Raw genomic sequence first — 71,124 nt, 5'->3', positions numbered from 1 at the left:
GAAAAAATACCCCAATGGGGTATTAGATCATGGGGGAGAAGTCTATCAATCACTAGTCACCATGGTGACTAAAGGGAATCTCCGTATATAGAGGCAGTAAACCTCTGGAATGACAGCATTAGGAGGTTACATCAGGGGAGGGCCCTGACCTCTGAGTCCTGTTTATTGGCCTTCCAGGGCAGCTAGTTGGCCTCTGTGTGATACAAACAGTATGCATAAGTAGATGGACTGCTAGTAGGGATGCCAGCCTCCAGGTGGGACCTGGAAATCCCCTGGAATTAGGGCTTATCTCCAGACTACAGAGATCAGGTTCCCTGGAGAAAATGGCTGCATTGGAGGGTGGATTCTAGGATATTGTACCCCACTGAGGTCCCTGTCCTCCCCAGGCTCCATCCCTACATCTCCAGAAGTTTCCAAACCTAACTGCTAGCCTGATCCAGGAGGGCTCTACTTGTGTTCTTAAATAAATCAGAACCCCCATTGAGGAAGGTCCCTGATCTATTAATGATCTTCTAATTACACACACCCATCATTCAAACAGTGGTAGGAGGACCAAGTTCCTTTGGTAGGAAGGGAAGAATCCATTGGAAATCTGTGGCCTAGGACACACATACACACACCCAAAAAAAACCCAGCTGAAACTGGGAACTGTATGCTAGTTTCATAAAATGCTGTGAGATGTTGGGCCTTATTTGGATCTCTGGATGTTGGAACAAAGGAACAGAGAGCCAAAAGCATCTGTTTCAGGCTTTGTCTAGAAAGACTTGGCTAAAGGGAGTTGTGGCAAAAATAAGAGGCAGATGGGGGGAATAGAATAATCTGAGATGTTTCTGGCTCAGTTTGGGGTGTCATAGACCAATGAGGCCTACGAAGAGTCCACTCCCCCTTCCACTACCACTTTCTCCTCTCCTGTCTCTGACTTGCAAAGTTGAGTAACCCCACCATCTCTGGTCCAAGGTTTCCTTTAGTTATATTGTACTGAAAGGACCCAAGGCACATGAAACTGCCTTGAGCCAGAGCACAAAAACACAAGAAGCTGCCTTCTACTAAAGGAGACCCGTGGTCTATCAAGGTACATACTGTCTACTCAGACTGGCAAGCAGCCAGTTTGTTGTAGTGGTTAAGTGTGTGGACTCTTATCTGGGAGAACCAGGTTTGATTCCCCACTCCTCCACCTGCAGCTGCTGGAATGGCCTTGGGTTAGCCATAGCTCTTGCAGACCTGTCCTTGAAAGGGCAGCTTCTGGGAGAGCTCTCTCAGCCCCACCTACCTCACAGGGTGTCTGTTGTGGGGGAGGAAGATAAAGGAGATTGTGAGCCGCTCTGAGATTCAGAGTGAGGGGCGGAGTATAAATCCAATATCAGCAGCAGCAGCTCTCCAGGTTCTCAGGCAGAGGTCTTTCACATCTCCTACTCCCGGATCCTTTTAACTGGGGGTGCCAGGGATTGAACCTGGGGCCTTCTGCCTGCCAAGCAGATGTTTTATCACTGAGCCATGGTCCCTTGGGTCTCATCAAGATCGATCTTGAACTGGTCCTACAGAATCTCAGGAAGCATCTTCCCCATCACCTGCTCCCTGATCCTTTTAAGTGGCAATGCTGGGGACTGAACCTGGGGCTACCAGATGCCCTACCGCCGAGCCATGGCTCCTCCCTGAAGCACCTATCAAAAGGAACGAGGTACTTTGTGCATTTTTGATGACCTTGCATACAGTAATGGTCTTCAGATCCATCAGGTGAGTCATGGAGGGCCACCTGCTCTCTTGTGAGCTCCAAAGAACCATTGGGGTGTGTGGGGATAGCTGCCTTTTGGAAGGGGATCCAAGCAAGCCATGCCTCCCTCTTCTCTTTGTGCACACACTGAGAGAAGTGGAAGGATGGCGAAGCAGTTGGAATGATGGTTGTCTGATTCTTGGCTTGTTCCTCACTTCAGTACTGCTGGTGCGGAGATGGTCTCTCAACCTCTCTTGGTCTGCAGCCAGCGGAAGAGCCAATTAAGGCAGAGGGCATCTCCTTAGATTGAAGGAAGGCTTCCAACTTGGCTGGACAGAGAGGCGGGATGCATGCCACGGGCTCTGGATTTCCTTGGGGGTCTTCCATCCAGGTACAGACCATGGTAGACTCTGCTTTGCTTTCAAGCTGTGTTGAGATTGGGCTAGTATGAGCTATTAGAACTGTCAAAAGAGCTCTGGGGAGCAGCTGTCATTTGCCGCATTCTGGAGTCTGAATTTCTGTTGATGGGCTGAACATATGTTCTCCCAGCAGGAAAAAGAGCAGATTCCCAATCCCTGGGTCATTTCAGGGCGAGGGGAAAATACAGCAGCGAAGTCTTGTATCCTTTTCCCTGAGAGTCATGGTCTTGATCCGGCATACCTGGGTGTTCAGTTCCAAGCACGGAACTCCCAGACCTTCTTGAGTAATGGGACCTAGGGATAGAGCCAAGAAATGTCTAATGTATTATTCGACCCTGAGACAAGAGGTAACATATTCCCCCAAGCCTTATGTTTTCTAGGACCCTTAATAAAAAGAGCAGTACAGGATGCGAGGTTTGGAAACTCTCCCTTGCTCACATGGCCCCCTTTCACACATGCCGAGTGACACACTTTTAAGGCACTTTAGCAAATGTTTGCAAGTGGGTTTTTCCATGTCACACAGTAAATTCCATTTGCAAAGTGCATTGGAAGTGCGTGTGCATTTACGTGAAAGTGCATTGAAATCCAGTTATGTGCATTATTCAGAATTATGTGAACGCAGCTCTGATCTATTGTTGGTCTACTGGCCTTCTGTTGTTTCTCAGAAGGCTTTCCTTGATGACCCTGCTATGACTTGTACTTTGAGACATGCATATATAAAGCGGCTCTCAACCAAGCTACAGTTATGGACCTACCCCGACACCTCAAGATACCAGCATTCTTTCTTCTTTATGAAGGTATCAGCTTTCCAATCTTTATGGAATAAGGCCATATATTTAAAATCAGCAATACATTTCACCTTTTGTTTCACTGGCTGTGCTTTCCTAGAATGATGTACTTATTCTGGAACAACCTGGGTCTGTATTCAAGGTTGCCAGCCTCCAGGTGCTGGCTGGAGATCTCCTGGACTGATCTCCAGGTGACAAAGATCAGTTTCCCTGGAAGAAACATCCACTTTTGAAGGTGTAGTCTACAGCATTATGGTCCCTCCCCTCCCCGAACCCTGCACTCCCCAGATCCCACCCCCCAAATCTCCAGGAATTTCTCAACCCAGAGATGGCAACCCCATGAATATTATATCTCAGGGCTTATTTTCAGTCCTCTGCAAACTAGGCCACACCTCCACCCCCTCCACAAGCCATTAAGACAATATATTGAAAACCTGACCAAGCAATTCTTTGGAATCCCCTGCTGTTTACTTCTCCCCATTGTTTCTGCTAAGCCTCCCTTTCCTGTCATTCATCTACTCACTAATCCAGGAAATGTTTTCACTGTTTTAAAAGCCTGTGGGCGTAGATATCCAAGGACCCAGAAAGGGTTCTCTCTCTCCTATGATTTGACTCACTTTCTTGAGTGATCAGCTGGTACTTGCTATGCAGTAGAGTTGCCTAGTCTGTGTTGGAAACTACCTGGAGTCTTTGGGGGTGGAGCTTGGAGAGGGCGGGGTTGGGGAAGAGAGAGGAGGGGCCTCAGCATGGTACAATGCTACAAAGCCCACCCTTCAAAGCAGCCATTTTCTCCAGGGGAGCTGATCTCTGCCAGCTGGAGACCAGTTTTAAAAGTGGGAGATCTCCAGGCTCCACCTGGAAGCTGGCAACCCTACTATGAAGGGACCATTAAGGATGGGTCCCAGATCTGGAAATGCTGAAGATTCGCCATTCGCTACTGCTATTTGGAAATGGTTAGCATCGTTTTGGGGAGGCAGGGGCAAGTCCAGCCCTGATATTTTGCACCATCTAAACAAATTACCTTGCTTCCTGGACTCTTCCAGCTGAACCCCTCCTCGGCAACATTGGCGTGGGAGTGTGCAGAGATGCAGATTCATGTAGCGTCTTGACAGGAGAACACATGATTCCAAACTAGCTTGCAGCCTGTGTACTTTGCAGAAAAAGTCTGATCCATTTTCTCTTCCCCTCCTTCTCCGGTTTTAACACCCCATCTGGTCTTCTTTTCCCACCTGATCACACTTGCATAGATCTAGAGCTCTGAGTTCCTGACAAGCAAGCAAGCAAAAAAAATGCAACTTCTGAGCCAAGAAGAGTCCAAGTCCTGCATATTATGCAAGTTAAACCATGCATAATTGTAAACCTCCTGACCCAGCTATCCTAGGCTAGTCTGATCTCATCATATCTCAGAAGCTAAGCAGGGTTGGCCTGGGTCAATATTGGGAAGGGAGACCAACAAGGAATACCATAAGAACATAAGAACATAAGAGAAGCCATGTTGGATCAGGCCAATGGCCCATCAAGTCCAACACTCTGTGTCACACAGTGGCAAAAAATGTTATATACACACATACACTGTGGCTAATAGCCACAGTGTATGTGTGTATATAACATTTTTTGCCACTGTGTCCTGACTTTGTCCACCAGAGTCCTGACACAGAGCCAGGCAATGACCAGGGCTTTTTTTTTGAGCAGGAACGCACAGGAACACAGTTCCAGCTTGCGTGGTGTCAGAGGGTATGTGGCCTAATATGCAAATGAGTTCCAGGAGGGCTTCTTCTGCAAAACGTCCTGCACAAAACAATGGTGGTGTGAGGGGGTGTGGCCTAATATGCAAATTATCTCTGGCTGGGCTTTACCTACACAACAAGCCCTGGCCATGACAAACCACATCTCTTGCTTTGAAAACCCCTGCAGTCACTATAAGTCAGCTGTGACTTGAAAGCAACCCCCCCCCCCCACATACACACACACAATAAACAGTGAAATCCCACACCCTGACTGCTGAACCCTGCCCTCTGTTTCCCTAAATTTCATCAGCTACGCTCATGGATGTTGACACAGCTTTGCTGACATGAGAACTAGGAACTTGCTTAGACTTTGACAACAGAATGTGAGCTTCTCTGATGCTGAATCCATCGCCCTCTGCACATACATGGTAGCACCATAGTCCCGGGCCTTGTTTAGGTGGAAGAACACAACCAATGCTTCCTTTCTCGCCCCCCATTTGCCTCATGCGGATTCTCTGCCTCTTCATTAAACAAACTTGCCAGTCGGCAAAGCAGTTTTTGCAGATGCAAGGGGGCCCTCTGCTGGATTAGAATCACCCGCAAGTCAGTCCTGGAAACAGGGTTGCCAAGTCCAACTCAAGAAATATCTAGGGACTTTGGGGGTGGAGCCAGGAGACTTTGGGGATGGAGCCAGGAGCAAGGGTATGACAAGCCTGATTGAACTCCAAAGGGAGGTCTGGCCATCACATTTAAAGGGACTGTACACCTCTTAAATGTTTTCTCTCTGTTTGGAACAATGAAGGATAAGGGCAGTTTCTTTTGAGGCTCATAGAATTGGATCTCTCTACCACAAAAAACAGTCTTCATGGCTAGCTTTTTTCTGCACAACAGAGAGACGGGAGAAGGAAGGAAGCAGAGCAGAGGTCATGCTTTGCTGGGGGCGGGGCTAGCTTTGGCTTTTCTTGTAACCCGGTAGTGAGACTTCTGTGGCCCGGTACCAGGTCATGACCCTGCAAATGGGAAACACTGCTCTATGGGAATCGTCTCCATAGGGAATAATGGAGTGTGAAGCAAGCATTTCCCTTCCCGCCCCTCCCATTTTCTGATGACTCTGAAATGAGGGGAGGGCTTCCAAACTGGGGGACCCCCTGCTCCCAACTGGGAATTGGCAACCCTACCTGGAAAACAAATTTTAAGTTTTGCGGGGCTACATGGAAGGTTATTGAGAAGGAGTGAAATGGCTAAGACCTCATAGGACAGCCCATTTCAAGCAGTGGCCACCATCTTAGAAAGCTACACGGAATTCTTGGCTCTGCATCATTTGCAGTGTGGCCAAACTCATTGTTACATGGTGCGGGGGACTTTGGTGGCGGGAACGCTCTTGCCTCTTCCTGCATAGGATGACAAAACAATTAACCCCCAAAGTTACAACAATTTGGATTTCCTAATGGTATATCCCTACCTGAAGAGGTGTGCATACACAGAAAAGCTCATACCTTGAACAAACTTTTGTTGGTCTTAAAGGTGCCACTGGACTCAAAATCTGTTCTATTACTTCAGACCCCCATGGCTGCCCACCTGGATCTGTGGTATATCATAGAATCATAGAGTTCAAAGGGACCCCCAGGGTCATCTAATCCAACCCCCTGCACTATGCAGGAAATTCACAAATACCTCCCCCTAAATTCACAGGATCAGCATGGCAGCCAGATGGCCATCTAGCCTCTGTTTAAAAACCTCCAAGGAAGGAGAGCCCACCACCTCCCAAGGAAGCCTGTTCCACTGAGGAATGGCTCTAACTGTTAAGAAGTAACAGAATGCTGGATTAGGAACTGCAAGAGTCAGTGGAAATCCCTATCTGCCATGATGCATGCTGTGTGCCCTTGGACCAAGGCACTCTGTGTCACCCCAGCCTACCTTTGCAGGGCTGTTATGAGAACAAAATGAAGAAAGGAAAACCATGCAGCCCCAGGGCTAAAAAATTCAAATGCAATTCCCTTTCAGGTTCAGAGTACTTTCATTTCTTGCCTTAGTCATTGCTTTCTGTGCATTCATCACAACCTGATCTGTGTCATACTGAGTCACATCCTCAGTCAAGTCAGCTCCACCCCAGGGCTGCAGAAAGAGAGACAGAGAAATCCTGAACCTTCAAAATGCATCCACTAACTCACAGCACTGTCTGTCTGTTTACCTCTCTTCCCTCCCTTCTGCTCTGGCATCTGAAATGGCATGTTCTTGGAATGGAGCAACCCATCTGTCTCCCCTTTACTTGCCAACCTCCAGGTAGTGGCTAGAGCTCTCCCAGAATTACAACTGGCTTGAAGGTGACAGATATCAGTTCCCCTGCAGAAAACAGCTGCTGTGGAAGATGGACATATTCTACCCTGCTAGGGTTGCCAGGTCCAATTCAAGAAATATCTGGGGACTTTGGGGGTGGAGCCAGGAGACTTTGGGAGTGGAGCCAGGAGCAAGGTTGTGACCAGCATGACTGAACTCCATAGGGAGTTCTGGCCATCACATTTAAAGGGACCGCACACCTTTTAAATGCCTTCCCTCCATTGGAAATAATGAAAGATAGGGACACCTTCTTTCCCTCCATTGGAAATAATGAAAGATAGGGACCCCCTGGTCCAATATTTTTGAAACTTGGAAGGAATTTTGGGAAGAAGTACTGGATGCTTTGCTGAAACTTTGGTGCCTCTATCTCAAAAAGCAGCCCTCCCAGAGCCCCAGATACCGGCAGATCAATTCTTTACTATACCCTATGGAATCGGTCTCTATAGGGCATAATAGAGTGCCCAGCAGACATTTCCCTCCCCCCCTCTTTCTGATAACCTTGAAGAAGGGGGAGGGCCTCCAAACAGGGGGAACCCCTGCCCCCGCCTGGGGATTGGCAACCCACCTTGCTGTAATCCTTCCCCTCCCCAAACCCTGCTCTCCCCACTCCTCACCATCCAAACCTTCAGGAATTTTGCAATCTCCAGCTGGCAGCCCAAGGTTCAGCTAGGAAGGAGGCTCACCTTTTCCAATCCCCAAGAGGCACTTGGCCAGTCAGGACTACTGACTGGCCCAAGGACCACTAGGGAACCATTGACAAAGGTTTTTAAAAATCATTACCGTTCTTCGGGGGTTGCTTTGTAGAAAAATAGGTGGTGGAGCTCATTAGCATAACTCATTAGCATATTCCCGCCTCCAAAAGCAACCCGATGCAAGAATGGAGAGCCAGCCAGCCCAAGCATGCCTCGCTCGCCTGGGGCTCCCCTGGGCCTCTCCCCTCCCTAGTCAAAAGGCCAGCAAGCCACCCGCCACCCAAAATCACATAAGTGGAGAAAGAGTGGCATAGGTTTCTCTGGGGGCTGATGAGGGCTGCTGGGGATGTGGCAAAGTCCCTGGTGGCTTCCCACTCTCCTAATCCAGAGATTGTTATGCAGCTGCACCTACTATTCAATGGACAAGGTAGGTAGGGAGGAAGAGGGGGAACTGTCAGAAAGGTTCAGGAGCTGGGCTCTTGTGAGTTTCTACTGAATCTGAGGACTGCCGTTCTTTGGTCAAACGGTACAGACTGAGCCACAGTGATCGGAATGAGAGCCTTGAGTGTGTATAAATTTTATTGCTCTGATTTATACCTGGCCCTTCTTCTTCGACAAGGCACTGGAGACAGCTCTCCATCTACAAACCATTAAAAACATGATACGATGACCATAAAACATTAATCGCATAAAAAAGCAGCCTTAAATAATACAGGGAATGGTAAACCAATGTCAGCCTAATCCATCATTCAGAGGCCTTCTCGAAATACACACACACACATTTTTACAGAAGGTAACATTTTCATAGATCTCATCTCATGGGGCGGGGAGTTCCACAGCCTGGAGACACTGATTGAAAAAACCCTCCCGCAAAATCCCACCAGCCACACCCTGAACAGTCCGTTATAGAATGTAACAAAGGGTCATCCTACCCCCTCACCTTTGCTTCCTTTCCTTTCCTTTCCTTTCCTCTCCTCCCTTTTCTATTAATGTTCGCCTTGTCTTTTTGTTCCCCACCCCTTCTCTGTCAATCTTCCCCCACCCCTCTTTCTCCCATGACTCCTTCCCTGTAAATCTCCCCCCTCTCTCTTTTCCTCTCTGCCCCCTTTGTCTCCCCACCACACTAGAAGCAGGAACCCTTGCATTGGCAGTGGGGCTCTCGGGAAACATGCCAGTAGTGGTGACCCAACTCATCACGAGCTGCAACCATGGCCAAAATCCAGAAGCCCCCTCTGGTAATTCATAGAATCATAGAGCTGGAAGGGACCTCCAAGGTTATCTAGTCCAACTCCCTGCACAATGCAGAAAATTCACAAACACCTCTTCCTAATGTTGAGCTGGAAACTCTTCTGATTTAATTTCAACCCATCCGTTGAAACCATCTGAACATGCGCAGACATCATTGTTGGGGGTGGATCTTACCCTCTCACTTTATTTTTTTCAAGTTGTCAGATTTTTTTCCTGAAACCTGGGGGCTCCCCTGAGTTTGCAGAATCACCTCTTTATAATGGCCTCAGTCTGTAGATTTAAATATCTGACGATGGACCACATTCTCCTCTCCTCTGTGTTATCCTCACAGCAATGCTGTGAGGTGGAGTGGGGAGGCGGGGAGATTGATTTGGTCCAAGATCGCCTGGTAAGTTTTGTGGCTGAGAGGGAATTTGAACCCAGGTCTCCCAGGTTATGTTTCCCTATTTAATTTCACAGAAGAGACATTTGAAGAGACGGTGCTCTTTTGCAACTTTTTCTCAGAACTTTGTTGTTGTTGTCTTATGGCATTGTGTATAGTAAAGCCAGGAGATCCTAAGGCTGTCTGGCAGCCAGAAGTTCTAGATCCTTTAGTGTTATGCACCACTAGGTGGCAAGCTAGACTTGCTTTTTTAAGGCAAGAGATGTTTCAGAGGTGGTTTGTCATTCCTCCCTCTGCGTCATGATCCTGGAATTCCTTGGTCACCCTTCCAAATACTAGCCAGAGTCAAACCTGCTTAGCTTCCAAGATCTGAGGAGATCAGGCTAGCTTGGGCTATCCAGGTTAGATTCAGTCCTAGCCAGTCATCTTCATCCAACAGCCTCAAACTCCGATGATATGTCTGGGCCAATTTACATATCAGCCAGCCAGCCGACCAATCAACAGTGCAGAAGCAGCTGCTAGTCAGGCTCTTCAGAGGAGAGTCACCAAAGGCCTCAAGTTCAATGACCACACTGGGCATTTCTCTGTCCTACTTTCTCTCCACACACCGGGCACAGCTAGAGTTGGGAAACCCCTGGGTTGGGAAATACCTGGAGATTTTAAGAGTGGAGCCAAAGGAGGGCGCGGTTTAGGGGAGGGAGAGACTGCAATGGGGCATAATACCATACTATCAACTTCCCAGGGTAGCCATTTTCTCTGGGTGAACTGATCTCTGTTGCCTGGAGATGAATTGTAATCCCAGGAGATCTCCAGCTACCACCTGGAGTCTGGCAACCCTTGACTTAGTGGTTAGCATGCTGGACTTCAGACCTGAGAGCCCCCAGTTTGAATCCTGACAGTCATGGAAGCTCAGTGAGTGACTTTGGGCCAGTTACTCTCTCTCTCAGCCAAATGTACTTCACAGGGTCGTTGTAGAGAGTATAAAAAAGAGGAGGGAATACCATCAGGGCTTTTTTTGAGCAGGACCACGCAGGAACGCAGTCCCGGCTGGCTTGGTGTCAGGGGATGTGGCCTAATATACAAATGAGTTCCTGCTGGGCTTTTTCGACAAAAAAGCCCTGTGTGAAACAATGGTGACATCAGGAGGTGTGACCTAATATGCAAATAAGTTCCTGCTGGGCTTTTTCTTTTAAAAAAGCCCTGGATACCATTGTTAGCTGCTTGGGGGGCCCCCTTGGAAAGAAAAATAGAGTATAAATAAGTTTAAAAGAGACATTTTTCCATGCTCCTTCTGGTCCTCCACTCTTCGTACAAGAGGGCTCTGGAGGCAAGATGTCTGGTACACAGAGCCATATGTCACTCCCCCAGAAAATAACAGCACATAACTTGACTCCCTGACTGCGTTGTCTGGGATCTAGACTGGGCCAGGGTTTTTCAATAGCCCCTTCCGAACACAGGACCCGTTCTTTAAGAACCTGGCAACTCCGGTGGGGTGGATGCCCTCTCTCCACCACCAACATGCTCCACTCCACTCGACACCCTGGCTAGCTGGCCCTGGCAGCCCCAAACGGCACGCTCTGAAGCGCTGAGCGGAGCAGAGGGAAGCTCCAGCCCCGGGGAGCACAATGGGCCCAGCTGTTTGGCCAAGTGCCCCGAGAGAGCTGGGATTCCCGCCCAAGCCTTGGCATTTCCCTTCACACAGCCTCGCTTTGTTCCGAAGAAGTTGAAGCCTACGGGAGGGGACAGAACAGAACTTTCAGGAGCAGCCAGCCCAAATAAGAGAAGCCTTGGGTGGTGCAGAAGGTAACCAAGGGAATCAGAGAAGAATCTGGGGAGGAGGGGTGCTTAGGGTTGCCAGTCTCCAGGTGGGGCCTGGAGATCTCCTGCTTTGACAACTGATCTCCAGCCGGCAGAGAGCAGCTCCCCTGGAGAAAACGGCTGCTTGGAAGGGTGGACTTGATGGCATTGTACCATGGTAAGGCTCCTCCCCTCCCCTCCCCAAACCCTGCCCTCTCCCAGATCCGCCCCCAAAGTCTCCAGGTATTTTCCAACACAGACCTGGCAACCGAAGGGGTGATACATGGGAAAAGTTTGCCCAGACATCTTACCTTGGCTGCCCTAGGACTAGACAACATAACATCCTTGGAAGTTGTCATGAGGACTTAGAAATATAGCAAAGGGGGAAGGGTCATGGTTCAGTGACAGAGCATCTGCTCGGCATGCAGAAGGTCCCAGGTTCAATCCCTGGGGTCCCCAAGTAAATGGGGGAAGAACTGTGGCTTAGTGACACAGCATCTGCTTGGCATGCAGAAGGTCCCAGGTTCAATCCCTGGGGTCCCCAAGTAAATGGGGGAAGAACTGCGGCTTAGTGACAGAGCATCTGCTTGGCATGCAGAAGGTCCCAGGTTCAATCCCTGGGGTCCCCAAGTAAATGGGGGAAGAACTGTGGCTTAATGACAGAGCATCTGCTTGGCATGCAGAAGGTCCCAGATTCCGTCTAGGGTTGCTAGCATTCAGATCCTAGCAGGGGTTCCCCCACTTTGGGGGCTTTGGTCCATTGCTGGCCACCAAGGAGGAGATGAGATGAAAGACCTCAACGTGAAAGCTAAGACTGGAAAGCTTCTCCAAGGCAGAGTAGGCAAAATGGACTTTAGATTGATCGACCAAGGGTGTGACTTAGGACAAGACAAATGCACGTGTTTGAGAAATAGAAGTCAGTCTGCAGATTATCATATGAGATACACTCGGGGACAGCAACAGGCTGCTCTTAGACCAAATCTTTCCTCCTCCACCACTGCCACCATACAGGGAGAGGGGTACTGATGACGTTCATCTCTGATAATAGGACTTAGCAGCCGACCCTTTGGGGCACAACAATTTAGTGGAGCTGAGATCTCAAGCCTGCCTCCCTCCGCTCCTTTCTCAAGTGGAAGCGACTTGCCAACCTGGATGATACCACTTTGTTTTCCCAGTGCGTGTTCGACATGCCTGTCTTTGTGGGTAGATACAACCTCCCCCTCCCATCACCCAGAATAACTAGCCATGGCCAGGGCAAGACTTGTGCTCTAGGACTGCTATGTCTGTGGGGGTGGCAGAGAGAAAAGGGAAGATTGTTTATATGACCTTCCAAGACTGCTGACCCAGTAAAACATATATACATATGAGCCCACGTTCCAGCGCACGGGAGAAAGAATGTTGAGGCACAACTCAGACCTTTCAGCCAGATGCAGCTCTAGACATTTTGGCACCAAACAGAACACTCAGGTTGCCAGCCTCCAGGTGGGGCCTGGAGATTTCCCCAGATTTGCCCCAGAGATCACTACAATCTGGCACACAGCATCTGCTGTCCATCCCTGGCCTGAAGGACATCTGTCTTGCCTCAACCAGGGCCATGGCCTTTTCAACCTTGGCCCCAGCCTGGTGGAATCAGCTCCCTCTAGAGATCTGGGACCTCACCAAATCGTTATCTTTCCATAGGGCCTGTAAAACAGAGCAATTCTCCCAGGCCTTTGGTTGGGATAGGCACCCTACTCCTCCAGCTGACCCTATGAGGTGATCCATCTCTGCAGTAACATAAATTTATTTCATTTACTATCTTCGGTTCATATAACATTAGCCCAACTGAGTCACCATTTATAATTTGTACGATCTGTCAAAACTGTATTGTCCACGTCACTCTGGTTTTAGCTGGGGTTTTTTAATACTGTTTTTAGAATGTTGTTATCTGCCCTGAGCCCATCCTTGGGAAAGGACGGACTATAAATTGTCTAAAATAAAATAAATTTTATAACTGATCATCAGCTGGCAGAGATCAGCTCCCTTGGAGAAAATGGCTGCTTGGAAGGGTGGACTCTGTAGCTATGCTGAGTCCCCTTCCCTCCTCAAACCTCTCCTGACTCCACCTCCAAAGTCTGCAGGTCTTTTCCAACACAGACCTGGCACCCCTACCCATCCGCCCTCTGGTGATCATTACATAATTGATCATTTGAAAGCTGAAATATGCCATCTCAAGTGGGTTGGCAGGGCTGGAGAATTCTGAACATATGATTCGTTATCACTTACCACAGGAATCCCCAACTTTTTTTTGAGCCTGTGGTCACCCTTGTAATTCTGTCATGCTGTGATGGGCAGAACCATAAAATGGCTGCCGCTGGAGGTGGAGCTAGTCACAGAATGACTGCCATGTTGTGTTGTGATGGCACCTGTAGCCAAAGCCACAAAAAGAAAATCTGTACAACTTATCAAATCTCTTATGGCCAATTGCCCCCTCAGTTCCTAAAAATACTGGACAGCAGGAAAGGACTCAACAGGCATCATGATACACAAAAGCACCATGTTAGGGACTCCTGGCCTCCCAAATATGCCCAAATTTTGTCTAAAGAAAACAAAGCAATTTCAAATCCCAGAAGGACAGCTGCCCTCTTTCGTGGCAGGGACAAGCAGGAGTCTGTTGGCACCTTAAAGATGAACACAATGGTTTTAATTCCAGCACAAACTATTGCAGATTACATCCCACATCATCAGGAGCAACAATGGCACATCTGTCCTTTTGAGTTGATGTAATTTGGATGGGATATGAAAATGGAGAGATTTGTACAAAATGGCTCTGTCTGTGAACATCTGACAACTTCACAAGAGGGAAGTTCCCATGGGTAGGGGGTGGGACTTGGTTTGTTTGGAGACCCAGTTTGGTGTAGTGGTTAAATGCATGGACTGTAATCTATGAGAACCAGGTTTGATTCCTCACTCCTCCACATGCACCTGCTGAGTGACCTTGGGTCAGTCACAGTTCTTGAAAAAGCTGCTTTCTCAAGAGCGGTTCCCGAAAGAGCTCTCTCACCCCTACTTACCTCACAAGAAGAAGATGTAGTAGATTTATACCCTACCGTCCACTCTGAATCTCAGAGTCCCAGTGCGGATTTACAATCTCCTTTAACTTCCTCCCCTACAACAGAGACACCCTGTGAGATAGGTGGGGCTGAGAGCTTTCACAGGAGTTGCCCTTTCAAGGACAGCTCTGCGAGAGCTATGGCTGACCCAAGACCATTCCAGCAGCTGCAAGTGGAGGAGTGGGGAATCAAACCCAGTTCTCCCAGAGTCCACGCACTTAACCACTACACCAAACCGGCTCTGTTGTAAGAGAGGAGGGAAAAGGAGATTGTAAATTGTATAAATCCAATCTTCTCCTCCTGTTTTTCTTCTTCTTCTTCTTCTTCTTCTTCTTCTTCTTCTTCTTCTTCTTCTTCTTCTTCTTCTTCTTCTTCTTCTTCTTCTTCTTCTTCTTCTTCTTCTTCTTCTTCTTCTTCTTCTTCTTCTTCTTCTCCTTCTTGTTGTTGTTTTTGTTGTTGTTCTTCCCTCTTTTGTGGCAAAACATACTTCCATTTCCAGGGCCACCTTTGTAACAAAATCATAAGGCCTGCAAAGCTGGTCTAATTAAGTAGCTCAATCAATTTACTTTTCCTGAATTTAAAAAAAAGTGCCTCTTGCAATGAATTTGGTGGCACTTTTGTACATAGTGCATAGTGGATGGTTGGTCACTTAGAACAGGCATTCCTCCTCCTCTCTTACTGGAAGGTCTACCTCTTTGGAAATCTCCCCCCCCCCCAAAAAAAAAACTTTTATGCAAACACAACTACAAGAGTATTTATACACAGGCAAAACATGTTGATTAAAAACCATGCAATTCGTTGCCTGAGGGTTGGTCTACACATGACACAGGATGTGGTGGCTACAGACTGTGGATGGGGAGAGTCTTTTTAAAAATGCTGCTATCCATTTAAAAAATCCCAACACATTTTTTAAAAATAGCACATCTGGGAAAAAAATTCTTGTCTGACTCTTTGTACATTGTGCTAGAAGATCTTGGCTGCAATGCAGAGCCCCGTTGGATCAGACCAATGGTCCATCTAGCCCGGTGTCCTGTCTCACACTGCGGCCAGCCAGCTGCCCTGAAGTTCCAACAAACAAGGCATTGAAGCTACTGCCTGCCCCTGATGTCGCCACTTGGCCATGGCATTCAGAGATTAGAATCACAGAATCATAGAGTTGGAAGGGACCTCCAGGGTCATCTAGTCCAACCCTGTGAACAATGTAAGAAATTCACAAATACTTCCCCCCACATCCCCAGTGAACCAGCTCCGCATCCAGAAAATGATTGACTGCCTCTGAACATGGAGGTTCTCTTTAGGCACCATGGCCAGTGTGATAAACCTAATCTCCACAAATTGGTCTCACTCCCTTTTAAAGTGATCTGTGCCTGTGGGTGTCACTACATCCTCTGGCAACGAATCCCACATTTTCATCCTTCTTTGGTAAAGAAGTACAGGAATGGGCTCTTCTGGGTTTAATTACTGGGCAGGTTCTAAAATGGTATCACCACTTCTGGAAAATGTCTTGAAAACTGGGAATGACTCCAGCTTCCTATTTAGCACTTAGCCAGATGAACTGGAATGTTTGCTCAGCTTCCTAGGAAAAATTCCTAGTGTGCCTTCTCAAGAATTGAATTTTTGTGGCACCTACAAGAACAAAAGTTATTCTGGCATAAATTGTAAATTAAGTATCTTTGCTGGTGATGGGTAAACGAACGGAAAGCCCTCCTGCCAATATGGTGCCCACACAGAAATATAGCTTAGAATTAGATTGCCACCTTTTCTACATCTCCAGATACACCGCAGAGGAAGCTTTGTCCATCAGTACATCTCCAGGCCAGAACAATCTTCCGTCATGTGCCAGGCTGCCATTAATGCTGCAGGTAAACAATGAGCAGCCAAAACTGGCAGCCCTGCACACCTGGCAAAACCATCCTGCCTCTCAGTGGAGAGGTGATCCGTCCTGGTTGTGAGTCATGCAGGTTTGCATTCAGTCCCATACCTGGAAATGGGTTGCCCCCTACTGGTCATTTCTTAAATTACCCTATAGATATGTGGGAGGAAGGTATCTTAGAAACTGAAGGCAGGGGCCTTTAACGCTTAAGGCAGGCAGAAATGCAACAGAGGGAGTCCATGGCAGGGACGCTGAATCTACTGAATATCCACAGATCAGTTCAGAAGTAATGATATGTTTACTTAAGTAAAGTAATAGGTAATGTTTATGAAAACTAACTATAGATAGTATGATACCATGAAGTGATGGTATCGCTTTACTCTGCTCTGGTAAGACCTCACCTGGAGTATTGTGTTCAGTTTTGGACACCACATTTTAAGAAGGATATAGACAAGCTGGAACAGGTCCAGAGAAGGGAGATGAAGATGATAAGAGGTTTGGAGACCAAGTCCTGTGAAGAAAGGTTGAAGGAGCTGGGTATATTTAGTCTGGAGAGGAGGCAGTTGAGAGGTGATATGATCACCAAGTACTTGAAAGGCTGTCATATAGAGGATGGTGCAGAATTGTTTTCTGTTGCCCCGGAAGGCAGGACCAGAACCAATAGGCTGAAATTAAATCAGAAGAGTTTCCGGCTCAACATTAGGAAGAACTTCCTTGACAGAGCAGTTCCTCAGTGGAACAGGCTTCCTCTGGAGGTGATGGGCTCTCCTTCCTTGGAGGTTTTTAAACAGAAGCTAGATGGTCATCTGACAGCAATGCTGATCCTGTGAACTTAGGGGGCGGTATTTTGGAAGTTCCTGCATTGTGCAGGGGGTTGGACCAGAGGACCTTGGGAGTCCCTTCCAACTCTATGATTTTATGATTGTCTGAATGAAATCCAGTCCACTAACTGCAGTTACTTAGGGCTGGTTAAATCAGGATCTGAAAACACAGTATGGAGTTCGTTTATTAACCACAGTTAATACTACAGTCTCACGGAAAGGACAACCACAGGCATTGCAGCTTAATCCTAGCATCATCTGAGAGCCAGTGTGGTGTAACCATTGAAGTATCAGAGTAGGGACTGGGAAGCCAAGGGTTTGAATCCCCACTATGTCATGGAAGCTTGCTGGGTAACTTTGGGCCAGTCACACACTCTCAGTCTAACCTACCTCACAGGGTTGTTGTGAGGATTAAGTGGAGGTGAGATGAATGATGGAAATCTCTTTGGGTCTTCATTGGGGAGAAACACAGGGTATAAATGAAATAAACAAACAACCAAATATAGTACCTGTGATACCACAGAGGTTCCCCCCAAGTTGCTAGAGCATCCCCGTGTGAAACCATAGTGTTTCCAGTGAATTCCTAGAGTGTCCCGCATGACATGCCTGGCACAATACATCACTTCCAGGCTCTTTGGGGGGGGGTGAGGATCCCCCAGGTGGCTGGCGGGTTGGGGCTGCCCTCAGCGGGAACTTGGGAGCCCTAAATAAAATGGAGGCAAAGAGGACAATGTAAGCCACCTTGGGTACTCACTGGAGAGAAAGGCAGGGTATGAATGAATTCAATAAATTAAAATAAAATTCAGATTAACTCAGAGCATAGAGATGCAGGAAGCAGGGCAAAGGACTCAGCTGGTTCCTGAAAGGAAGGCCTCTTTCACACATTCCGAGAAAGTTGCAGATAAAAAGGCCTCTGCTACTCAGGGCTTTTTTTGTAGCAGGAACTCCTTTGCATATTAGGCCACACACCCCTGATGTAGCCAGTCCTCCAGGAGCTTACAAGGCTCTTAATACTGGGCCTACTGTAAGCTCCAGGAGGACTGGCTACATCAGGGGATGTGGCCTAATATGCAAAGGAGTTCCTGCTACAAAAATAGCCCTGCTAATGTTCCATTATGAGCCCCGTGGTGCAGAGTAGTAAAGATGCAGTACTCAGTCGGAGCCCTCTGCTCACAACCTGAGTTCGATCCCAGCAGAAGCTGGTTCAGGTAGCCGGATCCAGGTTGACTCAGCCTTCCATCCTTCTGAGGTCAGTATAATGAGTACCCAGCTTGCTGGGGGGGAAAGTGTAGATGACTGGGGAAGGTGATGGCAAACCACCCCGTAAAAAGTCTGCCGTGAAAACATTGTGAAAGCAACATCACCCCAGAGTCGAAAACAACTGGTGCTTGCACAGGCAACTACCTTTTACCTTTACCTAATGTTCCATTGCATAAAGATCTCTGTGCAAACAGAACACTAGCACAGCTTGGAGAAGAGGGCTGAGGTTCTTCTCTTTGCGCTGATCATTATTATCGCCATTACCGTGATGTTTTAACATAGGCAGAAAAAGGGATCTTCCACTTGCAGACGGAAGTTGTACAACATAATCTAATAAAAGAGGGAAAACACTTGCATATTTATTTATGTTATTTATACCCTGCCTCTCACCCCAGTGGGGACCCAAAAGCGGATTACTGTACATCTCTCCTCCATTTATATCCTCACACAACAGCCCTGCAAAGGAGGTTAGGCTCTGAGTGTGTGATTGGATCCAAGGCCACCCAGCAAACCAGCCTATGATGCACATGGGGATTCGAACCTGGGTTTCCCAGACCCTAATTTGATATTTCAACCACTACACCCCACTGGCTCTCATGCTGGTTTTGCCTTACAACAGCTTCATAGTCATAGGCCATTAATCCACCTGACGACAGGGTCTTCCCTTTGCAAGCAGCCCTGTGTTTTCAGGCAAGCCTGCCCAGGAAGTTGCAAGCAGTTGCTCTCCCACTGTGCCATGAAGTCCTTCCTCACTGGCACAGCTGGGTTGCGTCCTTGGGGCTGCTGCCCCATTCCTGCAGAAAATAAAATACTCTGTCGATCAGGGGTGTCCAACTCATTTGCTATTAGGGCCAGATCGGACATAAATGAAACCTTGTCGGGCTGGGCCAAGTGTGTCATAAAATGTAATGCCAGGTAGCCAAGATATAAACTTTAGAGACAAATACAATTAACGTTTTTTTAACTTAAAATATGATTAAAAGATTAGCACTCTTCCAATATTTTGTTTAACCGTTTCTGATCATAGAGTTGGAAGGAACCTCTAGGGCAGAGGTGGCCAATGGTAGCTCTCCAGATGTTTTTTTGCCTACAACTCCCATCAGCCCCAGCCAGCATGGCCAATGGCTGGGGCTGATGGGAGTTGTAGGCAAAAAAAATCTGGAGAGCTACCATTGGCTACCCCTGCTCTAGGGTCATCTAGTCCAACCCCCTGCACAATGCAGGAAACTCAAACACTTCCCCCTAAATTCACAGGATCTTCATTGCTGTCAGATGGCCATCTAGCCTCTGTTTAAAAACCTCCAAGGAAGGAGAGCCCACCACCTCCCGAGGAAGCCTGTTCCACTGAGGAATCGCTCTAACGTCAGGAAGTTCTTCCTAATGTTGATCCAGAAACTCTTTTCTTTTAATTTCAACCCACTGGTTCTGGTCCTACCTTCTGGGGCCACAGAAAACAATTCCACACCATCCTCTATATGACAGCCCTTCAAGTAGTTGAAGATGGCGATCATATCACCTCTCAGCCGCCTCTTCTCCAGGCTAAACATCCCCAGTTCCTTCAACCTTTCCTCATGGGACTTGGTCTCCAGACCCCTCACCATCTTCGTCGCCCTCCTCTGGACCTGTTCCAGCTTGTCTATATCCTTCTTAAAATGTTTGTGCCCAAAACTGAACGCAATACTCCAGGTGAGGTCTTACTAGAGCAGAGTAAAGCGATACCATCACATGATCTGGGCACTATACATCTGTTGATACAGCTCAAAATTGCATTTGCCTTTTTAGCCACCGCATCACACTGTTGACTCATGTTCAGCGCATGATCCACTAAGACCCCTAGATACTTTTCGCACATACTATTGCTAAGACAAGTCTCCCCCATCCTATAACCATGCATTGGATTTTTCCTACCTAAACGCAGAACTTCACATTTATCCCTGTTAAAATTCATTTTATTGATTTTAGCCCAGTTTTCCAGCCTGTCAAGGTCATCTTGTATCCTGTTTCTGTCTTCTTCTGTGTTTGCAACCCCTCCCAATTTAGTATCATTTGCAAATCTGATAACTGATACTACTTGCTCTGAATTATTGCATCAAAATCTGGAGACAATCTCTGTGCTGCGGCAATCTTGCCATTCAGGTGTTGTTCAGGTGTGTGTCTGGAAGCTGCAAACCTATTTTTGATTTATTGAAATTCATTACAGAAATCTCATGGTCAATGCTTTGAGTCTGAGACCCAGGGGAAAACATGAAATGGCTGGGCATTGCGAGCTTTTGTACATAAGTTGCTTCATGTGCTGGTCAGCCAATGGAGCAAATAGAGTCAAAGCTACTGTGTGAATGAGAAATCCTGAAAAAAGCAGACTGCCATGCAGAAGGAGAGAGAGAGAAGGAAGCAGATGACAGTGAGTTGCTCCTGGGCCTGATAGGAGCCTTCCGAGGGCCTGTCTGGCCCTCAGGCCACATGTTCAACACCCCTGCAGTGTAGATGCTCTGTAGATGCTCCAATGCCCCCTTGTTTCCTTCACGCCGTTGCACAGATGCTGAATGTTAGTTTTACTTGCTCACGGTGGAACTTACCCCTCCAAGCTGGGCATCCATGCATCTAGCAAGTGCATAAAAAGCAGACACTCCGGAAGTGATTCCTCTTCCATTATCGCATCTGTTGGCAGGGAAAAGGCTTTATTTAATTGCTTGCTAAGAGCACTGGAGATCTATCTTGCAGGGAGAGGCGGAGTTTAACCCTCATGCTCCCAGATAAAAACCAGCCTTTGAGCACTGGAGTTGTTTGGCTTTGGCTCACGTGCCCACCAGGCCTGTAGCCACAGGAGGGCATGTGGGGGCACTGCCCTCTGACTTTGGCGGGGGGGGGGGGCTCCAGGGCACAGCCTGCTCTTTTCTTTTTCCCATGGCTGAGCTGGAAGGGAGGACAGATGGAGCTGCTGGCTGCAAAGTGACAGGGTGAGGAAGAGGAAGGTAAAAGGAACCCCCCCCATCCCTGCTTGCATGCAAGGGGCTGTCCCTTCTTCACGCCAAAGTTTTAGCCTTGGCTGCCTCCACCTGGCTACTTCCAGAGCCTCCAGATTTTGCCCCTACCCCAGCAGCAGCAAGCCCCGCAGCGGATGGGAAAGGGTGCCCCCTAACTTTTTAAAAAGCCCCCTGACTTTTAAAATCCTGGCCACGCCCCTATTGCCTCACAGTGGATGGGAAAGGGTGCCCCCCAACTTTTTAAAGAGCCCCCTGACTTTTAAAATCCTGGCCACGCCCCTATTGCCCCGCAGTGGATGGGAAAGGGTGCCCCCTAACTTTTTAAAAAGCCCCCTGACTTTTAAAATCCTGGCCACGCCCCTATTGCCTCACAGTGGATGGGAAAGGGTGCCCCCAACTTTTTAAAGAGCCCCCTGACTTTTAAAATCCTGGCCACGCCCCTATTGCCCCGCAGTGGATGGGAAAGGGTGCCCCCTAACTTTTTAAAAAGCCCCCTGACTTTTAAAATCCTGGCCACGCCCCTATTGCCTCACAGTGGATGGGAAAGGGTGCCCCCTAACTTTTTAAAAAGCCCCCTGACTTTTAAAATCCTGGCCACGCCCCTATTGCCCCGCAGTGGGTGGGAAAGGGTGCCCCCTAACTTTTTAAAGAGCCCCCTGACTTTTAAAATCCTGGCCACGCCCCTGGTGCCCCACAGTGGGTGGGAAAAGGTGCCCCCTAACTTTTTAAAAAGCCCCCTGACTTTTAAAATCCTGGCCACGCCCCTATTGCCCCGCAGTGGGTGGGAAAGGGTGCCCCCTAACTTTTTAAAAAGCCCCCTGACTTTTAAAATCCTGGCCTCGCACGTGGTGCCCACAGTGCAACTTCGAGGGGGCAGCACAGCACCTGACGCGCGAACGTATGAAGGGGATCTGCCTCGGGGCGAAACAGGCCAGCTTGAATTCGAAACACGCCAGGTTAAGGCAGCTGAGGCCAAAACCGTCGGGAAAATTGCTCAGGCGGCCCAGAAGCCGCTGGTTCCATTAGCGTTACCGACCAAGGGGTGGGGATTGGACAAATTGAAGTCAGGCAAAGGCAGGCGGCTGGATCAGGGGCGGGGGAGAGAGAGGGCGAGGGAGGGGGCCGGACAGGCCCTCCAGAGGGGCGGGCTGAAGAGGCGGCGCCCGATCGCCACCGAGCGTCAAAACAGCTTCTCCGAGCCACGTTTTAGAGAAGCGTCCGATCAACAAACGGGGCTTAGGGGTGGGGGAAACTTCGACTAGACTCCGGCGCTGCAAGCGAACCGACCCACCTGCTGCGTGGGCAGCGCGCTCGGGGCTCCACGCCTCCGGGACCCGCGGGCGCTCGCCGTCCCCAACTGGTGCCCGCCTTGGCGAACCTCTCCGGACCGGTCGCTTCCCTTCGGCCCCCGGAGGCTGCCCCTTCCCGTTCCCCGGGCCCGCTCTTTCGGAGCCAGCTGCGCCTCCCCCGTCCGCCCACCCGGGTTGGAACGGCGAGACCGCTGAGACGTGCAGGGCTTCGACGGCTACGGATCGCCTCCACCACGCGGGGGCGCCCGCGGCGAGGTGAGCTCCGGGACACGCGTGGCTGGGGAGGAGAGACAGAAGCAGCGGGGGTGGGGTGGGGGTGTCGGTTTGTTTGGACAAACTTCAGAAAGTCCTTTGTGGAGAATCTGCTTCCCACGCCTCCCCTTCCCCCCCTCCCACCTTCCCAATTTTGCAGAACTGTGAGGGGGAGGGAGAAAAAATCAAACCAAACAAAGTTGCCAAATACAAGTTTCTTGGCCCCTCCGTCGGAAGCTGGGGAGAAACTGGGAAAAGGACCAGAAAGAGGAAAAGATAACAACTTTCAGAGGCGAACCTTGCTGAGAAGAGAATCCCACGAAGCTCAGCTCAAGGGCAAGCAAGCGGTTCTTCCAACAGCAAAGAAGGTTGCGCTCGCTCTCCGGAAAGAGTGAGAAAAGCAGAAGGCAGGCTCCGGATTGGGGGGTGGGCGACTGGGGCCGGTGCTCTGGGAGCGCCTGATTTCTTTTGCATTGGGGCGGTAGATCAGAAAGCCTTTACCCCAAAGGCCTCCTGGGGAAACTGAGGGTTTCAGGAAAGTTGGGGGGGGGGGTCATTGAGGAAGAATTCGAGGGGGGTCATCTTGAATCTGGGCTGTGCGTTCAACAGGCGGCCCTCTTCAGGGCCGGCTCTGCCACTAGGCAAACTAGGTGATTGCCTAGGGCGCCAGCCTTCTGGGGGTGTAGATCGGGTGCCTCCATGTGACTCAGTGACGTTATCCGTGCTGGGGGGGGGGCAAAAGTTAACCTTGCCTAGGATGCCAGACAGTCTAGGGCCAGCCCTGGCCCTCTGAGAAAGGAGAAGGGGGGGGATTGGGGGATCCCACCGAACAGATCTGACATTTGGGGGAGTGTTACAGAGCTCTGAGATTTGGCGGTGTCTCGATTCATTGGGTATATTTTTATCTCACCCTTTTGCCCAGGAGCTCAGGGTGGTCTGCGTCATTCTCCCTTCTTCAGTGTGATCCTCACAACAACCCTGTTGAGGTAGTTCGGGCCAACGGTGAAAGCGACCTGCCCAAGGTCACACCTGTGGCAGAGAGAGAATTCGAACCCGGGTCTTCCAGATTCTAGTCTGACTCTCAAGCCTCAATGTGGTCTGTGTTCTTTCCTTCATGGAGCGTTGAACCAATCTGCAACTAGCACAAACTCAACAAGCAAAGAAGGATGGTCTTTTGTGCCAGGGGGAAACTTTACCTGTTGAATTGTTTTGCTGGTCATGCAGTTGTGAAAGGACACCATGCCATGGAGGGAGAGGCGGGCGGCAATCGTACATGAGGAAGCCTCGGAAATACTTCCCCACAAAGCTGATTGAATGAGAGGCTTGTGTGAGCCTGCATCCAAAGTAAATGCCAAGCTGGTGTGTTCTTGCCTTGATAAACAACAATGGCTCCCTTTTCCTCCTGGGTTGACCACGCTCCCAAGTGCCACATTCCCAAATGATTACATCACTTGCAGTGACATGGAGTAGCTGTCAGAAAATTCAACTACGATCTGGGAGGCCCAGGTTCGAATCTTCCATGGAAACTTGGCAGGCCACGGTGGGCCTGTTACAGACTCGCAGCCTAACCTACCCCACAGGGTTGTTGTGAATATAAAATAGAGGCGAGGAGAATGAGGTAAGCCATTTTGGGTCCCCATCAAGGAGGAAGGGGAGGTATAAATAAATAGACACTTTGATGTAAAAGTTTATAGCCTTATAATTAGGTAACCACTAGATTTCCTGTGGCCAGCCTAAGGAAATGCACCCGTCAAGTATCCCATAGATTACTGAATAGGAATGGGCACGGAACATGAAAATGGTGGTTTGTTTTGTTTTGTGGTTCGTTGGTTTGCCTGATTCGGTGGTTTGGTTAGTTTCGTGGGGGGTGTTTATTTACTGAACAATTCCTATTTCATTTGGCTCAGGAGGGCTAGAAAGCGCCAGCGCATGTACCCGGCGGGATGATGTCTCCTGGAAGTGACATCATGCCGGCCAAGTTGCTGGGGTGGGGACACTCTTATCATGTGACAGAGCTTCCCCCTGGTGACATGCCCAGTGCAATAACAGCGCTTCTAGGAGACGTCATCATGCTGGGCACATCACAGCACCCAAGGAGGATCCCCTGCAAATAACAACACAGATGAATTGCTCCAAAAACAAACTGCTTAATTTTATGAGTTGTGAATAGCGCTAGTACCCAACCAATTTGGAACGACCTACAAATTGGCTATTTTCGCAATTCATGCTTTGATTCGTGCCCACCCCTATTACTGAACCGTCTGCAGGAACCAGCCTGTTTTCTTCTCCAAGAAACTGGCTGCTTCTTTTCTTCATCTGAGCTCACTCCAGAAACTCTTGTCACTACAAGGACTTTACTGACAAGCACATGAAGAGTACCTCTGAGCCTGGGGTCCCCAACACGGTGCCTATGGGCATCATGGCCCTCATCAACACCTTTCCTGATGCCCACCAAGTTTGTTTTTAGAAAGTGGGCGGGGCCAGGTGGGGCTTTTGCTCAGCGAGGCTTCTTGTTGGCCACTGGAGATTTGATTGGCTGTGAGGGTCTTCACTGTGTGCCTGAAGGTAAGCTGGAGGTAGCCATTTGGTCACTGACTTGACCTCCTGCGGCAGCCATTTTGTGACAAGCATTTTGTAGTTGTTCCCACTGTGCTATGTCAGACATCCAAAGGTGCCCACAGGCTAAAAAGCATTGGGGTCTCTTACTCTGATTATGGCAGAGGGCGCCTCCCTTCCTGATTATGAACTAAGATATTCCACAGTGAGCTTTGCTGTAGGAAATACTGGGTGTGTCTGTAAACACTCAAGGACTGCATGTTTTATTTTTCATCAGTCTTGTATTTTGCCTTTCTATTTAAAAGCATTCAGGGTGTGTAGCAATCAATAAAGGAACAGCTAGCCACAGTCCTGCTAAAAGCAACACCGAAAAGCAAATGAACGTGAAAACCTCAAGGCAGTAATACTCCATATCATTGTTTTAGAACAGATGTGTCTTGAGGTTATGCCAGAAGACCTGCAGAGATTATGCCAGTCCTACCTCCTGTGGCAGAGAGTTCCAGAGTTTAAGGGCAGCAATTCAAGAAGCCCATATTCCTGGGTCTCTGTCCGCTGTTATCACGCAGAGTGCAGGTTCCTGTAGCATGGATTTTCCAGCCACCCTCACAAGGGGTTTTATTGTGCTAAGTACCAATATATATACACGTGAAGGGGCTTGTAGACCTAGATACAGGGCATTTTTGGTAGCAGAAACTCCTTTGCATATTAGGCCACACACCCCTTGTGTAGCCAATCCTCCTGGAGTTTACAGGGCTCTTAATACAGGGCCTACTGTAAGCTCCAGGAGGATTGGCTACATAAGGGGTGTGGTCTAATATGCAAAGGAGTTCCTGCTGCAAAAAAGCCCTGCCTAGATATATGCATGGTGGTCATTTGATAACAAGCGATGCAAACAGCCTGAATAGTCTGGTGGCTAAACTGTCCGACCCAGGTTCAAATCCCTACTCTGCCACAGAAGCGAGCTTGGCCCAGTCCACATTCTCAGCCTAACCTACCTCGCAAGGTTGTTGTGAGGATAAAAGGATGGAGAGGAGTACTATGCAAGCCGTTTTGAGTCCTGGAGTTTAAATGCACCAATGAACAAAGAAACAAACATTTTCATTGCTTACGTTGAACTTGCAAAAGAAAGGCAAGATCCCGTTCAGTATGAACGATGGTATTTCTCTTTAAGTGAAAGTTTTCTCTGGGGACCGAGAGCTGGGGAACCGGGTGGAATCCAAGTGCCACCCTTCAGCTGTTTGTTCCCTCTGTTGCCGCGCTCCTTCTTTGGAAGGCCTGGGGATTGGTGCTGTGTGGGGCGAGATGCCAGCGGGGTTGAGTACAAGAGATATTTATAACGCCAGCATTCTGCCACCCCTGATATATTTAGACGAGGGCCGCCAAACAGCAAGATTGGAGAGGGGGGGCTCATCCAAAGACAAACTGTTTACTGTCTGACTTTGGTGCACTGGAAATCTCTCTGGATCTTCCCAAAAGCAAGCTGGAGTAGACGGGTTGACAAAGGGAAGTGCATCACCAGAACCTCTTTCCACCCTAGCCTGCCCTGGCACGTGACCTTCACTCTGCCCACATCTGTCTGAAGGTCACCTGCCTTCTTTAGATGCCTTTCCCCCTCGATGCCCCCATGCTCTGGAATGGCCTCCAGGAACACTGACTTGGTACAGCCTCCTCTAGCGAATCATATTAGGAGCTCAGAGAACCATGTTCAGATCCCTGGCCTTCCCTGGGAGCTTGCCCTTGGGCCAGTCCCGCTCCTTTTCAGCTGGACCTACCTCGCAAGGTGGTTGTTGTGATGGTAAAATGGAGGAGGGGGGAGCACTGTTGCAAGTTGCTTTGAGTCCCTCTTGGGGAGAAGTAAAAAGAAAGCTAAAGGTAGTCCCCTGTGCAAGCACCAGTCGTTTCCGACTCTGGGGTGACGTTGCTTTCACAACGTTTTCGCAGCAGACTTTTTACGGGGTGGTTTGCCATTGCCTTCCCGAGTCATCTACACTTTCCCCCCAGCAAGCTGGGTACTCATTTTACCAACCTCGGAAGGAGTCAACCTCGAGCCGGCTACCTGAACCAGCTTCCACTGGGATTGAACTCAGGTCGTGAGCAGAGCTTTGGACTGCAGTATTGCAGCTTTACCACTCTGCGCCACGGGGCTCTTGTTGGGGAGAAGAGCAGGGTATAAATCCCTGAACAGAACAAGTAAAAATAAATATTCATTACCAGGGTTTTTTTGTAGCTGGAACGGCTTTGCATATTAGGCTACACCCCCCTAATGTAGCCAATCTTCAAAGAGCTTACAGGGATCTTCTTACAGGGCCTACTGTAAGCTCCAGGAGGACTGGCTACATCAGGGGTGTGTGGCCTAATATACAAAGGAGCTCCTGCTACAAAAAAAAGCCCTGTTCATTGGCAACTTTGGCTTTGTCTCCACAGTCCTCTTTGCTCCAGCCCAAACAATGCACAGGTCTGAATGTCTGGTCTAGGGTTGCAATCTCTGGACCACACCTAGAGTTTCTGCTCTAGGGTTGCCAATCTCCAGGCCACACCTAAACATATTATGTTGTTACACAGAAAGTGATTCAATGTGGAAATTTTATTTGCTGTCAGAGGACGTAATGATGGCTGCAGGCATAAACAGCTTGAAAATGGAATTAGATTCATAGAGGATAAGTCTATAAATGGCTACTTGGTGACTGAGGGGAACTGAGGTCTCTGAATCCCAGAGCCAGGAGGCCACATCAGGGGAAGGCCTCAGCCTCTCTGCCCTGTTCTTGGCCCTCTAGAGGAACTGATTGTGTCCACTGTGTGAGGCTGGACTAGGTGGACTGTCAGTCTCATCCAGCAGGATTCCTCTGATGTTCTTGTCCCTTAGAATTATAACTGATTTCCAGACTGCAGAGATCAGTTCCCCTGGAGGAAATGACTGCTTTGGAGGGTGGATGCTGGAATGGCATTATGTCCCACTGAGGTCTGTCCCTGTCCTCCACGTTTCCCAGTTAAAGGGAGAAATTGCTGTTCAAACAAATTACAAAGGCAATGTGATTCCAATGGTTACAAGAGGAAGAAATTTTACTTACAGAAATACAGGGCTTTTTTATAGCAGGAACTCCTTTGCATTTTAGGCCACACACCCCTGATGCAGCCAATCCTCCAAGAGCTTACAGTAGACCCTAATATGCAAAGGAGTTCCTGCTACAAAAAAAGCTCTGCAAAAATAGAAGCAGATCTTACATGACATATTCATGCAGGCACCTTTAACTTATTTTGAACAGCTTAATTTAGAAAATAAAGGTTAACTTGCTACACCTGCACGAGACAGAAGAAGAGGGGTCCTATATAAGAAACAAAAGGCAAGCAGTGGCCAAAGAGGCTCAGCATCTAACTGATGAGAGGGTGGGGCCAAGAGAGGCTTGGCTCAGTAGCTCTGCTGTGCAACTGAGAGAGCCTGGCAAAGCAAGCTATCCCTTCTCCCCAAAAGACAAACCTCAGCTAATGGAGAAAAATAGAGGTTTTGATCTGTAGCTCCTATGCTATTGAGCAAGCCTTGCAAAGCAAGCTGTGATGCAGAAGGAAGCAAGAGAGAGGGAGAAGGAAGAAGATGATAGTCAGTTGCTCGGGGGCCTGATAAGAGCCCTCCGGGAGCCTGATTCAGTCCCCTGGCTGCATGTTTGACACCTGTGCTCTATGGAATTATATCCCTAATAAGCTGCCCCCACTCTATTATGCCTTCGCTGGACTCTGCCCCCAGATCTCCAGGAATTTTCCAAGCCAGAGCTGGTGCCCCTGTTCTGTGTAGCAAGCCTGGACTTCCTGAGTGGTCTCATCCAAGTACTATTCCTTCTTAGCTTCCAAAATCTGGCTAGCCTGGGCCATCCAAGGAGAACAAGAATAGTCTCCTTCCAGAGAGGGACGGTGGCTCAGTGGTAGAGCATCTGCTTAGGAAGCAGAAGGTCCCAGGTTCAATCCCTGCCATCTCCAAAAAAGGGTCCAGGCAAATAGGTGTGAAAAACCTCAGCTTGAGACCCTGGAGAGCCGCTGCCAGTCTGAGAAGACAATACTGACTTTGATGGACCAAAGGTCTGATTCAGTATAAGGCAGCTTCATATGTTCATATGAGAGCCAGTTTGGTGTAGTGGTTAAGTGCGTGGACTCTTATCTGGGAGAACCGGGTTTGATTCCCCACTCCTCCACCTGCAGCTGCTGGAACGGCCTTGGGTTAGCCATAGCTATTGCAGGAGTTGTCCTTGAAAGATCAGTTGCTGTGAGAGCTCTCTCAGCCCCATCTACCTCACAGGGCGTCTGTTGTGGGGAGGGGAAGGTAAAGTAGACTGTGACTGCTCTGAGATGCTGAGATTCAGAGTATAGGGCAGGATATAAATGCAATATCTTCTCCTTCTTCCCCTTCTCTTCTGTCTTGCTTCTGTTTTCATCCCTGCACGGGCTCCTCTTCCCCTCCCAGCCACGCCTGTCCGGGAGCCAAGGGAGACTGATTTAGCTCGCTTTAATCTCTCCCTACCTCAAGCCAGTGCCTCGGCCTTGATAAGGAGGGTTCCCCTCCTCTGAACTCCTTCTCACTCTCATTTGGTCTCTCCATGGACTGCAGGCGAGCTCTGGGGCAGGGGCTCTGGAGGTAGGTACCCAAGGCTGCAGGGTAGGGCTTTAGAGGTGCCAACTCTGAGTTGGGAAATTCCTGGGGGGTTGGGGGTAGAGCCTTGGGACAGTGGGGTTTAGGGAGGGGAGGGACCTCAGCTGCCGAGTTCTACCTTCCAAAGCAGCCCTTTTTTCCAGGGAGACTGATCGCTGTCATCTGGAGATCAGCTTTTGGGAGATCTCCAGGCCCCATCTGGAGGTTGGCGACCTTACGTTCGGGGCCAGTCTGGCTGCCTGAAGAGCCTTGTCCCATGAGCAGAAGACTGTCTGGGAGGATAGTTTGCAATTTCATTGCAATGATTTAGAAGTGCCCTCTAAAGGAAATACTATTTTACTCAGTGAGTTATTAAAAATGTGGAATTTGCTGCCTGAGGATGTAGATGGCCACGGTAGTAAAAAGGTAAAAGTAGCCCCCTGTGCAAGCACCAGTCGTTTCCAACTCTGGGGTGATGTTGCATCATGACGTTTTCACAGTAGACTTTTTACGGGGTGGTTTGCCTTTGCCTTCCCCAGTCATCTACACTTTCCTCCCAGCTAGCTGGGTACTCATTTTCCCAACCTCGGAAGGATGGAAGGCTGAGTCAACCCTGAGCTGGCTATCTGAACCCAGCTTCCACTGGGATCGAGCTCAGGTCATGAGCAGAGAGCTCAGACTGCAGTACTGCAGCTTTACTACTCTGCACCACGGGGCTGCTGCCACAGTAATAAACAGCTTTAAAAGAGACTGAGATAGACTTATTCTCCGTGAATCTATCAGTGGCTAGAAGCCATAGTGACTAAAGGGAAGCTTCTCATTTAGAGACGTCCAACCTCTGAATCCACTGCCAGAAGCGGGACTGTTTTTGTAGCAGGAACTCCTTTGCATATTAAGCTACACCTCCCTGATGTAGCCAGTTCTCCAAGCGTTTGCAGAAGGCCATGTACTATAAGCTCTTGGAGGATTGGCTACATCAGGGAGGTGTAGCTTAATATGCAAAGGAGTTCCTGCTACAAAAAAAAGGGGGCCGGCCAGAAGGCAACAACAAGGGAAGGCCACAGCCTCTCTGCCCTGTTCTTGGCCCTCCTGAGGAACTGGTTGGCCACAACGTGAGACAGGATGCTGGACTGGATGGACCACTCCTCTGATCCAGCAGGGCTCTTCTTATGTACCTCAAAATCCAGTGCTTGAGGTCGAACCCCCACCTCCCCACCCTGTGCCCCTTCAGCGACTGAACCGTCCCAGCTGGAATGAGCGCAAGCAACCAAGCAACTTTCCCCTCCAGGAATGCACTCCCCGCTGGGGCTTGGGGTGCTGTTGCTGAGTTGCACAAGAAAGGCAAGCTTTGCTCTTAGCTACAGGAACAAAAACGGCTGGGATTAAGGAGCCGCAGAGAATGTTCCAAATGGCAGAGGGGGAGTATAAATCCAGCAGGCCCTGGCCACGCGTCACACAGCCAAATCCAGTTAGTTCTCTTTCTCTTGCCATCAAGGGGGTGTCGGCTTGTTTATTTATTTGAGTGTTTACCCTGTGCTTTTCTCCCCCGTGGAGGAGAGACCTGGAGCAGCTTGCAACAGCCTTCTCCCTTCCTCCATTTGCTCATCATAACAACAACCTGGCGAGGTAGGCTAATCCGAGTGAGTATGACGGGGGGGGCAGGGTCTACGATTCTATTGAACACATCAGGGATGCTGTAGGCCAGGGGTGTCAAACTCATTTTTTATGAGGGCCGCATCTGACATAACTGAGATCTTGTTGGGGCAGACCATGTCGGGTTGGGCTGGGCCGTGTGTGTACCCATTTAAGATTAGGTAGCAGAGTTATAAACTTTATAAAGGACACAGACAAACACAATTAAATATATATATTTTTTAAAACTTAAAACTTGCTTAAAAGTTTAGCACTTGTTGGTACTTGCTTTGTATCTCCCCCACGGAATCCAGGGAACTGGACAAAGGAAGCTCTGGCTCTTTCCTTCCTGGGGGGGAGGGGGAGGAGCCTCAGTCAATAGAAGGAAGAGAGGCTCAGCTCAGTAGCTCTGCTGTGCAATTGAGAGAGCCTGGTAAAGCCAGCTCTCCCTCCTTTCTTCCCAAGGGAGGAGCCTCAGCCAATGGAGAAAATAGAGGTTTTGGTCTGTAGCTCCTGTGCAATTGAGCAAGCCTTGCAAGACAAGCTGTTATGCAGAAGGAAGCAAGATATAGGGAGAAGGAAGCAGTTGACAAACAGTTGCTCAGGGGCCTGATAGGAGCCCTCAGAGGGGTCTGATTCATCCCCTGAACTCCATGATTGACACCCTTGCTGTAGGCTGATCCTGCACTGAGCAGGGGGTTGTACTAGATGGACTGTATGGCTCCCTCCAACTCTGTGAGTCTATGATTCTATGGCGGTGATCACACACACTAAATAATGCCAGATTTTGGCAGTTCTACTGGAAAAGTGCATTGAAAGTGGATAGAAAGTGCATTATTTAGTGTGTGTGATTGCAGTCTACAGTTCTATACCCAGGGAGCTTACGCAGCACAGTGGGAAGTTGAATCTTTCTCCCCCAGACTGGCACTCTAACCCCTGCACAAGGCTGACTCCCAGTAGTCCATAGGGTTGTCAACCCTCAGGTGGTGGCTGAAGATCTCCTACTGTTTCAGCTGATCTCCTAGATCAGAGAGGTCTAGGATTCCAGCTATGTGGAAAGTAGGGTTTCCAGGTCTCTCCTGGACCACCAACAAAGGTTGGTGAATGTAGGTTTGCCTGCCTTAGGTTGGGAAACTCCTGGAGATCTTAGTGGACCTCAGTAGGACAGAGTCCACCCTGCAGAGCATCTGTTTCCTTCAGCAGAACTGATCTCTGTCAACTGGAGTTGGGTTGTATTTCCAAGACATCCTCAATAGGCATCCCTAGACTGTGGGTTTCACACACACACAGTCTAGGGATGCCTGCTGGGGATGTCCTGGAGGGGGGTGGGCATACTTGTTTAATGTAAGAGCCATATAGAATAAACATCAGATGTTTGAGAGTCACAAGACATGAATGTTGAAGGAAGGAAGAAGATGATGATGATTATGATATTGGATTTATATCCTGTCCTATACTCTGAGAGGAGACCCGTGGTGCAGAGTGGTAAAGCTGCAGTACTGCAGTCCAAAGCTCTGCTCATTATGTGACCGATCCCGGTGGAAGCTGGGTTCATGTAGCCGGCTCAAGGTTGACTCAGCCTTCCATCCTTCTGAGGTCAGTAAAATGAGTACCCAGCTTGCTGGGGGGAAAGTGTAGATGACTGGGGAAGGCAATGGCAAACCACCCCGTAAAAAAAGTCTGCTGTGAAAATGTCGTGATGCGACGTCACTCCAGAGTTGGAAACGACTGGTCCTTGCACAGCAGACTACCTTTACCTTTTTTTACTATACTCTGAGAGTCTCAGAGCGGCTCACAATCTCCTTTACCTCCCCTCCCCCCACAACAGACTCCTGGTGAGGTGGGTGGGGCTGAGAGAGCTCTCACAGCAGCTGCCCTTTCAAGGACAACTACGAAAGCTATTGCTGACCCAAGGCCAATCCAGCAGTTGCAAGTGGAGGAGCGGGGAATCAAACCCAGTTCTCCCAGATAGGAGTCTGCGCACCTAACCACTACACCAAATTGCCCCTCCAAAAGGAAGGAAGGAAGGAAAGAAAATAGATGGGGAGGGAGAGGTAGAAAGAAAGCAACTTTAATGCATTCTCCAAGCTACCAGCTGGCTCGGCTGGAAGAAGTGATTTAAAGAGACAAATACCTTCTCCAAGCTGGCTGTTGGGGTGACACACAATATGTGCTAAAGAATCAGAAGTGGCTCCTGAGCCTCAGTTTGCCCATCCCTGTCCTGGAGTGTGCAGTGGGAAAAGTCAACTGAAGTGCAGTTTTCCTAGCACTGGGTGAGCCAAGGGGTGGACAGGAGTGCCCCTGTCCCCTCTCTCCTGGCAGGCAGTGCTAGCAGCTCAACCTCCAAGCCAGAGGTATGTTTAGTAAATGGGCCCACCTGCCAGTCCCAGCATTCTTGGATGGTATATGAATAAGGGAACCAGGGAACTGCATACCTGGGCCTCACCTGCCATCCTTCGTGCTCTGTAATTTTAAAGAGGAGAGCATTTTCATGCAAGACCAGAGTGGGTGTTATTGGTGTTCTGATGTAGACAGCTAAGGGTTTGATTCTGGGGGTTGGTTTGTCCTTTTAAGGTATTCATAGAAAGACAAGGCTCACACACACACCCTCCTCTGCACGCACTCCTCTTATAAATGCAAAATGTGCCTGTAGGGAATTGCAAGGATACTAATCTCACCAAAAAGATGTCACAATACACTTCCCAGCTCTTAAAAAGCAGTTTTTGTTTGTTCTACAGAGCTCCAGTTACCATCTCCTGCCTGGGAAATGCCAGATTTGAGAGGAGCGCCTGGGGAAAGTACACACTGAGAGAGGGGGGATAGGGCTGCCAACCTCCAGGTGGGACCTGGAGACCTCTTGCTTTTATAACTGACCTCTAGATTGCAGAGATGAGTTCCCCGGGAGAAAATGGTTGCTTTTGAGGGTGGACCTAATGGCATTGTGCCATGCCGAAGTCCCTCCCCTCTCCAAAGCCCACTTTTTCCATGCTCAAGCCCCCCAAATCTTATTTCCCAACCCAGACCTGGCAACTCTAGATGGGGGCCTCAGCAGGATGATATAATGCCACAGAGACCACCCTTCAAAGCAGCCATTTTCTCCAGGGTTATGGACCTCTGTTGTCTGGAGATGCACTGTAATTCCGGGGCACCTCCTGGAGGTTGGCAACCCTATCTGCAGCCTTGTTCATATGTTGCAATGAAAGCACGTACATTCTGCATGCAAGTACTGCATTGGGTTGTAAGAAAGAGCTTATGTACGTTCCCTTTACAAATGAAACTAAGGACCAGACCCTGTATCAGTGTGCCTTCTAAGCTGGGTTAGCGTGAGCTAGCTCATAGATTTTTAACCTCCAGCTCACACATTTTTGTCTTAGCTCAGGAAGGATGACCTCAGAACACACTTAATTTATGCAGTAGCTCACAACTTTAATGCCAGGAGCTCACAATGTAGAATTTTTGCTTACAAAACTCTGCAGCTTAGAGGGAACATTGCCCTTCATCAGTGTTGGATTTCATGTTCAGCCATACAAGCATTGAATGTAACATGAGAATTACTCAATGCACATATAAAGAAAGATCAAGTATATACTACTGTACACGAGCTGCATGTGTGTTCACTGTAACTTGGCCTAGTGTTTGCTCTTACGACAACAGTAACGAGCTCCTGTTATTCCCATTTGAGATGGCAGAGAGACAGTGAATTTGACCGAGGCTGTGTAAGGAAGTCTGAGGCAGAGGTGGCACTCAGAACATCTGGGCTGTCCTCTGGCCCCAAGTTTTGTGGAGTCCCACTGGCTCTCAGACTATATTAGCTATTGTGTTTCATGTGTTGAGACACTCATTTCATTTGTGTTCTTTGTGCATCAGAGAGAAATGCACTGTCTGAACTCTGACTTCGGCTGTGGCAACAGCGGCTGTTGAAAATTTGAGGCCCAGGGATCCTTGCAAACACAGTTTGCAGATGTGCACACTTTCCAGTCACACTTTGACCCACATCGTCAGGCTGGGAATGTTACAGGACCTTTCTGTTTGGCTTCATTGCTGGGGAGGGGGACGGTGGGGGGGGGGGGAGAGGAGAGGAGGAGAAGGGATCCCTGAAATGTCCCTGAGCGAGCACCCTAGAGACAGGTTATCATCTGTAAACATTGCATAGCCAGCCTGGCAAAGGCCCGTCCTCGTCGTCGTAGCAACAGGTCTTTGCCCTCCTTCTGTCAGGGCCAGCTAAGGCCATTACAGGATGTGAAATAAAAACTCCACCAGCAGCTGCTCCAGGAACCATTTCCTTCCCCTCCCCCCATTTCCCTTTCCACCTGGAGTTGGGATATTTGATTAACATAGCAGAGGTTGCCCTCTCATAGAAGGGTGATACTGAGGACAGTGAATAAACAACCCAAGAAGTATCTTGCAAAAAGAGGTTAAAATGTTCACTTTCAGGTTGCAGTTGAAAGAAGCCTGATCTCAGGAGTACTTTCGCTATCACAAATGGCCAGCTTGTGCAGTGTCAAGAGTGTGGGAGTGTGAGGATATTGTTTCTACAGGAGATATGTGTGTCTCCATGGAAGGCCATGTGAAGAAAGTGAGAGGGCAGAGGGTGAGAAAGAGGGAGGAGGGGTCAGGTGGCAGCCTCTTATGTTAAGACACATTCAAGGGGACAACACCTATACACACTTAGAATGATGTAACGCCCCCCAAGAGGATTGCCAATCCACAGTTGGGAGCAGAGGATCCCCTGGTTTGGAGGCCCTCCCCCTCCTCAGGGTTATCAGAAAGCATGGGAGGGATTTGAATGTCCACTGGGCAGGCCTGTAGCCAGAAAATTGGGGGGGGGGGAACGAAATAAAATTTCTGATGGAGACCCCCCCCCTGCTCTGGCGGCCCCCACTCTCTCCGCTGCCACTGCTCTTGTGGGCCCGATCTCCCTGCCGCTTTCGCGGCCCCGCCCCCCTCCACGGCACCTCTCTCCTTCCACCCACCCACCCTGTGAAGTGCAGGCTCCTGGGGCTCTTTCAAGGCCCCCTCCCCACCGATCAGCTGATTGGCGGGAAAAGTCCCACTGAGGCAGGTGCTCCTATGCCGGCCTGCAGGCACTCTCCAGACCAGCAAGCCGCTGGAAAAGCGCCCTCTGCCTCTGCTGCTTCCTTCCCACTTCCCTCCCCTATGGAGACTGGTCCCCACAGAGTATAATGAATAATCGATCCATGAGCATCTGGGGACTTTTGTTTAGGTAGAGGCACCAAATTCTCAGCATAGCATCTGGTGCCTCTCCTCCAAAGACCCCCCAAGTTTCAAAAAGATTGGACCAAAGTTGTCCAGTTCTGTGAGCCCCAAAAGGTTTCCCCATCATTATTTCCAGGGCTTTTTTTGAGCAGGAACACAGTTCCTGACTGGGTTGGTGTCAGGGGTGTGTGGTCTAATATGCAAATGAGTTCCTGCTGGGCTTTTTCTGCAAAAAAACCCTATCTGAAGCAATGGTAACATCAGGGGGTGTGACCTAAACATGCAAAAGAGTTCCTGCAGACCCTTTAAATGTGGTGGCCAGAACTCCCTTTTGAGTTCAATTGTACTTGTCACAACCTTGCTCCTGGCTCCACCCCCAAAGTCTCCAGATATTTCCTGAGTCGGATCTGGCAACCCCACCCCCCCATGTTCAGGCACGCTGAGTCACTCCTTCTAACAATCATCTGTAAACATCGCACAGCTGTTTTCAGCCTCCTTCTGTCAGGGCCAGCTGGACCATTACAGATGTGAAATAAAAGGTCCAACAGCAGCTGTTCCAGGAGCCATTTCCTCCCACCACAATTTTTTTCCCTTTCCACTTTGTTCCTTCAGCTTTTCCCACCTCTCCCCCTCTTCTTTGCTTTTTCCACTTTACTGCAGAGCTGCCAGGATATTTTATGAAGAAAGAACCTTCAATTTTGGAATGTTTCTCTATATCTGTGTTCTGTTTCCTCACTCCCCAGCCCCACCCCACTTCCAATTCTTACTCCACTTCGATTGACTCTTCTAAGACCAAGTGTTGCTAGGGTTGCCAGGCCTGTGCTGGAAAATGCCTGGAGACTTTAGGGGTGGATCCAGAAGATGGTAGAATTTGGGGGAGGGGAGGGGCCTCGGCAGGGTACAATGCCACGGAGTCCACCCTTCAAAGCAGCCCTTTTCTCCAGGGGAGTTATAAAAGCAGGAGATCTCCAGGCCCCACCTGGAGGCTGGCAATCCCTGGCCTTGAATTCAGCAGGAGCTCACAGGAGCACAGTTCTCGAACTTTTCTGACAGCTCCCCCCTCCTTCTCCCTCCATACCTTGTCCATTGAATAGTAGGTGCAGCTGCATAACAATCCCTGGATTAGGAGAGCGGGCAGCCAGCCAGCCACCAGGGGCTTTGCCATGCCCCCAGCAGCCCTCATTGACCCTTGGAGAAGCCCACACCACCCTTTCTCAACTTCTTATGTGCTTTTGGGTGGCAGGTGGCTTGCTGGCCTTTTGACTGGGGGGGGGGGCAGCTAAAGAGAGCCCCAGGTGAGCAAGGCCTGTTTGGGCTGGCTGGACTCTAGGCGGCCCAAGCAGGCCTTGCTTGCCCGGGGCTCTCCTTTCTTGCGTCGGGTTGCTTTTGGCTGGTGGAGGGGCAATATCTGCTAATGAGTTATGCTAATGACCTCCACCACCTATTTTTCTACAAAACAACCCCTGGGCAATCCTAATTGCATTCAGGATACAGGGGGAAGGCTGCAGCTTCCTCTCCCTGTATGCTAGGATCCCCATCCCAATTGGGTTTATGTCTGCCTAGGATTGCTAATCTCCAGGTGCAGACTGAAGTTCTCCTGGAGTTACAAATGATTACCAGAGATCAGTTCTCCTGGAGAAAATGGCAGCTTCAGAGGGTGGACTCAGTGACCTCAAATCCCTGCTGAGCTCCCTCCCCTCAAGCCAAGCCTCCAAATCTCCAGAAATTTTCAGTCTGGAGTTGGCAACCTTATGGTGTCCCTGAGAATTACATTCGAAGCATGGGACTCCCAGAGCACATCTGTTGACAGAACCCTGAGCAAACACAAGGGGGACATGAGCACTTCATAACATATGGATTGGCCCTCAGTATAAAAAACGTTTCCCTGTGTTTAGTGTGTCAGACGGGGATCTAAGAAACCTGGTTCAGATCTCCATGGCACTATCAAGCTTGTTGGGGTGACCTTGGAGCCAGTCACATATTTGCAGCCTTTTTTGTTCAGTAACACAGTCGAGTCCAATTTTTTTGCGATCCCGTGGACCAAGTTACACCAGGCCTTCCTGTCTTCCACCATCTTCCGAAGTCCACTCAAATTCATGTTAATTATATCAGTAATGCTGTCCAGCCATCTCATCTTTTGCTGCCCCCTTCTTCTTTTGCCTTCTGTCTTTCCCAGCATCAGGGTTGCTGTGAGGAGAAAAATGGGGCAGGGAGAACTACATAGGCTGCTGCTCACAGCTCTTTAGAAGAAAGGTCGGATTAAAATGCAGTTGACAAAAAGGTTGTATCAGTGATAGCCAAACAACCCCAGGATGGGCCTCTCCTCAGAACTGCTGGGTTATCTTTCTTGTCCTGCCAAGAAGAATTTTACCTCACGGCAACCACCAGTGTGTGGCAATGTGTTGTAAAAACGGCTGCCTATGTGAAATTGGTTGCTTTTGTTTTCTCCCTGCTGCACAAATGTGGTCAACACTCCAGAGATATCAGAAGAAAAGCAGGAAAAAAATTGCCCTTATGAGTCCCCAGATGTGAACTTTAATAATGATCTACTCTAGGCAAAAGTACTCCAATCTGGTGCCAGAATTTGCCCAGGGATTATCTCCAGAGAACACCTTTTCTGATCTCTGGTTGCCTCTGCCTATACAGCAGCCAGTCAACAGATGGAGCTTGGAGACCAGGGCTTTTCAAGGCCTGGTCATCCATTCTCTATACTTAGAGTTGCCAACTTCCAGGTGGTAGCTGGAGATTTCTAGGGATTTCTGGGCAACAGAGATCAGTTCCCTTTGAGAAAATGGCTGCTTTGGAAGGGGGGCCGTATGGCATTATACCCTATTGAAGTCCCCCCTTCCTCAAGCCCTGCCCTCCTCAGGCTTCAGCCCCAAATTCTCCAGGTAATTCCCAACCTGGAGCTGGCAACCCTATAAACTGCATCTAGTTCTCCCTAGGGTTGCCAACCTCCTGGTGGTGCCTGGAGAATCCCTGGGATTACAACATCTCCAGCTGGCAGAGATTAGCTTCCTGGGAGAAAATGGCCGCTTTGGAAGGTGGACTCTGTAGTATTAGACCCCCTTGAAGTCTCTCCCCTCCCCAAACAACTCCAGGTATTTCCCAACCTAGAGCAGGCAACCCTTTTCCATATTGCTCTAACCAGGCACTCAGTTCTCATTCCTTTTCTATCTCCTCAGGGCGAACATGAACTTGTGGCTCTTTCTGTCTCTCTGCGGGGCCCTGCTTCCACCTTTGGCTGCAGGTAAGGTCACAAACTGGGAAATACGTAGTAGGAGAAACCATTCAGCATGTTTGCCACAATTGGAAACTTTTTTTAAAAAGTGCTAGTAGTAGTTGTGTGTAATTCTGTGTTGCTAAAAAGAAATTCCGAATTCTGCCGCTTGAATCCATTAAAATAACTTTGCATATTTTCCCTTCATTTATCTTACTAACCTTGAAGGAGCCTGGGGGATACACAGTGATTCAGAACCTCAGTCCTATAAGGTTTGTGCAGCCCCCTTTGAGATGCTGAACTTTTCCAGTAAGCAGTTTTCCAAGCCCAGATGTCACAGGGACTAGAAACATTATTTCAATCCATTTCCAGCCTGAAAACTGACAAATTCAAGCTCCTGACTTCTGTGTCAAATACCAGATTATGTTGAGGGCATAATACCAGTGATGGTCAGTGAGGTACTTCAGTGGTCCTTCTTCCCATCCTGAGAACATGGCAAGCTCTTTTTTTTGTAAGCTCTTGGAGGATTGACTACATCAGGGGTGTGTGGCCTAATATGCAAAGGAGCTCCTGCTAGAATTCCACCCCTGTTCATACTCACCATCTTACCTTTTTCACTGGAGATTCTGGGAACTGAACCTGAGACCTTCTGAATGCCACAGAGAGGCTCCACCGCTGGGCCACAGCCTCTCTCTTTGAACTGGGATTGGCAAAGATTGAACCCAAGACCTGTATGCTGGATTATGTGGGGCTGAGCCACAAGCCCTCCCCACAAGTGGTCCCGGAAATGTCCTTAGCAGGTTGTGCTTTCCTAGTGCAACCAGTGGGTTGACATCTTCTGTTCCCAAATGAGTGTGTCAGGTAGGGCTGAAGAAGGATTCCATTCTGTTCTGCTCAAGGAGTACTCTTCAGTAGCTTTTTATGGAGAAGCTCAAAGGAAGGCAAGGATTATTGTTTTCTTCCAGAAGAAGGACCCTTTCGGCTGGCTATCTCCATCTGCTGTTGGCCTTATCTCTTCTTAGCAAGCCAAGAAATTGTCAAGAGTTGCCTCTCTCCACTCCTGCAGGTGTATTTCTCAGCATCACGCACTGGAAGCTAACAAGGGAGGACAGACGGGCATCCCCATTCCTGCCTTCCTTGTGAACTTGCTAGTGACATCTGGCCAGCTCCTGTCAGTAAGACAGATGGAACACTACACAGGATGAAAACAGCTCTGATTCTGCAAGGCAGCTCTTTTATCTTTCCTAACTAAATTAATTTGAATTGCTGCCAGGAATTATGGCTATACTTTACCAGCGCCTTAAGCATTCAGAAGGCTTGCAAGATCAGTATCTGAAAAGGACTCCTGCTATTCCAGATCACCTTTTATGCGCATAATCTGAAGCTCCATCTACGCATGACAAAGGCCTCCGGTTTCCTGGGGAACAACACGAGAGTGATGTATCAGGTGTTCAATAGGTTTGGGCCTCCCAGAAGCACAACAGCTATTTTCTGTTTGTGACCACAACATATAGGCAGAAGCACTAGAGTTGCCAAGCTCCAGGTGGGGCCTGGAGATCTCCTGATAGTACAATCAAGCTCCAAATGACAGATATATTTTATTTTTATTTTATTCAATTTATATCCCACCCTCCCCATGAAAGCAAGCTCAGGATCTTGCAGAGATTTCCCTTGCAGAAAATGACTGCTTTGGAGGGTGGAGTCTATGGCATTGTACCTGCTGAGATCTCTCCTTTCCCCAAACCCCATCCTCCCCAGATTCCACTCCCCAAATCTCCAGTTATTTCCCCCAAAGAGCTGGCAACCCTAGATGGCTTTAGCCTCTCTACGCACACTGTTTTTGCATTCACAAACCACCCCACAAAGCCACTATTGGGTCTGTTGTAAATGCCATGTTACTTATACAGTTACATGTAAGTTTCACAATAAAGCCATTTGCAGCTCCCTGGAGCAGTTTAGGATGTGAAAACAGCCTGGGATATTCCCCTGTAAGTTAAATCACGAGTTGACCTTGACTCGCCTTACTGGGTGCATTCATAACATGTTTGTCAGTTGGATGCTCAGACACAGTGAGATCTTTCTGAATGTAAAGTAAAACCCATCAGAAGTGGGATTAAAACTGAATAAGCTTTTTTAGGGCTTTTCTGCACAAGTTATTTCGTCGCTTGTGTACTTGTATTGCATGGTTATCGGTTTCGCCCTTTTCTGCATGCGTCTTGCTCCCCCTGGTGGTTGCTTCTATATTTCATCTCTGTGTCACTGGCTTATTTCCCCAGCCCTTTAAGAGTGCAGCAAAATAAGAGGGAAATACAGCCATGAAATATTGAAATGACCACTAGAGGAAGCAAGACACATGCAGAAAAGGGGGGGGGGGAATCCAATGCAGGACAAGAACATGAGCAAGAAATGTGAGACATGCTGAAAAGCCCTTAGGAAGATATGCCCTTGGTAGAACCCAAACACACTCACACAGAAATAATTGGTTCAAGATACCTTGATCAGGGCTGTTTTAGGTTCTGCAGCAGGCAATTTACTCAAAGCAAGCATATGGGAAAACAAATTGTATCACGTTGAAGCATGCACTACAGAAAGATTTTGTTTCCCGCTGTCTGAATGTAGATTGGGGTGGCCAAATTGTGGCTCGGGAGCCACACGTGACTCTTCAGCACATATTGTTTGGCTCTTGAAACCCCCACCGTCCCATTGGCCAGCTTGGAGAAGGCATTTCTCTCTTTAAATCACTTCTCCAAGCCAAGCCTGCCAGTGGCTTGGAGAATGCATTTAAAGTTGCTTTCTTTCCTCCTCTCCCTCCCTCCCCATCTATCTTCCTTCCTTCCTTCCTTCCTTCCTTTCCTCCAGCTCTCAAACATCTGACATTTATTCTATGTGACTCTTGCATTAAGCAAGTTTGGCTTTCTTTGAATGGTCTTCTCTGACCATCAGGGGCTCCCATGTACATGAAACTGCCTTGTTTGTTCAGACCATGGGTTCATCAAAGCCAGGATTGTCTATCCAGCCTGGCAGCAGCTCTCCAGGTTCTCGAGCAATGGTCTTTCACTTCACCTACTTCCTGGACCTTTTTTTATATTTTGCTATTTTTGTATTTATATGTGCATACAGGGTTTTGTTTTTTTTTTTTTTTTTAGCAGGAACGCACAAGAACGCAGTTCCGACTGGCTTGGCATTAGGGGGTGTGGTCTAATGTGCAAATGAGTTCCTGCTGGGCTTTTTTGTTCTAAAAAGCCCTGTGAAACAATGGTGGTGTCAGGGGTGTGGCCTAATATGCAAATGAGTTCCTGCTGGGCTTCTTGTTCTAAAAAGCCCTGTGACACAATGGTGGTGTCAGGGGTGTGGCCTAATATGCAAATGAGTTCCTGCTGGGCTTTTTCTACCAAAAAAACCTTGCATGCATGTGTGCATTTGTGTGAACCTGGAAGTCATGACGAACTCTGGAATACATAAAGGGAGGTGGCTGAATAAAGCCTGCCCCCACCTCCCAACTGTTGGTATTCCAAGGAGGTCTCCCTTGCCAGAGTTGGCCCTGCTTAGCTTCCGAGATCTGATGAGACTAGGTGTTCTGGGCTATCCATGTCAGGGCAATACCTGAACCTTTTTTCAACTGGAGAGGCCAGGGTTTGAACCTAGGACCTTGTGCATACAAGCAGATGCTCTACCACTGAGCTGTGCCCCTCCCCAAAGAAATATCCCCATTTCTCTCTATAAATATCTGCCCACGACTGAAGCCTCTCCTCCAGAGAGAAGCAGTCATATAAAATATTCCACAAATCCTGGATTTATCCATGCTGAGAGGTGCATTGCCAGTACTAGGTTGGAAAATAACTGGAGATTTTGGGGTTGGAGCCTGGGGAAGGAAGGTTTGGGTAAGGAAGGAGGCTCAGCAGGATAGATTGCTGTAGAGCCCACCCTCCAAAGCAGCCATTCTCACTGTGGAATTGAACTCTGTGAATTGGAGATCAGCTGTGATTCCAGGAGATCTCCAGGCACCGCCAGGAGATTGGCAGCCCTATTAGGCACATCTGATTCATCTTAGTGTTTGCGTTAGGGGTCAAAATTCAGGATTATCTGCCTCTGTCAGTCACCTTTTTGTGTGTTTCTCTTTCAGAATCAAGTAGTGATGCAACGCACGACCCCTTCAATTATGGTGAGTTAGCCTAAGCTTATTCCTATAGTCATTGGTTATGGCAAATGCGTGGGCATCCTCAGAGACTGTACATGGAAGTTTCCAGGCTTTTACCAGCTATGCTGGTCCAAACAAAAATCAAGAAATGGGTGAATACAACAGAACAAATATAACCCCATGAGGTGTCTCTGGTCAGGAAATGGACACAGAAGCACTCCCCCTGGACACTGTTGAACCGAATCTGCCCCCCCCCCCACCACCACATGCCTGGGAGTTTGAGTTCATGGAAGGAAAGTTGCAAGGTATGTCCTGTTGAACCTGGATCCCATGACTTGAAGTCTTTGTGACGTGTAGTCAGGCTTTCACTCTTGGTGGGTCACTCTCTCTTAGCATGTCCTACTTCACAGGGCCATCATGAGGATAAAACAGAGGAGACCCGCATTCACCACCCTAAGCTGCTTAGAAGTTGGATGGGATTTTTTTTTTTAAAGTGAAATCAAAGAACCCTTTTGGTTGCTGGGTACAGCAATTGAAGGGCAGCCCTGTTTCCTGGGAAGGGCGAGATATAAATCCTGTGAAATAAGTTCTCTTGCCCAGCCTCATTGTCATGCCAGGGAGCCGCTTAGGAGTTATTTTGCATTTGTATCACTCCTGTCCAGGGCTTTTTTTGTAGCAGGAACTGCTTTGCATATTAGGCCACACACACCCGATATAGCCAATCCTCCTGGAGTTTACAGTAGGCTTTGTAGTAAGAGCCTTGTAAGCTCTTGGAGGATTGGCTGCATCAAGGGGTGTGGCCTGATATGCAAAGGAGTTCCTGCTGCAAAGAAAGCCCTAGAAATAAGTAAGTAAAACAGAGTTGAGATCCCAGCCTCCAACTGCGACTGCTTTGTTCTCCCTCTCCAGATTATAAATCCCTGAGAATTGGAGGGCTGATTTTTGCCGTTGTCTTGTTCCTGCTTGGCATTCTCATCATACTCAGTGAGTAGATTAGCCCTGTCTTCTACTGTCTGGTCAGCTCATTAGTTTAATATGCAGTGCGTGATCTCTGTGAGTGTGTTTTGCCAAAGAAACCTTGGGGAATCAGCCATGTGCCCCTGAGCATCATGGGTAGTTCTTCCAACTGGCCACAGGCCAGCCAGCCTCAGCCCTGCCTACTGTGACTGCCCCCAGCTTTCCAAGGGGCATTGCCTTCCCTGTCTTAACATGGAAGCGTCAAGGAGCAAACCTGGGAAATTGTACTTGTGAAGCCTGTGCTTTGAGTTGCGGGGCTTCTCCAATATGGGTTGCTTTCACTTCTAACCACTGGTCAGCGCTCTCCTCCTAGAAGCACACTGTGGCATGAGAGTGCAGGCCTCAGATGGCATTGAGTGCAAGATGTCTCGGATGACAGATGGTGGGTTGGCCCCAGGGGTGGCCATACTGTGGCTTGGGAGCCACATGTGGCTCTTTCACTCATATTGTGTGGCTCTCAAAAGCCCCCACCACCCTATCAGCTGGCTTGGTGAAGGCATTTAAATCACTTCTCTGAGCCAAGCCTGATGGCAGCTTGGAGAATGTATTTAAAGTTAAAGTTGCTTTTTTTTCACCATTCCTTCCCTCCTCCATCCCCCCATCTATTTTCCTTCCTTCCTTCCTTCCTTCCTTCCTTCCTTCCTTCCTTCCTTCCTTCCTTCCTTCCTTCCTTCCTTCCTTCCTTCCTTCCTTCCTTCCTGCTCTCAAACATCTGACATCATGTCTTGGGGCTCTCAAACATCTGACGTTTATTCTGTGTGGCTCTTATATTAAGCAAGTTTGGCCACCCCTGGCCTAGATGCTCCAGAAGGACTCTGAAAAACTGGGGATGTGGAGTAGGCCAGCCCCCTGGAGAAATGGTCTCCCAGGACAGGATGGTAGCCTTGGCTTCCAAGGAACTGGTCTGTTGCCCCTTGGAAGTAGCACAGGTAGATCTGGCTGCCACCTTCAGAAGGAGCAGTGACAGGTCTGGCCTCTGAACAGCAGGTCTCCTGTCCATTGGGTACAAGAGAGGAAGACCTGTCCTCCAGAGAACTGGTTTCCCAACCTCAGCCCAGACCTTGGAAACGGTGAGGGTGGTAGATTAGTTCTCTGAAGGTCAGGTCTATTGAACACTGGTCCCAGCAATGGCAAGCCTGACCTCAGGGGAGCTGGGCTTCTGCTAGCCTTTGGAAAAATCACTAGTAGAACTGGCCTATGGATGACAGGTCTAGCACCCGCTGGAAACAGTGGCCATAGACCTGGCCTCCTAAGAACTAATCTCCCAGCGTTTGGAAACAGTGGTAGACCTGGCTCTTGACCCTGTTCAGGTTGTCTTTTGCTGCTAATTGTGATGACTTTTTTTTTCTTTCTTTCCCAAGGTCGACGCTGCCGTTGCAAATTCAACCAGCAACAGAGGTGAAATGTTTCTTTTCAAATGTTTCACTTCGTGATGGTAGGGTAGGGGCTGTATCTTTAAAACAGGAGACCAAAATGTGGTAGTTGGAAGACTTTTTTAAAACAAAAAAAAAAATCTCCTCTCCATTCCTTGATTATTTCAGAAATCATGGAAACTGGAGATCCAGTGCAGTGTAATTGTTAAGAGCGGTGAGCTGGGTCCTGAGAGACCCAGGTTCGAATCCCTGCTATGGAAGCTGTCTGGGTGACCTTAGGCCAGTCACAACCCCTAGCCTGCCACACAGGGATGTTGTGAGAATAAGAGGAGAATGACGTTAAGCCGCTTTGGGTCCGACTCCGCACTGGGCAGAAAGGATGGGCATAACTGTAGTCAGGGTGGAATTCTAGCAGGAGCTCCTTTGCATATTAGGTCACGCCCCCAGATGTAGCCAGTCCTCCAAGAGCTTACAAGGCTCTTCTTGGAGGATTGGCTACATCAGGGGGTGTGGCCTAATATGCAAAGGAGCTCCTGCTAGAATTCTACCCCTGCCCACACCCCTTCTGCTACAGATTCCCTGAACGACAGCAGACAAACGGCAGGTGTTGGCTGGTGTGCTTAGTACCAGGAACTCCTTTGCATATTAAGCCCCACACCCCTGATGTAGCCAATCCTCCTGGGGCTTCCAGTAGGCCCTGTACTAAGAGCCCTGTAAGCTCTTGGAGGATTGGTACATCAGTGGAGTGGAGCCTAATATGCAAAGGAGTTCCTGCTGCGAAAAAAAAGCCCTGCTTAGTACTACTTTGTGGTCTAGCCTGAGCTGAGGTTCACAGTAGACCCTGTGAAGTAGGGTTGGCTGACAGAGCAAGACTCTGCCCCCCCCCACCCCCGCACAGCATCTCTGCTGATGTCTTTCTACAGCCACCTCCAAAGGCTCTTCATTGGGCATCAGTATTGGAGTGCCAAACTGTCAGCAAGGGGCGCTGTTGTTCAACTATTTGTTTAAAATGCTCAGGTAAAAGTACCAAGCAAACTTTGATAGGCGGCTTGGGACAAGGCACTTCCAAGATTGGATGTTTCTGTCTGACCCATTTTGTTCTTTTCCCAGGACGGGAGAACCTGATGAGGAGGAAGGGACCCTGCGCAACTCAATCCGGCGTAAGATCCAGTGGACTCGGTTCTTCCTTATTCCCATATCCCTGCTTGATCCCTTCAGTTTCTTGAGAACTAGAAACTCTTTTTTAAAAGCAGTAGCTGTGCCCATTTTTGCACTAGATTTTAGGTTCTGTAGAGTATATTTCTGGAGGGAAGCTCAAAATATATGCATGGATCGAGTGTCTTTTAGGACACAGGCAGTACTCCCTCTAAGTTGTGGAGTCTTGTGAGCAGAAATTCTACTTTGTGAGCTACTGGCATTAAAGTGGGAAGCTACTGCATAAATTAGATCACTCCAGGGCCATTTTTCCTGAACTAAGACAAAAATGTGTGAGCTGGAGGCTAAAAAAACTGAGCTAGCTCACAGTAACTCTGCTTAGAGAGAACACTGGACACTGAATGTTCAGTGAGAGGCAATCCTGCCCCCCACCCTAAGGCATACCTTAGGAACAGCAAAGTGAATATGATTCAAGCAAGTTTTCCTCTTCATATGAGTTGATGTAATGGTCCTCTCAAAAAGAGGGATTCCCCTAGGATGCCCCAAACCTCTGTCATAAGAATGATCCAGGGCTTTTTTTGGAGCCGCTTAGGAGTTATTTTGCATTTGTATCACTCCTGTCCAGGGCTTTTTTTGTAGCAGGAACTCCTTTGCATATTAGGCCACACACCCCTGATGTAGCCAATCCTCCAAGAGTTTACTGTAGACTCTGTACTGAGAGCCCTGTAAGCTCTTGGAGGATTGGCTACATCAGGGGTGTGTGTTCTTGCTACAAAAAAAAAGTCCTGGAATCATCAGTGATAATCATGTTTTGCTCCAACAGTCGCTGTTCATCAGTTGTAGAATTTGACTCTGAAGCAAAATATGCAGTCAGGGATTCTTTAGACTGGCATAGGGCAGACCCTGGAGGTGACCAACCTGTCCCAGATTAGGCTGGATAGAGATCACTTGTTTCATAGAAACATCCCATCAAAACAGCGTCTTTCTGTTTCTGCTTTAGGCTTGTCCACCAGGATGAGGTAGAAGAACATCAGAACTGGTGAGCCGCTTGTTTACGAAAAATATTTGCATCCCACCTTTCTCTCCCTTAAAAGGACTTGATGTAGTTAACAAGATAACAGAGAAATTTCCACAGAGCTCCAACAGCATTTAAAACCATTAGAAATCAATCTGATCTTTGGATCGAAATCTGAAAAATTATTAAATGAATTTGCCATAGAAAGGTTAGGTTGCTTCAGGGGTGGAATTCTAACAGGAGCTCCTTTGCATATTAGGCCACACACCCCTGATGTAGCCAATCCTCTAAGAAGTTACAAAAATGCAAAGCAACTCTCTTATTGTTTCAATTTTCTTCTGTTGGTTTTTGTTACTGGAAATTACTCTGAGTCTGGCTTCCGAGAAGGGCAATCAGAAATCCATTAAATAATAATAATTATTATTATTATCATCATCATCTTTCTGGTTTCTTCCCTGCTTTTCTCCAATCTTTCCCAAACCTAATTTGCTCCAATGTTTTGGCAAAAGACCGCAATCAAACCATTTCTGGTTCGCTGTGTGGATGGGGGGGTGCATTTTTGCGGGTCCCAACAACCTCAGCGCAATTTTCTTTGCCCCTACAACTTCCGTTCTCCCCTATGCCACTGGAGGTTATCTTTGAGCTTTAACAATGGTAATTGACATCTCTCTGCAAAACTAGTAATTGACATGCTTCACTTAGCATTGAGGCACTTGAAAAAACATATATAGAAATCAGTGTTGAGATCTCAGTTCCTGAAATTCCAAGCATCACACATAGCTGAGTTCTCAAGGTGAGGGTTTTGCCCACCTCAAGGAGAACTCTGCCATGATCGCAAAGGACCCTGAAAGGCAGTTAGGAGAACATCTTACAGAGAAGGGTAATACAGACAGGCAGGCCAGTTTGGGATTTTGCAAGCTCTTTTATGATTGTGACTCCTGAGTTTATATAGAAAAGAGATAACTAAAGGGGGGACACAATAGAGGTTTATAAAATTATGCATGGGGTGGAGAGAGTTGACAATGAGAACTTTTTCTCCCTCTCCAAAATGGTAGAATTTGAGGACGTCCAATGAAGCTGATGGACTGTAGGTTTGGGATAAACAAAGGGAACTACTACTTTACATAGAGAGTGATTAAAGTGTGGGATTTGCTGCCAGAGGATGTCATTATGGCCACAGGAATAAACAGCTTTAAAGGGGAATTAGCTAGATTCATGGAGGATAAATCAGTCAGTGGCTCAAAGTCATGCTGACTAAAGGGAACCTCCACATTTAGAGGCACTAAACCAGGTGTGTCAAACATGCTGCCTGGGGGCTGAATCAGGCCCCCGGAGGGCTCCTATCAAGCCCCCGAGCAACTGGCTTTTCTCCGCTTCCTTCTTCCCCCTCTGTTGCTTCCTTCTGCATCTCAGCTTGCTTTGCCAGGTTTGCTCAATCGCACAGAAGCTACAGAGCAAAACTTCTATTTTTTCGATTGGCTGAATCTCCTCCCTTTGGGATGAAGGGGAGGAGGGAGCTTGCTTTGCCAGGCTTTCTCAATTGCACAGCAGAGCTACTGAACCAAGCCTCTGTTCTATTGGCTGAGGCTCCTCTCCCACCTGGTCCCCTGTGGAAGGAAGGAAAGAGCCAGAGCTTCCCTTTCCCCGGATTGCACAGGAGAGATACAAAGAAAGCACCTTAAAGATCAATGAGTGCTAATGTTTTAAGCATGTTTTAAGTTTTTAAAAATTCTTTAATTGCATTTGTCTGTGTCTTTTGTAAAGTTGATATCTTTGCTAAAGGTAAAAAAAAGGTAAAGGCAGTCCCCTGTGCAAGCAGCAGTCGTTTCCAACTTTGGGGTGATGTTGCATCATGACGTTTTCATGGCAGACTTTTTACGGGATGGTTTGCCATTGCCTTCCCCAGTCATCTACACTTTCCCCCCAGCAAGCTGGGTACTCATTTTACCGACCTCGGAAGGATGAAAGGCTGAGTCAACCTTGAGCCAGCCACCTGAACCCAGCTTCCACTGGGATCAAACGCAGGTCATGAACAGAGAGCTCGGACTGCAGTACTGCAACTTACCTCACTGTGCCACAGGGCTCTTTTTTGATATCTTTGCTCCCTGGCATTATGTTTTATGACACACATGGCCCAGCCCAACAAGGTCTCATTTATGTCAGATCCGGCCCTCATAACAAATGAGTTTGACATCCCTGCTCTAAACTTCTGAATCCCTGAGCCAGGAGACCACATCAGGGAAAGGCATCAGTCTCTAAGCCCTGTGGTTGGCCCTCCAGAGCAGCTGGTGTGAGACAGGATGCTGGACTAGATGGACCTCCGCTTTGATCCAGCAGTGCTCTTCTTATGTACTTCTTATTTAACTTGCTCCCATAGACTCAATTGACTTCCTTTTCCTTCCCTTCTTCTAGGCTGCCTCCGAGATGCTGCTGTCTGCTGGATCCACACAGTGCTGCTCTCCTTGCACCACAGTCCTAGCTCTAGATCCCCCACCCAGCCAAAGACCCAGCTGGCCAAGTGGATCCCGGGCCAGATGCCTTCGGGGCCCCTCCAAGCCCCAGCTAACTCTCAGAACCTCTCCTTAACCTTCCTGCTTGGCCTCTGCTGCTGCTCTCTTGTCTCATAGAGATGAGGTTGATAGCGAAGCTTTGATCTAGCGCTAGGCAATGGGGAAAGTGCTGTCAGCAGGCACTTCTCGCACACGCTTCTTCCCTAGACTGTAATCAAGAGCCTTCCTAAGGAAGTGGGGATCCTGTCAGGGGATAGTGCTGATTCGTGTGCGTAAAAGTGCTGTTAAGTGGCAGCTGACAGATGGCAACCCTGGACTTCTTTGGTGGTCTCCAGGGGTGGAATTCTAGCAGGAGTTCCTTTGCATATTAGACCACACACCCCTGGTGTAGCCAATCCTCCAAGAGCTTACAAAAAAGAGCCTTGTAAGCTCTTGGAAGATTGGCTGCATCAGGAGGTGCGGCCTAATATGCAAAGGAACTCCTGCTAGAATTCCACCCTGGTGGTCTCCCATTCATGAACTAACCAGGGCTGGCCCTACTTAGCTTCCCATATCAAAACAGACCAGTCTAGCCTGGGCCATTGAAGTCAGAGTGCAGTGCTGAGAGCTTGGTCTCATCCCAGGCAATGAAAGTGGCAGGAGGAGGGCAGAGACTTGGAGCCCTGGGGTTTGCATGGGATGTGATAGAGGCAGAGATGGCCATAGGGTGTATGCTCATTTGTGCATGAGCCTTTGTAGCAATGAGATGAAATAAAATAGGGGCAGTGGTGCCTCTTTTATGCCACCTTCCAGCCCCTGAAAAACTGCATTCTCCCTCTCGCTTTAGCTCCACGGTATCTTGATCTGTGACATTCAGTGGCTCAGGAGCAACACTCCCTCTAAGCTGTGGAGTCTTGGGAGCAAAAAATTATACTTTGTGAGCTACTGGCATTAAAGCTGTGAGCAACTGCATAAATTAGTCGGCTTTCAGGCCATTTTCCCTGAGCTAAGACAAAAATGTGTGAGCTGAAAGCTAAAACACTGTGAGCTAGCTCCCACTAACTCAGATTAGAGGGAACACTGGGTCCCCCCTGGAGCAAATGGCTGCTTTGGAGGGTGGACTCCATGGCATTATACTCCCCCCTACCTTTCCCAAAACCCTGACCTCCCCCGGGGCCCAACTCCTCCAATTCTCCAGGAATCCCCAGCCTGGAGTTGGCAACCCCACTCACAACACAGGGCTCGTTCTCTGTTTCCCTTGCACAGTCTCAGGCTGCGGCTGAGCTCTCAGTGCAGGGGAAGTGTAGGTGTGCGGGTCTGTGTAGGAAGGCCAGGTGGGAATTCGACTCCTGGGTGCAGTGAAGGACAGGCGTCTGGGCTGAATGGATTGGGAGCCCCATCTCTGGGAGCGCAGTTTGGACCTCCCGCCACCCTCCAATTGAGGTGCTTCATTATGATCTAGACCCAGGGCTTGTTGCAAGGTCCAAATGGCTTAAGCTGCTCTGCGATTCCCACCCCCGCTCCCCACCTCGCCTGCCTGAACCAGAAACGGAGGCTGGTTATACTTTTTGAGTTATAGAATATACTTTGTGAGCTACTGGCATTAAAGCTGTGAGCGACTGCATAACTTAGTCGGCTTTCAGGCCACTTTTCCTGAGCTAAGACAAAAACGCCACCTGTGGCTCTTCTGAGCACCGCTTTCCAATGTAGAACCTGCTCCGTGCCTCAGGCCCTTGCCTGATGGAGCTCGTGGTTGGCAGGCGGTTCCTGCCTTGAAACAGCCACTTCTGGTGGAATGGGTAGACCACAAGCTTCACAGGCCTCGTGCCAGGAATGCAAATAAACGTGGCTCTTCTTTGTTGAGTTGATGCAAATGTGGCTCTCTGTGAACTGCTGGTCTAGACTGATGTACAGCAGGGGTGGCCAACGGTAGCTCTCCAGATGTTTTTGCCTACAACTCCCATCAGCCCCAGCCATTGGCCATGCTGGCTGGGGCTGATGGGCGTTGTAGGCAAAAAACATCTGGAGAGCTACCGTTGCCCACCCCTGACGTAAAATATCGTGTGGCCAAACAGTGGCTCGGGAGACACATGTGACTCTTTCACACATATTGTGTGGTTTTCAAAGCCTCCACTGCCCCGTCGGCCAGCTTGGAGAAGGCATTTGTCTCTTTCAGTCACTTAAATCACTTGCCAAGCCAAGCCAGCATTTAAAGTTAAAGTTGCTTTCTTTCTACCTCTCCCCTCCCTCCCTTCCGGGTCTTGCAGCTCTCAAATATCTGAGGTTTATTCTATGTGGCTCTTCTGTTAAGCAAGTTTGGCCACCCCTGTACAATAGCATTCTCTGGCACACAGCCATCCACTTTCTCTCCAGCAGAGGACGATAGTGACGTGCACTAGCTAAGTGTCATTTTCTCATGGTTCAGAGGTTCTCATGGTTCATCTCTCAAGATTCTGAGGCTCCCTTAAGGCAGAAGGCAGCACTTGCTGCTTAAAGTGGGTCCCTACAGAAAAACCTTCCCATCCAGCCTCATTCTCATGGCTTTGCTGACCCTGTTGTGTGTTTCTTCGGATCCCTGTGAGCCTAGCAAGTGCCTCTTATTATGACAATAAAAATGCTACTTTCGTCAAGTGTTGTGGGCTGGTTTTGGCTTTGAATTTGGGTGTACGATTAGATATGAATTAAGCAAACATGTTGAGTTTTTTGGTCATTTCTCTGTGTTGTAGATTCCCCTTCTCTGGGGGTGCAGAAGTGAGGACGAGGGACCCAGTCAAAACTAAGGCCTATCATTGCAGCTCCAGGTTGGGAAATACCTGGCAATTTTGGGGGTGGAGTCTGAGGGGGCAAAGCTTCAGTGGGGTATAATACTGCTGAGTCCATAGAGTTAAGAGTGACAGACTCTATTCTGGGAGAACCAGATTCGATTCCCCACTCCTCTGCATGCAGCTGCTGGGTGACCTTGGGTCCGTCACAGTTCTTTCAGAGCGGTTCTCAAAAAGCAGTTCTCATTAGTAACATTTATTAAATTTTCAAAATGGTTTACAGAGGAGGAAAGGGGAAAGGGAAGGAACAATAGGAAAAAGCTGGAAATCGATCGCATATCCATTTCTACTATCACAATTTATACAATAGACTTTCCAAGGCTATCGTAATGTCTGTAAATCTGCTGTACCAATCTCCTTAACAACATATTACCATAGCATGTTTGACTGCAACTACAATCAAGCTGCTCTTCAGATCTAAAGCAGAACATATTACATAAATTTCTATATTTCAAAAGAGCAGTTCTCAAAAGAACTCTCTCAGCCCTACTTGCCTCACAGGTCTGTTGTGGGACCTTGCCAACCTCACAGGATTGTTCTGGGACAATGGAGAAGGGAAGAACAGAATTCTAAGCCTTTTAGAGTCAACACAAGTGGGGGCGGAATGGGATAGAAATAAACACAAATAAATAAATGCAATGCATCCTCCTCCTGAGTGACATCTGTCAGTAATGTCAGTGCAACCCTCCTTCCCCAGGATGGTTTGATCTTGGGAAAATGGTGCTGGAGGAAGGGCTGAAGCCGGGTTTCTACACGTGCAAAGTTCCTGAAACTAAGGCAGGAATTGAGGGAGACCCACAACTCTAGATTGAGAAATAACTGGAGATTTTGGGGGTGAAGGGTGGGGAGAGTGGGGTTTGAGGAGAGGGATTTCACCAAGGGTGGAGTTCTAGCAAAAGCTCCTTTGCATATTAGGCCACACCCTCCTGATGTAGCCAATCCTCCAAGAGCTTACAAAAAAGAGCCTTGTAAGCTCTTGGAGGATTGGCTACATCAGGGGTGTAAGCTCTTGGAAGATTGGCTACATCAGGAGGGTGTGGCCTAATATGCAAAGGAGCTCCTGCTAGACTTTCACCCCTGATCTCAGCATAATGCTATAGAGCTCACCCTCCAAAGCAGCTATTTCTCTTCAGGGAAATGGATTTCTGTTGTCTGGAGATCAGTTATAATAGCAGGAGATCTCCACTTGGAGGTCAGCAACCCCCATTATTGTGTTTTCTCTAACCCAGGGTGGCAATTCCAGATGCAACCTGGGTGCTCTGTAACAATTGAAGAGCAGGCCAGCCGGTGTATCTTTCCCTGCCTCCTTGAACAAAGGTCTATCTGCATTTCAAATCTGAAAATGTAGCATTTGTGTCCTGAAAGTACCCAGCGTTTTCATGCCGACATCCCTTTCTGTGAGGCTGATATGGCATTGAAGAAGATATTGGATTTATATCCTGCCCTATACTCTGAATCTCAGAGTAGTCACAATCTCTTCTACCTTCCTCCCCCACAACAGACACCCTGTGAGGTGGGTGGGGCTGAGACGGCTCTCACAGAAGCTGCCCTTTCAAGGACAGCTTTGTGAGAGCCATGGCTGACCCAAGGCCATTTCAGCAGCTGCAAGTGGAGGAGTGGGGAATCAAACCCGGTTCTCCCAGATAAGAGTCCATGCACTTAACCACTACACCAAACTGTTTTGCGCACCCCCTCCCTTGGAAAAAAAAAAGCTGCCAATCATTTGGCACTGTGTCCTCAATGTGTGTGCAACATTTCATTCCAGTCTCTCAGTTGCCAGTGGAGATAATGTGTAAAAAATGCCAAATTGAGTTACCGGACTCCAAACGGTGGCTGGAAACCTCTGGGTCTCCAGGTTACAGAGGTCAGTTCCCCTGGAGACAATGGCTACTTTAGAAGGTAGACTCTGTGGCATTATAGACCACTAAGTTCCCACCTCGCCTACCCCAGCTCCACCCCACCCCCCGACATTTCTGGGAATTTTCCAAACCAGCCGTGGCAACCCTCTTGTTGCCAAATAGCTAAGGCTGCCCGTCACTTCAAGAAATTCTGAACCTCTGTATTTATTTGTTTATAATTTGGATTTATGGATCGCCCAGTCCCTGAGTGCACAGACCTCTGGGTGATGAACAATGAGAAAACAGAATACATCATAGACATTATTAAAAATAACTATAAATACATTATTACATCCTTAAAAAAAATCCCCAGATGGCATTAATGAATCAATCTTTAACCAGTCCCAGACTGTGCTGCCGCCTCACAAACAGGAAAAGGGGGAGGCGGAGAGAGGAGGGTGCCAGACATAATATTACCTGTCGCTGTTCTCAAGCGAAAGACTGGCGGAGCATCTTTGCCTTGCAGGCCCTGCAGAATTCCATTAAGTCCTGCAGGGTCCTGATGTTAGGCGACAGAGAGTTCCACCAGGTCGAAGCCAGGGCCGAGAAAGCCCTGGCTTCGGTTGAGGACAGCCAGATGTCTTTAGGGCCAGAGATCACCAGTAGATGGATCTCAACAGAGCATAATGCTCTTCAGGGAACATTCCAGAGGAGGCAGTCCAAAGATATGTGACTCCTAGACCACTCAAGGCCTTAAAGATCAATATGAAAACCTGAAACCTGACTCAGTACTCCACTGGGAGCCAGCATAGCTGGAGCAGAATGGGTTGAATATGTGCTGTCTGTGATGTTCCCATCAGGACTTGAGCCACTGCATTCTGGATCAGTTGAAGCTTCCAGGGCAGTCTCAAGGGTAGGCCAGCATAGAACAAGTTACAGTAGTCTAGCCTGGAGGTGACCATTGCATGGATTACTGTGGCTAGGTCAGGGTGCAATAGATAATCATTTCAGGTGGGTAGCCATTTGATCTGCAGTAGGAGATTCAAGTCCAGTTAGGGTTCCCAAATCCAAGAAATATATAGGGACTTTGGGGGTGGAACCAGGAGCAAGATTGTGACAACCAGAATTGAACTCCAAAGGGAGTTCTGACCATCACATTTAAAGGGACCGCACACCTTTTAAATGCCTTCTCTCCATTGGAAATAATGAAGGATAGGGACACCTTCTTTTGGGGGCTCATAGAATTGGACCCCCTGGTCCTTTTGAAACTCGGAGGCTGCTTTGAGGAGAGACACTGGATGCTATGCTGAAAACTTGGCACTTCTACCTCAAAAAGCAGCCCTCCCAGAGCCCCAGATGTTTGTGGTTAAATTCCCAATTATACCCTATGGGAATCGATCTCCATAGGGAATAATGGAGTGCCCAGCAGACATTTCCCTCCCCCCCCCCCATTTTCTGATGACCCTGAAGTGGCGTGAGGGCCTCCAAACTGGGGGATCTCCTGCCCCCACCTGGGGATTGGCAACCCTCAGTCCAGTAGAACCTTAGAGACCACAAGAATTCCAGCATATACATTTTCAAGAGTCAAACAAAGGCAGCTGACAAAGGAAACTTTGACTCTGGAAAGCTCGTACTCCAAAAATTTTATTAGTCTCTAAGGTGCGACTGGACTCGGATCTCACCCCTGTAGAGTATCAACGCACAGAGCAATGCCATTAGCATAGTACTTACATCACGATGACCTTAAGTCAAAGCAGGGCTTTTTTTGTAGCAGGAATTCCTTTGCATATTAGGCCAGACCCCCTGATGTATCCAATCTTCCAAGAGCTTACAATAGGCCCTGTAAGAAGAGCCCTGCAAGCTCTTAGAGGATTGGCTACATGGGGGGGGGGGAGGTGCAGCCTAATATGCAAAGGAGTTCCTGCTACAAAAAAAGCCCTGTGTCAAAGTATAACTGCTTGAGGATCCTGACCCATGAGACTGATGATCCTGTTGAAAAACACAGGGCCAGGGGGTGAGGGGGGGGGGCTTTTGAGTGCTTCTTTTAGAAGTTGGTGATCCACTCTCCAATGTTTGGGATGTGTCAGCCTGCAAAACAGAGCGAAGAATTGTGGTTGGGAAAATGCATGGGAGAAAGAAACTCTGGTACAGATGTGGGGAGGGAAGGTTTTTGATGTCTGATAGGGGTTTCAGCCTGCATCCTATACTCACAAGGAGGAGGAGGAGGAGGAGGAGGAAGAGGAAGGAGGAGGAGGAGGAAGAAGAAGACATTGGATTTATATTCCGCCCTCCACTCAGAGTCTCAGAGCGGCTCACAATCTCTTTCATCTTCCTCCCCCACAACAGACACCTTGTGAGGTGAGTGGGGCTGAGAGGCCCTCTCAGAAGCTCTCCTTTCAAGGACAACTCCTGCGAGAGCTATGGCTGACCCAAGGCCATTCCAGCAGGTGCAAGTGGAGGAGTGGGGAATCAAACCCAGTTCTCCCAGATAAGAGTCGGCACACTTAACCATTGCACCAAACTGGAGGTCACCCATCCAAGTACTTGCCAAGGTCACCCCTGCTTAGCTTCTGAGGTCTGACTAGGCTGGGTTACCCAGGTCAGAGTCCATTCTTTGCACTTCCATTTTTATATGTTGCTTCCAAAACTCCCTCTTTGAAGAGGTGGAGCAAAAACTCTGCTTCATGAGCTACTGGCATTAAAGTTGTGATGAGCAATTTGGCTGCTGCATAAATTAGTTTGCTCTGGGGCCATTTTTCCTGAACTAAGACAAAAATGTGTGAGCCAGAGGTTAAAAAACTATGAGTTAGCTCATACAAACTCAGCTGAGAGGGAACACTGGTTGCTTCCTGAGTTTAGCTCTTGTAAAAAAATTCAGGGACTACACCAGGAGTGGCCAGACTGTGGCTCAGGAGCCACATGAGGCTCTTTCACACATATCGTGTGGCTCTTGAAGCCCTCGCCGCCCCATCAGCTGGCTTGGAGAAGGCATTTGTCTCTTTAAATCATTTCTCCAAGCCAAACTAGCTGGTAGTTTAAAGAATGCATTTAAAGTTGCTTTCCTTCCACTTCTCCTTCCCCTCCCCTCCATCTTCCTTCCTTGTCTTGCAGCTCTCAGACATCTGACATTTATTCTATGTGGCTCTCACATTAAACAAGTCTGGCCACCCTTGAACTACACAGTCCCCTGAATATATTTTTAAACCCCCTTTGGAGAAGTGTCCTGGACGGCATCATTAAGTAGAATGCGGGTCCAGAACTTGGATGAACAATAGGAAACATTTCATGGGGAAACTCCATTCCTGCAGACTGCAACTTACAGCTCTAGCGCCATATGTACCTCAAGGCAGAACCAAATATAACTTCTTAAAGAAGAAATTGAAAGTTTAGTATATGGGAGGATTTAGATGGGATGCTAGAATAATCAGGATGGTGGCGTAACAAAGAGCAACTTTTCTTTTTAATGGGATGAAAGGGATTCTTAGAGATCCTTTACAGAGAGGGGAACCGCCACCAATAATTCGAATACAAACCATGCATGAATTATTACTGCAAATATACACTCCTGTGTATAACTCATTCCACCAAGTGGAGACCCTCTGCATTCTGCTTCCTGATAAATGCATTGGGCCTGCAAACTTTATGGATTAATAATACCCACATCTGTAGTCAGTAATGTTAAGCTTTATTGAATCATGGGATCACAGAGTTGGAAGGGGCCATACAAGCCATCTAGTCCAACCCCCTGCTCAATGCAGGGTCAGCCTAGAGCATCCCTGACAAGTGTTCGTCCAGCTTAACACTTAAAGACTGCCAAGGAGGGGGAGCTCACCACCTTCCAAGGGAGCTGACTCCACAGTTGAACAACTGCCTGTGAAAAAGTGTTTCCTAATATCCAGATAGTGCCTTCTCGCCCTTAATTTAAACCTATTACTGCAAGTCCTGCAGGAACAGCTCCCTGCCCTCCTCTAAGTGACAGCCCTTCAAGTACTGAACAAGAGCAATTCAGTCCCCCCTCAACCTCCTCTTCTCCAGACTGAACCTTCCCAAGTTCAGAGGGCTTGGCCTCCAGGCCCCTGATCATCCTCGTTGCTCTCCTCTGCACCCGCTCCATTCTGCCCACATCCTTTTGGAAGTGAGGCCTCCAGAACTCCACACAATACTCCAAGTGTGGCCTGACCAATGCAGGGGTCCCCTACCCTTTTGAGCTTGTGGGCATCTTCAGAATTCTGACACAGGGTGGTGGACGTAACCACAAAACAGTTGCCACAGGAGATGGAGCCAACCACACAATAGACGCCCAAGTGCAGGGGGAAAGAGGGGTAAGTTTAAAAATACACTGGGAAAGAAATGAGAGAGAGAGACTAAAACCAACATTGTGGTAGTGCCAGCTGCCAACAAAACAGTGTTATTTTTAATCTCCACAGCCTGCCAGATTTCAAATGGCCAATCAAAGGTCCTGCAGGGCAAGACCCCCATATGGCTTCACTTTCTAAAAGCGCTCGCTTGGTACCAGGAAAGGTACTGGTGGGTGCTATGACAACCACAAGCACACCATTGGCAACCCCTGCTTTATAGTTTCAGCCATGGTCATCACAGCTGGATTAACAATTATGCCAAGTAGGCACCCACACCTTTAGGGGCCCCAGGCTGGTTCCCCCTTCCCCCATTTCCCCCCTGCTTGCAGCCCTCCCAGCCTGCACACACAGCCAGCAACTGAGCTGCTTTTTGCCTGACTTGCCTGGTGTGGTTGCTGCTGGTGTTGTCGCCAAGTTTGCCTCTCTCTGCCTCTCCTCTGCAGCTTAGTAAAAGGGGTTTTTTAGAGGGGGCTGCAGGTTGCAGCAGGGGCTGTGGGTGGTGGGGCAGTTGCTCAGACTCTGAGATAAGTTGCAAGGGGGCCTCCAAGATTTCAACTGCCTAAGGGCCTCCACAGGGTTTAATCCCAACCGGCACTGATGGCCATGGGCTTTCTTATACTTGCTCTTTGTTGAATTCCTGTGCTGATTTGGGCTCCTTCATTAAAATGAGGTTGCTGACCCCCTGCTCTGAAGTTTAGCTAGGACATCATTGAAAGGAATCAGAGTTCCTGCTCCTCGCCCTCTCTAGAAGACTGCCGTTTTCATAACTCATCTCAAAAGCTGCCTTAGGACCGACCCTCTCTTGCAGGGTCATTCCATTCTCTGCACTCATTTAATTAACATCATGTCCAGTCGAGCTGCCTGGTGCCAATCTCTTTCCATCATGAGCGGCTAATCACCTTCCTTACTCCCAAAGTAACCTAACCTTTCTCTCTCCCAATCACCTTCACATGGCTTCTGGGAACAATGAAGGATCTGTAATCACAATGTTCCTGCTGAGCCACAATGTCCCCTTCCTGAGCCAAGAAGGTCATTCAGCTCCACTCACCTGTTCCTTCCCATCCTTGCATTCCAGACATAATGGAAGGTTAGAGAAACTATTAGGGATGCCAGCCTCCAGGTAGGACCTGGGGATCCCCTGGAATGATAGCTCATCTCTAGACTACAGAGATCAGTTCTGCTGGAGAAAATGGATGCTTCAGAAGGTGGACTCTAGCAGGGGTGTCGAACTTATTTGTTATGAGGGCTGGATTTGACATAAATGAGACCTTGTCGGACCAGGCTATATGTGTACCTATTTAAGATTTAGGCTTCCCAATCCCCCGCCCTGAGCGGGGGACCCCCCGATTTGGAGCCTCCTCCCCTGCTCGCCAAAAATCCGGAAGCGGGGGGGAAATGGCGGCCCTTCCCTTCCCACCCAGCCCCAATCGCAGCAGCATCTCCTTGCCCCTTCCCTTCCCACCCAGCACCATCGCAGCAGCTTCTCTTCGCCCCTTCCCTTCCCCTCCCACCCAGCACCATCGCAGCAGCTTCTCCTGCCCTCTCCCTTCCCCCAGCCAGCTGGCCAGCTAGATCTTAGGCAGGACCTGCAAACAGGTACAGTTTTAAAATGTGTGTGTGCCTTTAAATTGGAGCAGGAAGTACTTCATGAGGAAGACTTAGCAACAGCAGACCTCATGAGAGTGCAGCCCCTCTGTTTTGCTTTCCTTTCGGACAAGTGAGTGTGTGTGTAAAAGAGCAGTGTAGCCCCTGTACTTTCCAGACCTGGTTGTGGAGGCACCAGAGACTCCTGCTGTGTTCTACTGTGGCTGCCCACTTGCACCAGAGACAGTTAAGCGTGTGTGGGTGAGAGAGAGAAAACGGGGGGAGGGGAGGGAACTATTATTCCCTATGGAGACTTATTTTCATAGGAAATAATGGAAAATTGATCCGCGGGTATCTGGGGCTCTGGGGGGGCTGTTTTTTGAGGTTGAGGCACCAGATTTGCAGCATAGCATCCAGTACCTCTCCCCAAAATACCCCCCAAGTTTCAAAAAGATTGGACCAGGGAGTCCAATTCTATGAGCCCCAGAAGAAGGTGCCCCTATCCTTCATTATTTCCTATGGAAGGAAGGGATTTAAAAGATATGTGGTCCCTTTAAATGTGACGGCCAGAACTCCCTTGAAGTTCAATTATGCTTGTCACACCCTTGCTCCTGGTTCTGCTCCAACGTCTCCTGGCTCCACCCCCAAAGTCCCCAGATATTTCTTGAATTGGACTTGGCAACCCTATTAAGATTAGATAGAGATATAAACTTTATAAAGGAAACAAACATAATTAAAGATTTTTTAAAAAACTTAAAACGTTAGCACTCATTGGTCTTAAAAGTGCTTTATTTTTATTTCTCCAATGGGATCCAGGGAACTGGGGAAAGGGAGCTCTGGCTCTTTCCTTCCTTCCCCATGGGACCAGGAGGGGGAGGAGTCTCAGCCAATAGAAGGAAAAGAGGCTTGGCTCAGTAGCTCTGCTGTGCGATTGTGGTAGCCTGGCAAAGCAAGATCTTCCTCCCCCCCCCCCCCCGCACTGCCTTAGCCAATGGAGAAAATAGAGGTCTTGCTTTGTAGCTCCTGTGCAATTGAGCAAGCCTGGCAAAGCAATCTGTTACACAGAAGGAAGCAAGAGAGAGGGAGAAAGGAGATGACAGCCAGTTGCTCGGGGGGCCTGATTCAGCCCCATGGCCAGATGTCTGACACCCCTGCTCTACGGCATTGTACCCCACTGAGGTTCCTGTCTTCCCATGGCTCCATCCCCAAATATGGGGATTTCCCAATCTGGGATCTGGCATCCCTACCCACCTATCCCCCATTGACAGCCAGGAAGGACCTGGCAGCCCTGACAACTATGCCATCTAGTCCTGCAAACTGTTTCACACAGTGGCCAACATGACTGGACCAGCACTGCAGTCTGCAGAACAGGGGGAAAGCCCAAAAGAAACAGGAATTTACCAGTGAGCAGGGGCGGAATTCTAGCAGGAGCTACTTAGCATATTAGGCCACACACCCCTGATGTAGCCAATCCTCCAAAAAAGAGCCCTGTAGGCTCTTGGAGGATTGGCTACATCAGGGGTGTGGGGCCTAATATGCAAAGGAGTTCCTGCTAGAATTCCACCCCTGCTAATGAGTAAAATGAGAATGCAGGAACGCCCCTTATTTAAAAAAAAGAAAAGAAAAGAAAAACTAATATCACCAAGCGGGCATAGCACATTTTGTGGGTCATACCCCCTCCCTGTGCTAGGGTTACCAGCCTCCAGGTGAGGCCTGGAGATCTCCCACTTTTATAACTGATCTCCAGGTGGCAGAGATCAGATCCCCTAAAGAAAATGGCTGCTTTGAAGGGTGGAGTCTATGGCATTGAACCAGATTGAGGCCCTTCCCCTCCCCAAACCCCACCCTTTCCTGGATCCACCTCCAGGTATTTTCTATCACAGACCTGACAACCAATGTCTCCTCTAAGCTGCAGAGTCTTGTGAGCAAAAATTCTACTTTGTGAGCTACTGGCATTAAAGTTGTGAGCTACTGCATAAATTAGTGTGTTCTGGGGTCATCTTTCCTGAGCCAAGACAAAAATCTGTGAGCTGGAGGCTAAATATCTGTGAGCTAGCTCACGCTAACTCAGCTTAGAGGGAACACTGCTGGCAACCCTGCCCTGTGCTCCCGTGGGGACTGAGGCTGGTGTACAGCCCTGATTTTAAGCATGAAGAAAAAAACTACTTTGAGTACAGTTCAAAAGCGAACTCTAGTTCATGAATGTTTAAGCTAAAATAAAACTTTATTGCTCTTTAAAGTGCCACTTGACTCTTGTATATGTGTGTGTATACATACACACATGAAGAGCCCCATGGTGCAGTGTGGTAAGCTGCAGTCCAAGCTCTGCTCATGAGCTGAGTTTGATCCTGGCAGAAGCTGGGTTCAGGTAACCAACTCAAGGTCAGTAAAATGAGTACCCAGCTTGCTGGGGATAAAGCGTAGATGACTAGGGAAGGCAATGGCAAACAACCCTGTTAAAAAGTCTGCCATGAAAACATTGTGAAAGCAACGTCACCCTGGAGTCGGAAATGAGTGGTGCTTGCACGGGGGATTACCTTTACCTTTATACATACACACACACACAAGAGCCAGGTGGCACTTTAAAGAGCAACACAACTTTTTGTATTCTCCTGCAAGAGAATAACAGGACTCCCCTCCTGGAATTGCTACCTAGGAAAGCTAAAGAAATTGCCTTTCGGGAATTGGTTGGGCTGGAGAGGTTCATTCCGTCTTCAGCTGGCTCTGCAATTGTGAGGAGCGTGATTCTTTGTTTGCCATCTGTGTGACAGTTGTTGATCAGCAGAGTTAAGGAGAAAGAGTGACTCAGTCAACGCTGTGCACTTGGGCTTGGGTGCGGTCCAATTAATTAATGCCTTGTTCCATAAACCTAAATAGTCTTTCCAAAATCAGCAACTGGCTTTATTATAGGAAAACAAGCTTTCATCGGAGGAAGGGAGTTTTGATGCTCAAAAGCTTTTACCCTGGAAAAGTTGATGGTCTTTAAGGGGCTACTGGATTCAAATCTTGATCTTCTGCTGCTTACCAACATGACTAGGGATGCCAACCTCCAAGTGGGACCTGGAATTACAGCTTCTCTCCAGATCATAGAGATCCGTTCACCTGGAGCAAATCAAATGGATGCTTTGGAGGGTGGACTGTGAGAACAATCCTAAACAGGTCTAATCTGAATTATACTAAAGTCTATTCAGTGGGCCTTACTCCCAGGAAAGTGCTCTTTGGATTGCACTGCATATGGCATTGTACAATGCTGAGGTTTCTGTTCTCCCCAGGCTCTGTTCCAAAACCTCCAGGAATTTATTAACTCAGATCTGCCAAGTTAGGCAATTGCCTAGGATGTCAGCCTTCTGGAGCACCAAATTCGGGACCCCCCATGTGACTTGGTGACATTATCAGTGCAGGGGGGGTGTCAGAAGTTAGCCTTGCCTAGGGTGCCAGATAGTCTAGGGCCGGCCCTGCCAGCAGGCTAAAAATGTGATGGCTAAAAATGCAAAGACTTAGATATCATGGATGCCTATCACCGGCTGGTGGCCAGGGGGGGCGGGGAGGTGGCTGACAACCATAAACACGGCTACCCATCTGAGACCTGAACCAAAGGATGGAAAGCACTGTAAGCCACAAGCAAGTCATCAGGCATTTTCGGAGGTCATCTCAGAACCACAACAATGACGAGATAGCTTTTTTAAAAGAGAGAAAGCCAGTTTGGTGTAGTGGTTAAGTGTGCAGACTCTTATCTGGGAGAACCGGGTTTGATTCCTCACTCCTCCACTTGCACCTGCTAGCATGGCCTTGGGTCAGCCATAGCTCTTGCAGAGGTTGTCCTTGAAAGGGCAGCTGCTGTGAGAGCCCTCTCAGCCCCACCCACCTCAAAGGCTCTGTTGTTGAGGAGAAGATATAGGAGACTGTAAGCCGCTCTGAGTCTCTGATTCAGGGAGAAGGGTGGGGTATAAATCTGCAATCTTCTTCTTCTTAAAAATCAAGCTTCTATCTCTCGTGGCTCCTCCAATGGCTCAGTGGTAGAGCATCTACTTGGCATGCAGAAGGTCCTAGGTTTAATCCCCAACAGCTCCAGTTAAAAGAATTAAGTGGACAATAGTAGGAAAGACTTCGGCCAGAGGCTCTGTAGAGCTGCTGCCAGTCTCAGTAGACAATACTGACTTTGATGGACCAAAGGTCTGATTTGGTATAAGGCAGTTTCATGTGTTCAATAGAATCAGGTGGGTGGCTGTGTTGGTTTGGAGCAGCAGAGCAAATGTTGAGATCAGCAGTACCTCTAATGCCCAGAATAAAACTTCGTTGGTCTTAAAGGTGTCATTGGACTTAGTTTCCCCAGCAGTTAACATTTCAGAGAGCATCTCGTTTGGTCTGCAGCAGAAAAGCTAAATTCAAGTCCAAGAGCTCCTTAGAGACCAACAAGATTTTGTTTAAAATTTTTTATTAAGATTTTCATATATGAGAATAAAACTGAAGGGAAAATAAGGGGCGGGGGGGGAGAAAAAAGAAGGAAAGGGGGAAAGAACTGGAGGAATGTATCCTTAAATAACAATTTTTTCTCCACAACAAAACCAAATACAATCACTTAATACTATATCTAAAATGTGTAAACAAACAGGGCCTTTTTTAAGCAGGGACGTAGTTCCAGCCGGCTTTGTGTCAGTGGGTGAGGCCTAATATGCAAATAAGATTCTGCTGGGCTTTTTCTTTTAAAAAAGTCCTGTGTGAAACAATACTGATGTCAGGGGGTGTGACCTAATATGCAAATAAGTTCCTGCTGGGCTTTTTCTATTTAAAAAAGCCTTGTAAATAACTACAAACTCTAATATCACAAGCAATACACCAAATCATGTATTCTCTACTATTTAAAACTCCCTTTATTATTAAAGCGACAGATCGTCAAATCATTTTTAATTTGCATGCAGAAAGTCATTAAGGGGCTCCCAACTAACGATAAAAGTAGATATTGTCTTTTCTTTAATCCAAGAAATCAGGTTGGCCATTTCCGCAAGGAGACTAACAAGACTTTTTTGGGGGGAGTGAACTTTCAAGAATCAAAGCTCCTATATCTGACAAAGGGGGCTTTTACTCTTGAAAGCTCATTTCCCAAAAATATTGATAGTCTCTCAGCCGCATCTGCTCTCAAATCTAGCTCCAGTAGGCTAAAAATGTGATGGCTGAAAATGCAAAGGCTCAGATCTCATGCCAACCTGTAGAGATTCATCATGCTGTCATGATTAGAGTGAATGAATAAGATCCAAGTTCAAATCTCTGCTCTGCCATGGAGGATAGCCTGGGCCAGTCTTCCTCACCTAGCATACCTCTCTGGGCTGTTGTGAGGATTAAAAATAGAGGAGAGAATGACATCATAAGCTGCTTAGAGTCCTTGTTGGAGTGAAGAGCAGGGTATAAAAAACTGAATAAATATGTCAAAATATTCAAATGCTGGGAAACATTTTTTTTAAAAAATAAATAAATGAATACACCCCACATACAGCTCTGCTATTGCACAGGCCAAGAATCCTAAAGCCTCATTCTGTGTAACATCTAGAGGGACTCTTATTCAGGATTTGCTTTCCCACCAATAAGCAATCCACCCTAATTCACCCCTTAATGTGTGTTCCCAGTCCTGAAACATGCATGGTGGACCGTCTCTCCTCCAGCCGTTCCGCTAATCCCTTTTAAAAATAATTGACACTGCTCCCCTATCGACACCATCATGTGATGGTCCCGTTTCGTAAGCTAATTAAGTTCAGGCTGAAGAAATCCTTTCTTCCCCTGTCTGTCCTTTTCCAGTTTTGACTTGATAGTGTGAATATACTTTTTTTTCTTTCTCTCCCTGCTCCCCGTGATCAGAGGATACTGGGTCACACTGTTCATTACAAAAAGGTTCTTTTCTTCCTTCTCCCTGCCCCTTGTTATGACTCTCAGCATATCTTTTCCCTAATCATGACTGATGAACTATATCTAGAACCAGGGGATTGGCAATTTACAGTCATAGAAAAAAGCATGGCCCTCAGCAGTGTTCCCTCTGAGGTGAGTTAGTGTGAGCTAGCTCAGTGGGGTTTTTAGCCTCTGGTTCACACATTAGCACAGGAAAAATGGCAAATGAATTGATTCAGTAGCTCACAACTTTAATGCCAGTAGCTCACAAAGTAGAATTTTTGCTCACAAGACTCCACAGCTTAGAGGGAGGATTGGCCCTTAGTACAGAAGTCTCAAAAAAGAAAATAAAGGGTGATTACAGACCGGCACTTTGGCCTGACTCAGAGACCACTCTGAAATCTGCCCAAAAAATCCTTCCACACACAAACATCTGCCACCCATCCCCGTTCCATATTCACCCTGTCCTCCAACCTCCGCAGGCCAGATCAAAAAGCTACCACTTCCGAAATGGTAGCAAATTTCTGAGCTGACAGCCAGTTGCCCCCTCGGCATCTGGAAGCAGAAAGGCGCAAGGGAGGCGCCTTGGCAGTGTGAAACCACCAAGCTGCCTCAAACTGTTTCTGGCTCCCCCCCCCCCCTTTTTTTTTTCCTCTTGTAAAACCTAACCAGAGCACCGTCCCGTCTGAACACGCCAAATCGCCTTGCAGACAGGATGCGGCCACCTCACGGGGAGGGTGTGGAAACTTCAGGGTGGCTCTTTTTGAGCCGACCCAATTTGGGACGCGTCCCAACCATCCCAAACTGCCCATCTGTTATCATCCAACAAGTACTCATGAAGCTGGCTTATACTTGAGCCAGACCCTTAGTCAGCCAAGGTCACTATTGCTTGCTATGGACTAACAGTGGTTCTTGTTGGAAGTGGAAGACCCTGTCTACTGTCTCAGACTTGAAAGAGGGCACCAAAGAGTTTAGACAGACAGAGAGGTGAGGACATGTAGAGCATCCTTTCCTTCCTGCTATCTGATTCCTTCCTTGAAGTACAATGTTACTCTTCAGGGCAATTTCCTCTGTTTCCACTCTCACAGTCTTCTCTCTCATGTGCACATGAAAGAAGGCATATGATCTCTACATGATCTCTAAGACATCATGCACCATGGAGGCTGGACATGTGTCCAACATCCAACACCATCTAGTTAGCTAGAGTAAGTAATCTATGATCCCTATCTCTTACCTGCACTCTCCAGCAGGTGTTTCCTTTAATAAAAATTACTTATTAGTTGTAGAATAGATAGAATAGAATAGTTGTAGAAGAATAAATGCTTTTGAGCTATGGTGCTGGAGAAGAATCTTGAGAGTCCCTTGGACTGCAGGAAGATCCAATCAGTCAGTCCTAAGGGAAATCAACCCTGACTGCTCCCTGGAAAGTCAGATGCTGAAGCTGAAGCTCTAATACTTTGGCCACCATATGAGAAGGCAGCACTCGCTGGAGAAGATCCTGATGCTGGGAAAGACAGAAGGCAAAAGAAGAAGGGGATGGCAAAAGATGAGATGCCTGGACAGCGTTACTGATGTAACTAGCACAAATTTGAGCAGACTTCAGAGGATGGTGGAGGGCCTGGCGTGACTTTGTCCATGGGGTTGCAAAGAGTCAGACTCAACTGTGTGACTGAACAACAACAAAATTAGTCACAGAACTGATTGTTGGCTCTGTGTAACTTTAGAAGTCTGTTGCCACACCTAGGAAGTCTGTTGCCACATTCAGCTTTGCTGAATTAGAGCTTTGAGCACTTTGCTACTATTTTGTGGTTCCCTGGCAGTACTAGTCCAGAGAATACAACTACTCCAGACTCCAGAGAATACAACAACAATTGAACCCAGGATCATCTGCATGCAAAGCAGAGGCTCTATCTACCCTGAGTGACATGTCCTCCTGCTCCTTAATAAGACCTAAAAGATACAATGATTGTAACTGCCAGAACATCAATTGCCACGGAATGGAAAAACCAAGCATCACCTAGCCTATCTCTATGGTATTGCAAACTGTGAGATTAATATATAAGGGAAAATATTTTAGACAGGATCCATAGAGGAATGCAATTTCCTAAACAAACTAACTTTACTGAAAAATGGCACCCCTTAGTAGTCTGCTTGGTCAACAAAAACTTTATACCACTTGGTTGGGGACAACTACAGAGACGGCTATAACAATTGCTTTTCTAGGACACAAAATGTTATCACTCTTTCTTGCAAATACATTTTGTTGGTATGATACTTTATATCTCTGTAACTCTACACAAGCTAATTTAAAGTGTATTGACTGTTGTCTGTGTAATTCTAATCTCAACTTCAATAAAGTTAGATTTTTTTTTTCTTTTAAAAAACAAAAATCTTGAAGTTAAGCAATATTGAAGGGGTAGGCAGGATGCTCCAATAACACATATGAAGCTCTGGGAAATGAAGCTTTGGTCCACCACCAACGTCACTATTGCCTAGTCAGACTGGCAGGCTCCACAACAAAGCACTCTCTTAAGTGCACGTAGAAATATAGTCCATTTTGAGGGAACTTCCGTTCCTTATACCGTGCTGGTGTCAAGCAGGAAAATGTCCAGTGGGTCCCAATTCTTTGTTGGTCCCTGCACACCTAAACAACGGAATGCTAGCCATGCTGTTCCGTTTCCCACAGGCTTCTTCAGGCATGCGTGCTCTTAGGACTCATTTTCCAAACCACTCAAGTACTTCGAGTCATGCAACAAGGCTGGCGTCAATAGGGGTGGGACTTGTTCCCTTTGGAATGTTTGAGAAAATTACAAGTGTATCATATTTTTAAAATTTCTTTAAATATTTAATATAAAGCTTTTGTTAACCATGAGCATCGTGCTTCTTTCCTGGTTCACTGTATACGGTTTTTCCTTAGTCAATTTGCTTAGTCAGACTGGCAAGCAGCTCTGCAGAGCCTCAAATGGTGTTCTTTCAAGTCATCCGCTACTTGATACTTTTACTTGAAGGGGCTGGGATTGAATCTGGAGCCCTCTGCATGTTTAGTATATTGAATTCTCTGGTTTGGTACAGCCAGGAATCTTTACCTTAAGTAGCAGAGTGATTCAAACTAACCACACAGGGAAGTGTTGGTGCTGAGTGTGCTAGCAAGCTTATGAAGTTACACAGAGCCTTTCTTTGTCAATGTCAAGCTAATAGGAAAAATGTGTTAAAAGAACTACATTTTAGATAGTGCAGGTGAGAGACAGAAATAGATCACATTTGAGCTAGCTGGATGTTGCTGAATGCATGTCCAGCCTCCATGGTACAAGATGGAGAGAGAAACATGCCCCTTCTTTGTGTGCAAATGAGAGGAAGTGTGTGAGAGGGGAAAAGGGAATTGTTCCCTAAGAATTATAAGTCTGTGTGCCAAAGGGGACAGAGGCAGAAGAATAAACAGGAAGGAAACCCATAGTGCACCCATCTTTGTAATATAATAATTAAGAATCGGTTTGGTGCAGTGGTTAAGTGTGCAGACTCTTATCT

General features: G+C 48.0%; 1 protein-coding gene across 1 annotated transcript; it reads left to right on the top strand.

Moving 5' to 3' along the window:
- Positions 1–22,031: 22,031 nt before the first annotated feature.
- On the top strand, positions 22,032–53,750 carry LOC132585768 (uncharacterized). Its single transcript, XM_060257654.1, has 9 exons — positions 22,032–22,087; positions 22,286–22,696; positions 39,899–39,963; positions 44,057–44,095; positions 44,981–45,055; positions 46,450–46,486; positions 47,572–47,621; positions 48,617–48,655; positions 51,044–53,750. The coding sequence occupies exons 1-8, from the start codon at positions 22,032–22,034 to the stop codon at positions 48,637–48,639; spliced, it is 756 nt and encodes a 251-aa protein (XP_060113637.1). The 3' UTR covers positions 48,640–48,655; positions 51,044–53,750.
- Positions 53,751–71,124: the final 17,374 nt, after the last annotated feature.

The sequence above is a fragment of the Heteronotia binoei genome, chromosome 17 (genome assembly GCF_032191835.1).
Source record: "Heteronotia binoei isolate CCM8104 ecotype False Entrance Well chromosome 17, APGP_CSIRO_Hbin_v1, whole genome shotgun sequence".
Taxonomy (NCBI): domain Eukaryota; kingdom Metazoa; phylum Chordata; class Lepidosauria; order Squamata; family Gekkonidae; genus Heteronotia; species Heteronotia binoei.
The sequence above is the reverse complement of the archived record's forward strand: the minus strand, read 5'-3'. Positions and strand labels throughout refer to the sequence as shown.

Excerpts from the sequence above, each read along its gene's own strand:
- LOC132585768 (XM_060257654.1), top strand. The coding sequence starts at position 22,032 with ATGAAGGGGATCTGCCTCGGGGCGAAACAGGCCAGCTTGAATTCGAAA. Across the intron at positions 22,088-22,285 it reads TTGAATTCGAAACACGCCAG|AGGCGGCGCCCGATCGCCAC; the intron begins GTTAAGGCAGCT and ends GGCGGGCTGAAG. Across the intron at positions 39,964-44,056 it reads GCTTCCACCTTTGGCTGCAG|AATCAAGTAGTGATGCAACG; the intron begins GTAAGGTCACAA and ends TTTCTCTTTCAG.